Source organism: Opisthorchis viverrini, assembly GCF_000715545.1.
Source record: "Opisthorchis viverrini unplaced genomic scaffold opera_v5_84, whole genome shotgun sequence".
NCBI lineage: Eukaryota > Metazoa > Platyhelminthes > Trematoda > Opisthorchiida > Opisthorchiidae > Opisthorchis > Opisthorchis viverrini.
In genome coordinates this window covers 1,100,198-1,172,286 of record NW_008751741.1, presented here as the reverse complement: position 1 = coordinate 1,172,286, position 72,089 = coordinate 1,100,198, and the positions used below count along the sequence as shown (strand labels likewise).

At 43.1% G+C, this 72,089-nt stretch overlaps 2 protein-coding genes across 2 annotated transcripts; both read left to right on the top strand.

Annotated features, from left to right (window-relative positions):
• Positions 1-21,830: 21,830 nt before the first annotated feature.
• T265_04874 (hypothetical protein) lies at positions 21,831-32,821 on the top strand (the record flags this gene model as incomplete). The annotated part of the gene is made up of 4 exons (XM_009169728.1): positions 21,831-21,996; positions 25,742-25,909; positions 28,475-28,822; positions 32,361-32,821. The coding sequence occupies 4 exons, from the start codon at positions 21,831-21,833 to the stop codon at positions 32,819-32,821; spliced, it is 1,143 nt and encodes a 380-aa protein (XP_009167992.1).
• Positions 32,822-40,771: 7,950 nt separating this feature from the next.
• On the top strand, positions 40,772-64,658 carry T265_13622 (hypothetical protein; the record flags this gene model as incomplete). The annotated part of the gene is made up of 5 exons (XM_009169740.1): positions 40,772-40,838; positions 45,094-45,786; positions 48,448-48,747; positions 60,243-60,391; positions 64,440-64,658. Coding segments are annotated over 5 exons (1,428 nt in total), but the record flags the coding sequence as incomplete, so codon positions are not given.
• Between the last annotated feature and the right edge of the window lie 7,431 nt (positions 64,659-72,089).

Genomic DNA, 72,089 nt, shown 5'->3' with positions numbered 1-72,089 from the left:
CGAAAATCAACATGACTGTCATTTCACTAAAATACACATGCGGTAGGATCTCTGTTTGGCACTAGTTCCCTTGGCACAATGCATCCAATCTAAGCATACCATTATCAGGAAGGTCAGCTTCCTGAAAGCAACCAGTGAATGCCCGGAACCTACGGAGACCCTCAGCTCCGCTAAATGTTGACCAGACAGTCAACGCCCCCTCGATATGCAGCGCGTCACTGCCTTGCATCAAACGCAGACAGCGCGAGTCAGCGTTGATCAAGGTCAGACAACGCCTCCTCAATATGCAGCACGTCGCTGCCTCGTACCAAAGCCAGACTGCGTGCGTCAGCATTGGACCAAGTTCAGACAGTGTCCTTCCAATAAAAGCTCGAGGCCGTTGTACTTTTCGCACTCGCACGCACTCACGCTCTCGCACCCGCTTTGTTGGAATATAGCTATTGTGTTCCCTTCTGTGAGCCTTTTTCTCTCCGACGCTGGACACTGGAGCGGGTCAGCAGCAGATACCTCAATTGGCGAATCAACAGATATAGCAACCATAGCGTAACGAGGACAAACGAAAAGGTAGATTGCAACATGGGGATCCGGGAGAAGTAAAGAATTTAGAACGTGACTGTAACATAGCTCTGAATGCACTTGAGAAGAATGATCAGACTTATTTTACCGGTTCATTTGCTCTCCAGTCGGTCTTCAGGACATATATGGAGCGTTTATGTGCGGAAGCCTTAGGACTTAAGACGACAGCGACGTCCGCTAATCACATCGATGAGACCAGTCTTTCTTCCGGTCGGATTGGTATGACTATACAACCTCTTAGGTATGATAGCCGGACGCAGGGCCGGCATCTGAGCGAACACCCATACATAGCTTCAGAAGATAGTTTGACCCACGTATCCATACACTGATGTTGTCAAAAGCCATCAGCCACAAGAACTAACACAGAGATACACGAAAACACAACTGAGGAACTCACACAGTGTTGCTCACTTATGCCAAACAATTAGAACTAAGACCATGGTCAATCCGGTCAGCACGACTGGTTCTGCTGTTACATTTACGTGTATTCGCTTGGTCGCAAAACCCTTGGAAAAGGATAACCCAGGTAGCCGAAAAGTCGGGACTGTGAAGTCATACATTATAATGCTGTCTTTGGATTTATAAACCTTCTAGTTCCATACGTAATGCGGTTGCACACACAGCTGTATGCCATCATGACAAGTGGCATCGAACTAGTGCACCCTCTAAGGTGGCCTACTGTTAGAACGAGAGAGTAACGGAATTTCTTAAGATAAACTACTCACAAGATTGCTGAAGTCTTTTCAACAGCCTACGACCGGTTCCGCGCTTCTAGTGGCTCATCAGGCCGGCAGAGTTCCCGAGTTTCCGTCATCCCTGTGTACTTATTGAATCCTCATTCTACGACATTAGGAACTACACTTATTTACGCACCGGCTAGGATTCAACTGATTCTTTCAATAAGACCAAATGAACGTGCAAATAGTGAGGCTATTATTTGAGAGCTAATTTACGGGTTTATACATTGACGAGTTTCAAACAAAGATGTGGTTGTTTATCTCTGCATATCCACCGGCTAAAGGGAGAACTGAAGTGAAACAAATGAATTCTATGGCAGATCAGTTAGCAGAATTTAAGTGGATTGAAATCGATTTCCTTCGAACACTGATTCTTTTCTCATGGATCTACTGCTATAGTCAATTCCTAGCAAGAATCGAGCACTGAGTTCAACTTTACCCCTCATCGGAGCTTTTTAGCGGTGCACATTCTTCACTGTTCGGGGATTTGAACTCTGCAAGGTGAACTGGTCACCACTGTTTCATACTGGGCACAACCCAAATGCTCTGTCAGAAAAAGTCGGGTGTATTCAGCATTGAGCGCCGTCTGGTTAACTAGACGATCCCCACGATAATCCAGCAACTGTTTCAGTTGCACCGGCCGATGGTCTGTTTGTTAGGACTCACCGATCAGGTAGCGCGATTGTCGTTCAGGTAACACAATGGACCCCAAGTTACATCGTTTTCTAGTCTGTCATTATAAACGATCAGAGATGCTTACATCACAAAAACAATGTTTCAGATCTGTTTGTCTACAAACTGCGAGTTTGATGAGAATCGTGCAGCTTGAGTATTGTGCATTCCTCGCCATGCATTTTTCAATCGGACCGTGCGCAACTAAAACCAGTGTCTTGATTTTGTCACAACACAACCTTCAAAGAACGGACATGCATAGCTAACTGTCTGTTTTTAACACAAATCACTCAAACACTCCTTGGGATTCTGGATTCGCGTGATCTCAGTGTGCGTGCATGGTATTCCGGATGCGCGAAAAATGTCAGGTCAGTAAATTTCGGGTCATCTTGAGCGTGACACCAATTATCAGCTACTGGTAGGCTTTCTAGTTTTGTTGGAGGAGTATCTTAAACACAATGTTTGTAATCGGAAAGTGCACAAAGACACATATTGTTGCCTGACACCCTGCGTGCAACAAACTGTATTTCTCCAGGTATGCAAAATAGGAAGTCAACTCTGGTTGGTGACTCGAGATATTAAGGGCATGTCTTTTGCCGCGGAGCTGTCAAGCCCTGACGATTGTCCCTGCTGTTCATTTCAGTACAGGAATAATAGATTCAGAAAGTTTAAGCATCTCACATTCTAAGTTCTACACAATATTTGGAACCTCTAGTAAAGCTATAGGTAATGGCATGGTCGGACGTGCAGCTGCGTTCGAATCCACACAGCGTCGGGTTGGAGCGGATCCACTAATAACCTAATTCAAAACTGATTCTCAGATCGACCAAGGTACGTTGCCAAGTTGCCGAATGTCGAATGGTAGCCTAAATTGGATTTATTCGACTGGATTGTACAAATCTAAAGGTTTGGCGACGTTAGGTATTGCTCCACCCTCCAGTCTACTAGGCAGTTCCTTCAATCCCACTCGGGTTTTTTTGGTCAGTTGGTGACATCCATCCCTAATTTTGCGATCGGACGGAAGTATGAAGAGCAAAAATTATCCTGGAGAATTTTCGCTTGTTGATAACATCACTAATATGTTCACTTTTACGCTAATTTTGTTACTCTGACGGCGTATCAACTGTGGTTTTCCCCAATGTGACCGAACGCTGCTGAGATGGCAACATGTCTCTCCATCGTTCTGTATTTTGGTCAAAACGTGAGTATGGTCCCCGAAACGGAACGTAGACACTTTTGAGATGCGAACCAGCCTTTTACCGCACAAATTTGAATAGAGCGGCGCACTTTTGACGCGACATTATGGGTTTGTTTTACTGTATTTCATCTGACGAATGCGGCAGACTTTAATATAATTTGTATTGTTACCCAGTGAAGTGTGCAGTATGCAGTTGATGAGATACATCAGGATAAATCTGTAATGCCGTTCAGCACAGAGCTGTTTTTCTCCATTTTCAACTATTTTCCTACTTTAGTCATTGCGTTTCAGGACAGATAGGTTTCCTTTACAAAAAATGTGCTGTTGCAGAATTGGTCAAAGCTTTAGTTGTTTCGCATATTGTCGCACATTCGAACTTCAGAAAATGACTTTCTTTTTCAAAGACGTGCTTGTACTAGGCATCTGTAAAATGTGTAAACAATAGCATCAAATTTATTTGTTTCTGGTTGCGGACTGTACAGGACTCGTTTTCCCACCGCTCTTTTTTTGAGTAGTTCTCTTCCCAGTAGAGCTAACCAGCAATGCTTATTCTTGGCCTTGCAGGGAATTGGATCCCCACTAACCAATCAATTACTAAAACAAAATGGACGCGTGCGAATTATTGTATCTGTACAGGCAAACGTTCTCACGATTCAGCGACGCAACTGGTTTACTGAACACGTCCAGCGTATGCAGTTGAATCTGTGCTACTACGCTATCTTAGGCGTTTGGAATCCAGCTTGGTTAACAGTGCACGATACTGAGGTCCTCCTATAAAAGCAGAACTTGAGATTATTACCTCTCCACTTTGGTACAGTCTCGTCGGGATAAAAAGTGGACCTAAACGCAAACCACGATTATCACCACTAGCAAACAAGCCTCATTATGGACAAGAAACAAAATGGTTTCGTGTTGTGAAACGCTCAACTAAGCATTCCCATAGGCTTATTCAGACTGTGTCTGAACGCATAAATTATTCATCCGAGGAATCGCATTATAGGCCTATTCGTATCTTTGTCTCGCGGCAAAGTCACGACCCGAGGCGCCATTGTGAAAATACACGTAGATATTGCGAAGAGAGCACATAGGAGTTTCTCGAAAACACCTTCCGATCAATAACAAGTCTAAATTACATGCCGATACAACCTCAAACGGATTGATTAGCATGAAGCACCTGGGTACTCTTCAACAAATTCTCTTCAAATCTATCAATCTAGGTCGGAATGCTCTTCAAGGAAGCCACCAGTACTCATGTGATATACCATTTTGAGGATGTCAACCGTCTACAGAAACAAACACGAATATATTTGAGATTACCCGTCGTAAATGTTTTCGCTGGTGCAAAGAAAGTGCTCTTCATTTAAATCTTCTGTTGCGTGTGCTTTGATTTTTGAAATCTCGAATCGGTGGCATCTTAGTCATAAGGCGGTCATCGTAAATGACATTCGCATCTGCTAGGTGGAAAGCACTGGGCTAAACAAACGTTTAGATGACCTTTGAAGTTCCAGAAAGTTTTTCTAACAATTCCGGCTAATAGAATTAATCAGTAGAGACCAATTAGTTCTGACTTACTAAGGCTCCTAGGTAATCTTCAAAGTGGCTTTCATTCTACGTGCAAAGTAAACTTGTGCCCCTGTTGGTGGCGTGAAGAGGTTCGAGAATTTTCACTGAGGACTTCTTGTAACTGAAGCCAGTTTACAGTAAAAAGCCTAGAAGCAGTGCACAGCATTTTTATTCTCATTGGAAACCGTCAGTAGTGCACACCCGATGAAAATTCGGGAAATTTCGAACCCACAGCCTCCCGGTTGGTAGGTAGAACACAAGTGGCTGATCAGAAATGTGGTTAGCTCACTAACTCCTAAAAACTTATCGATCCAACTGAATAGCTGTCACATCCTTCTACGAAATAATCAACACGGCATATCTGACGAACCGCCCTGGGAAAATTCAAAGTAGAAAACTTCCGGCATAAGTTTGAACAATACAATAAGGCTAACCATCAGTACGAATGATTTGTCTTTTGATAGGGAAAGAATATGGGAAACGTAACTTGGTGAAAACACTTCTGAACTGCTCAAGAGGTGTTCATACACCCTTCAAACTTATCTTCTCAGAACCATCATCGCAGCAGAGCTACGAGTGGTCAATCGACAAAAGTAAGGACATCAGATTGAAATTGACAAACGACCCATGAGGTTTCTGAAACTCCGATAGCTCCGAACCAGTTTCGTGGTTCTTGGGGTTCATTAGGTGGGCACACTCCCCAACTTTCCGTTAACCCCATTTTCTACGTTAAAACAAATTGCACGCAACACACTTGGCATAATCTTTCGCGAAATAATTTTGTGGATTTTTCGAACTGAAACCTGAAGGAGCCATTAAGTATCACATTTGGTTGAGAAATAGTGTAACCAAGGGAATCAGCTGTGATTTGGTCTAGTTTCGTTCAGCACCAGCTTAATTTGAAAATGAGCCTATTCGATCAGGAGACTACTAACTTTGCCAATAGGCTGACATCCCCCTGATACTCATCTGATCTGACATCGGGCTCCACCGTTCGACAGAGTTGTCACCTCTCACATGTTCCGTAGCTGTTGTAGTCAACCAATCAACATTAGTGTCATGCATTCAAGAACACCCCCGTAAAGCTATAACTGCAATAGACCCTGTGCTGCTGGTCGCGTTGGTCCGAATGTTAGTACCTCCCTTCTTTCGTGACAATTTTACTAATTTCTAACTAGATACATACCGCACACATGTGTCTTCTTCGTTTAGTTCGGAAAAGCCAACAAAAGATACTCGAACTATCTAAATTCTTGCTTGGACTGTATAATTATGCGGGAGCCAAAAGACGTAAATGCTTCTCATCCATAATGTAAGATAGCTGATTACGAAGGTGGAACGCAATGCTCTATTCTGCATGTTTTTTTCATTAAATTTATTCGCCTTTTCAAGGCATCAGGACATCAATACGTTCAAAAATCCAGAAGTCGAGGAAACAACACAAACTGACCTATGTTTATCTCCTCCATACCTGTGTGCAACCGGTTCGGCCTACTTCTGATTGCCAGTACCTTGCTATTTTGTATACTCTTGGTTCCAACACATCAAATCGGCTACGCCGTCAGTCCATATGGGGAGCAGCATGGAGATGCTCCCAATTCCTCAGTATGCCGAGCTGCCCTGAAGAACGCCACAACAGTTTTGGAAAAATGTGAAGTTACACGCACCCTCCGTGGATGCCAGTTTGACAGCGGCTTCGTTCAATATCTGCAATTCGAATTCTGTGTTTTCGGTGAGCAGATTCTCCCAACAGTATTTTTGGTGAGTTTTACTCAGTGGAATAGGTGAAAAATAATTGATCGTATTAGGACAATTCTTGGTCGCAGTACGTTTTCTATCTTAACTCGGTTGCTTGAACAAGAAGGGATATTTGTGATGCCAGGTTACGAGACCAGTTTCTTGGCGACAAGACATAGTGGTGCAACAGTGTATTTGAAATACGGAGCGCTTGGAGTAAGCTGTCCTTGTTAGAAACCAGAATAGTTTCGAAAGAAAACTGCAGAACCTGTGGGTTGAAAATATCCCAGTAAAATTTAGGACCTGTTCCGTCTCTCCATCATAGAAAATGTGAGCAAGGAAAAACCCGAACGGACGGATCATTAAATGCCATTGCGCAGGGTGTGATTTTCCTTTTGCTTAACTCACCAAGACGACAAGGGAGAGCCACTATTCGCGGACATGCTTCAGAACTCATAAGGACTCACTTTTGTCACAATTTTCACAAAGATCAGGTCTTTTAAACACCAAGGGGTTGATACGGTGTAAGCCAAGGTCAAGGTCAAATAAGCTATGCATGTTTAAAATACATGCTTCTGTGGATAGATGCAGGCTGAGATAACAAAGCGAATTCCTTGTTTACGGTGAAAAGTATCAATAATTCCCACAAATGAGGTTAATAATTTGAGAGTGAACAATATTTGTCCTCTAACTTTACTGAGGAGGTCATAATGATACCCTACGAGCAAGAGGCCGTAGCTTGTGCGGGGAATTCACACGATGATAGTGTGGGATAGTGTTAGGATGATGATGATGACGATGATAGTGTTAGGATAGCATTGCAATTTGAACAGTTCTGGCATCAGCTTTGCCCACCAAGTGGCAGTTTGGGCTAATGCCGCGTCCAAAGTTTAGGACAATGGACCACATATATCCTTCCAGTGGTAGCTGAAAAAATGACCCATGTACACGTCAAGGAGTATTTATATAAAAGTCACCACTCATACAGAGAGGAAAATTATGAAAGCCTTTATAACTTCACATGTTTATTTCGAGAGTCACAACCTGAAAGTACCTATCAAAGGTGGTCTCAGCTAGTAATAATCTCTTGAATGGTAAAAAATCATATATTGGTCCAAAAATCGACTCAGAAAAGAAATTTCAAGGCGGATGTCCGAGGTTTATTCTCTTATGGTAGGAAGGGATTAAACCAACACGTCAAAATAAAAATTATACACAAAACTTGCCAATCTTTGTAGCCTTATTTCATGGCCGTGAGAAATGAGCTTGGTTGTCTGCAGTCTCCCTTGGGCTCAGATACCGAACTAAACTTATGGGCTTTTAATGTCCTTAATGTCTTTTTCTCCTAAGTGGTTAACCTCCGACTTGTCTTTGATGATCATCTGTTAGATTTTATCTGCGCAACCATCGCTCAGTCAAGCGTATTGAAATTTTCGAATGTATCCATGCATGTCAACGTATTTGCTTACCCTCTGGAAACGCCAACCAACTTGTTGTTCTCGAACTGTCCGAGCCACCTCACTTAGATCCGTAGATTGATAGAATCGGTCGACACTATGTTAGTGGGGTTAGTTGCGCAGTATGGTTAATCGGTGTAAATTTAGGTTCACTTATTGATTTCAGCGGCGAGCCAGTCATGAATTAAACAAACCGCAGCTCATTTTGTATAGCTACGCAGAGGAAAAAAGAATACGACGGAACTATGAGTAGATATTCTGCCTTTTGTTGCTTTGCTGTGGTATGACTACAAGTCATGAGAATAATCGGGAGGAAGTATTTGTTGAACTTGACTCCATGCACCATCACTATAAGAAGTACATGTTTTCCGGCGTGACAGTTTATCATTGTTTTTTTAGTGGACCAAGGTACACAACCAGATGTCCACTCACCAGCGTTCGGCTCACCTCTCTGGGCATACCGGTGGTTGGTGACCTATGTACATTTTTTGGCAAAAGCATATACGTATGATTTTTAGTAAACCGGTCCAATAATTTCATCAGCTGATGTCTGTTCTTGGTTGCACCACTCAGACCAAGACGATATGATCTATATTCACTGAATTGGACAACGTAGATACCAGAAGAGGCTGGAGACGATGTAAAACTGAGAGCCAGACCGATTGTCAGATTCTAGTTATCCGCATCCTACCTTGGTGTGCGAAATGTACTTCTGGACGATACTTAAAAAATTGAGCCAAAAGGTTGCAAGCTGAATGGAGTGAGCGGGCGATTTAGAAATTGAACATGTGCAAAGAAAAGAGGGGAATTCGATCGACTTGGTTCGGTAACCCGAACAATTAAAATCCGTGAAATTCACGCCTAGTCCCTAACACATGGGTTTCATGCCAACCAAAGCCTTGCTGATGCCACAATCTACAGGGAATTCTTTTAAATGGGGGAACATCCGTATTGGTTTAACAGGCTGTACAACAGAACAAAAAGATATGGGCTGGTGGATAACTGACTTTTCAGCTAATTCTGAACCGTAAGGAAGTAACTGGAGCTTGAGGAGCAGTAATTGATTTATTACAGGCATGTGTGGGTTTTAACTTATTACCAAAGCACAGAGCATCAGCGGACTACCAAAGAGTAAGCCGTGCTTTTGGAAACATCCACAGGGTAGAATGGTCAATTTATGCAGAGGTATAGCAACCCTTTCCAACCAAAGTAAGGGCTAGTTACTTCTGTGATGTGTGAAAATATAGACAATCAATAAAAAAACACAATCGTTCAGCTGTAGCACCCTTTCGGTGCCTAACTGCCATGCCACACGAAGGAGGCACGAGGGCTGGGGTACTGTCAGGTTGTCCAAGCCTAGACAGGGGAAGTTGAGAGGCAGAAGTCGGGTTCGAACCACAGACCTTCCGGCCAGTAAATTCGCGCTCTAACCACTTGGTCCATCTCGCCCCTGAAAATATAGAAATAGATAATGAAGCAGCACGAACGGCCTTTTCATACAATGTGTGCACCGCATTAATAGCAGACAACTGATCAGTTTTCGTTTGTTGCATTGCACTGACCTTGCTTTAGCGTGTTCTATTCCCCATTCTTCCAGATCCTATGGCTTATCATTCTTCTCGGGGCTTTCGCTACCATTGCAGATTCCTTGTGAGTTTACTTGTCCCACTTTGGGTATGCAACTTTTTCATCGTGAAGGGACAACACTGTTTTTGTATGTTGTCATATGACCACCGGTTCTAAAACTGCAACCTTCGTATTTTTGCTCTGCCATTTTAAAAGTGCAGTGTTAAGGCCTAAATGAAGTATTGTCTCCTGTTAAGTGTATCAGAAACAACCCCTTTCCATCTTTTTATGGAAAATACCTACTAGTTTCCACCGTTAAACATCTCTCTTCCTCCCTATAGGAGGGGCGTCACCTGAAACATAATGAGGGGTTTTGGCAGTTCGAATCCTTTTATAGCGTGAATGCTCCGTGCTAACTCTATTTGGGCAAGGAGGGTCTCGAGTGATTTGACGATCAACAGCCACCCCTATTGACAAGTAGTAGGCAAGAAACCAATCTCAAAGACAAAATATTAGTACAGATTGTAAAGCCATTTAGTCATGGACACGCTGATAGTGAGTTTATAGGCCTGCTGATAAACTTGTTGATCTAAAAACAGCCTCATTTGCACTAATGTAGCTCAGACGTGCCAGATGTTCAATCTCAGCGGCTTGTCCAACTGGCCGAAATTCGTTCAAGGTTATAGCGACTAATAGATACATCGAGATGTGTACTGAAGGTAAAACGTTTCGGACGCGTCGTTTCATGAGGCCTTCTAGCCCTGTTTGGAGTCCCTGGCATTGTCCATTGTGTAGAAATCGAAACAACAGGTTAGCATCCAGAAGGACATAGAATTCTTCGACAGCCCACGATCAGTTTCGCTCTTCTTGGGGCTCATCAGGTGGGCGCATTCCTAGAGTTTCCGTCAACCTCATGTTCTACTTAGAAGAAGATGGGTACAGTTATGAACCCCAGGCAACACTTGAACGAGTATCAGTAAACTTAACACTTCATACTAGGCATACGCAAAGTGCTTGTTTTCCTTGGTTTCAGCTCCTTTTGGTCACTATTCCTTGCAAAGTTTAGGCCATAGTTATCATGAGGTTAGGTTAACCGTTTTGTTTCAAGTCTCACACAAACAATGAGTAACAGAAAGACGACACGTAAGCTGTCCACAACATTCGGATGTTTTCTGGTCCCAAAGTTTCAGGAAGCCCTGCACATTTACAAGATAAGACTGAAGTGGGAGCAGGACGTGATCGACTCATGATCGGGACAAAATTACCTGCTCTCATACGCATGAAAATAGGGAAAATGGGCTATGTGAGTCAACGAGCCCTTGAGTTGAGTACAACCGATCATGTTACAGTCAGGCTAGATTGTATAACCGAACTAGATCGCAGGATAATATAAGTTAAATTGGTTGTGTGTGTGTCTATTTAGCACACAGAAGTCTGTTTTGTAGCCAGATTTCACTAACTTCTGCACTGGATGACACTGAATCGTGGCATCTATGACAGTTAAGTGGTAGCCGCTATTCCACCTGAAGGATGCGCACTGTTTCTGTCGAATGAGGGTTTGTTCTGATGCCCTTCGCTGACTGTGGTGCCCTCAAAGTAAAATCGAAACTCAACGGATGTTATGCATAGGAAACGGTAGGCTAATATAAATCTTCAGGAAAACAAACCGGTCAGGTGAAAGAGACGTAGTAAACCGCTGGGGCGATTTTGTCCTGTTTGAAGCGAACGTCACACCCGTGTTGATTACTGATGACTGAATGAACCAACTCAAGGCGTGTACCGTATGAATGGTGTTTACAACAAAACGCTGGAAGTAACAGGCTGGGGAAATAACTCAACCCACTGCGCGGTTCCACCCAACAGGGTGATGGTTCGAGGTGATACTGTTTCTCTAAAACTGAACTGTGCGCGTCTCTCTTGCCTGACAAGCCTCTTGCTGTGTGATATCAGCTGATGGTGAAAGGAAGAAGGCCTTCGCTGCGGGGTTATTTATTGGGAAACAAACTGAACAGCTACAGACTATTGGACAGGGAAGCGAAACTTTCAGATGCATTTTGTTTATTAAAACTGTGCATCCGTCTTCTTCTGGAACGCGTCTTCCTGAACTGTCCTGGATATTCATTGGCAACCACTCAAACGCAAACGAATGCTACAAAGCGATTCCACAAATTCCAGATTTACGAGAAAACCACATACTACTCGCATGCTTCATTAGTAGTATTCACAGCTACGACGGTAGATACTAACATTTTCCCTTTCCGATGGAAATCCAGGGCTCAGGCCCAGACTGTCAACTAGGTACATCGCATGAATATACATCTTTGACCTCTAAGTTGTAGGTTCGGGAGTAATTTTGCTACTGAATAGCATTTTGACATAGACACGACTTTTTTGGGCTCTCCGATTCACGGCCCGCGCAGTCCTGAGTATGAAGCGTTCTGTGTACGTGTTCCGAAGAAATATGCTACGAAAATTTTAGTTACTTCTGAAGACAATCGAGACAATGTACTTTCTCAGTTATGCGGCTTAGACTAACTGTGAAGAAGTCAGTTTGGCATGGTAACTTTTTGACGTAACCAGTTATGCACAGTGACGCATTGACCCATTGACGCATTGTTTAATCATTCATTCGCACCCAGTCATACACGTAGCTTCTAACTACAACGTTATAAATTCGTGATTTGTTGGTTAAAGCGCTTCTTTGCAGAAAACGGGCTTTGCTGGTTACTTGTGTTCTCATCATTACTCTCACGGTTAACATTAGTCTTTCGAAACAATCGTATGAGTGTTTGGCAGTTTCGGACTTATTGGTCTCAAATAATTCTTAATGGAACTAAATGCACGGAGTTCCGCTAAACTGGAGGCGATAAGTGAGCGTAAAAGTTTACGACTGAAATGACTTTATATAGTTTCATCAGCCCCACTGATTGGTGTCCGTCTTCATATGTGTGGGTAGAGCAGGAGGGATAAGTTGAAAGACTGTGGATTAATTTGGTGCTGGCGAGTGGCAAAAAAGACTTATTACGCAGAACAAAGTTATTAAAAACAACGTGGTACAACGCGGCACAATTCTCTGTGCAGCAAAATGCATCGTTACTCCACAAATAGTTTCTCCACTTTCCTCGGAAGAACATCTGGATGGTGGTGGAGTTCACTTCGTTAGAGGCGACAAAGACACGCATAGGTCACAGAGTGAAATTTTCTCGTATATACCCTGGTCGGTGATGCCACAACCGACAGTGCGTACCCATGCATCTAAGCGATAGAGTTCGCATGACCATATGAACAATAGTAAACAAAGCACAATTTTCCATCGCAACTCCTCTCCTAGTTGATGGACTTAAATGCAGGTAAGAGATTCTAACGAACGTCGCAACAGGAGCCTATCAGAGCCAGTTTTCATCAGCTGGCGTAAAGCACACCAAAACGTGAGCGACTGGCTTATAATACCATCAGATGGAAACTTCAACCACGTTTCCCAGTCGGCTTGTTCCAAAACCTCAACAAATTACTTCACTTTACTCTAGGTGAGTGATACTCTGATCGACAATTTGCATTCATGCTCCCGATTAGTTACTGATGCAGGGGTCATAGCCAATTTCACCTTCATACACTTGCTACAATAGTGCATTCCGCGGGCCCTAAATTGGGTAGAGATCCGAACTACTATCCAGCCATCTGATATCTTATTAAGATGGACAGAAGCGGGGATTGTTTTCGTGGCCTCTGACAGCGATCTTGTTATGTTCAACTAACTCTTCTTCGTGTCTAACCACAGGAAAAAGTGGATTAGTAAGCATTCCAGTATCTAGGTGTACTCATCAGAGTATTATCAACCGGCCATCACCATTTATCCATCCAGTTGCTAGTTCATTCTCTTCGAGCTCGAGGACATCGGCTTTGAGGAGGGATTAATCAGGCCACGAGACACTTTCAAGAAACACACAAAACAACCAACAAACAAACCAACCGCAACAAAAAATGGGATGTCGTTGGTTCGGCCTCCATTGGATTGAATTTTCTGCCACCTGAAGTTAACAGTACAGCCATATCACTACAGCGGCTGATCAGTCGCTCGTGACCGAACAGCTAAGTTCCCGTATAGAAACCGGGTAGTTGTGAGTTTAAATCCCTTTGGACACCCGCAATGGTGATAATTTCTGTCTTCCTGGACTTTTCGGCGTAGATTATTCTCACTTGCACGACGCCTTACTTAGCCGAGCGATTTGGGATCCAACTAGTTATTCACCACAAACGTCCTGTAACATTCTACGTCTATGAATTGATACTTATCAGGTTCTTTGCCTCGTCAATGAGAAAACGGCCATTTTGTTTACAGAAGTTACTCTAGTTCAGTGCAACACCAAGCAAATGCTTGGTGCACCGATCGCTGGTTAACGTTCCGATTCTGATACGAAAGCTTCTCCAGGATAAGTGAGTAGGTCATCAGGTTGGTACAGTTTTAGGGCAGATGGAGAATTCGTCATCAAGAAACTTTAAAGGTACCACCATCTCTGAGCAGCTCATCATGGGACGGTATACATAAGCACCGTTTCATCAAAGTATAACCAAGTAGTATCGGACGAGATCAGCTGATGAGATGACCAAAATCACACTTCAAGAAAATAGATATCCAGCGGGTTTGATTAAGTGGAGGCATTGGTCCCACTACTGGTACCTAATGAGGGCGGTCCTCTCTCTGAAAACACGGAAGCTGAATATAAGAAGTCGTCTATTGGTTCATGATTATGTGGGACAGAATTGTGCGAAAAAAAACTATGAACAGCTTAGACTTACCGGGACACATCACCCCCGTATATACGATCTCCTTAAAGTTACTCAAGTCAGAAAGTCTTTGCGTCCACATGTGAATACGTGCGGTCCATCATGGCACAAGGCTTCAAAAAGGCTGCATAAAATATCGGATTCAACTTTAGCCTTGGTTGATCAGAAGATATTCTGACTGGCAAAGCCGAATTCCTCAGTTTTATTTATGAGAGGCGGATGTCTGAATCGGTTTTTGAGATGAGGCAAATAAATCTGGTATATATATGTACAATATCAAATACCCATGCTCATATGCTTACCTTTCAATTCCAAAAGTTATCCACCCGGTTAAATTCTGCTTAGAAGACATAACGGTCGACAACAGTTAATGCGACCAGTTACCATTAATTTCAGCCTGGTTGAGATTTTGATCGAATTTATCTACTCCATATGTTTTTATTGTACTATGAGGTTTGGAAACTTCAGTCGAGCTTTCCTTCTAAGAGAAAGTTAGCCTTGGCTGTTGTTAGAAAGCACCACCAATGCGCATCTTTTTGGATATATATGGCGATTTGCACCCGCAAACCCTCTACTTACAGTTGAAGGCTTTGGGCTCCGAATCATTTGTTAGCTGTGGGATTAACTCACTCAGAGACAGGATATAGAGCTATCCAGCCTTCACCAACAGCCTTCATGTCATGTGGTAACGTATAGACCGACGACTCGAGCGTTGGCTTTTCGGAGAAGCGGCTCATTCTATTTGTGAGACTTTTTCCTTTCTCAGGAAATTGATTTCTGACCGTGAGAGTAGGTCTGAATTTTCAGCGGAGGTTCCATCATATGTATGGGCCAGTAAATGAACTATCAAAGGGCTAACATTAGTTTAGGTTGTGTGTGCAAGCAAACGGTAACCAAACCGCTGACAAAAGCAAGAGTTGTCGACTCAGCACCAAGTACAAAGGACAGAGAATGTTTTAAAAGAGATGAAAGTTTCCAGATGAGGATTAAGAATCACACCACACCGACTGATGGCCAAGGAGGTGAAAATCAGCTGATATTTCAGGCTAAACGAAATAGAAGCATGCATGTGATTTGGCCGACTTAGCGCAATTATCAGCAAGGCTGTCAGTGCAGAGGGGTAATCTGCACCATGGTTTGATTCCAAAGCACAAGACATAAACCAGACAAAATTTCATGCAAACCTGACCGCACATGATGAGAACAGTTACACATCCATAAAACCCGACGAAATTTGTGCGTGGAACTGATGATATCTGGGCGGAGAGAACAAGGCCCAAGATGTGTTGAAGAAAGGTGCACTCAGTACTCTATTATCATTTATTTGTCGCACTTGGAGGTGGAGAAGCTTTCTTGTGTTCAGTGTGATCACATAATCCCACGTAGCCGGGCTATCCAAAAGCAGATTTCGGGTTAGCGCGGTCGCTGTGACCAGTGGAGAATTTCCCCTTGGTTTCCGGGCTTATGGGCCTGATTACAACGCTTTCAAAATGGCTTGCAGCTGTACAGTACTTTATCACAATCTCAGCAGCATATTTTAAACTTGAAATTTACTTTGAAAAGCCTATGAAACCTAACGTTTGCAAAGCACAGATAACCGTGGTGTCCAGAGACGAAGTTTGTTACGCGCATTTCAAGAGAGAATAAACGCAGCACGACTGGGCTTTTCACTTGCTGGCGTCCACTAAACCTAGTGATTAGTACAAAATCACGCGTCATGTGTCCGTCTCTTTACCAGAACAGCTGATACAGCTCACCAAACATAACATTTCAAATAGTAGAAAGTATTGATCACGTAACACCCAGCCGGATAGCTCTTACTCGATCGCGTATCGTTTGGTTGCCACATGACGGCGAACGGTACTAATCGCAGTAGACCTGAGCGATTTCGCTTGTCCGCAGCATCGCCCAACTGCCTCAATGGTGAGCTGAATACTAGCAAATTTGCATTGTTTTCCCACTTTAAACAACTGCCTTCTGGCTTAGCCAACAGTCGGATGGACGCACAAAACACTCGCACCCATTTACTAATTGCCCACTGGTGTTGTTTCTGAAAGCTGGAAAAAGTCGGCAAAAATTCGAATAACCGTTCTGTTCAAAACGCGTTAATTTCTTCCGAACTGGCGAATATTTAGTGAAGAGTTCCCCGATAAGGCAGGTGTTGAAAAACTCATGATAGATTGAGTTCTAACGCGCGCCTTGAGAAATAGATGTTTTGGAAGCAATGTGACCAGCACTGCTGAAGTAAGGATAGATATTGTCAACAGTGTTTGCAGTTCTGCTGCAGTATCTGATGTTTGTCATTGGTGCGTTCGACAAAAAACTCAATTTGATAGGGTACTAGCCAACCCTTTACACAAGAGATGATCAAAGGTAGTTTACTGGAATGATTTACTTCCCCCCAGTCTATACTTGTTTCAGAAATATATTGATTTCCTTTAGAGTGGCGATCCCAAGGACCTGAACAAAAATGGCTTTTTCCGAATGTTGGCCCGTCCTTTGAAGAATGTGATTTTGGAGTAGATTTTAAGGAACCAACATGGAATTGGTCAATATACACATCGTTCAAATGTTATCTATGAAGAATAGAGCTCGTTACGGAATACAACGGAGTTTAAGCTACCTTGATCAGGCATAGGCTTGCGCAAAGCGTGTTTAATACACACTGATACGTCTAAGTAGTTATTTAACTTACAGTAAAGTGTAAACAAAAAATACTAAGAGAATCTGTTGTACCTCACTCTGTAATGCTTCTTTTCGAAGGCTATAAAAACGGACGGTCTTTGGTCACTCGGATGAGATTAACCCATCACTGTTGAATAAACGATTGACAGGCATATATTACTCCTTGAGCTGTTGAATTACTGATGAATTTTCTAATGAAAATTGAAAACCACAGGTCATTGTTTCTTTCCACAATTTATTTTACAGTTTCAGTCCCTCGCTTATCGCACTCGCAAGAACGATGCACATGGGTGAAAATCTTGCGGTATCCTTTTTCACGTTTTTATGTCTGTTGTTGTGGAAGTACTTTGTTATATCTGCTGATTCGCAAATCTGTGTTATCTGCTGCTGACCCGCGCCAGTGCCTAGTTGCCGGAAAAAAGACTCACAGAAGGGAACACAACAGCTATATTCCGAACAAGCGAGTGCAAGAGCAAGAGTTACAACGGTCCCACGCTATTTAAAGGGGACTTTCTGACATTGATCCAGGCTGTCTGATAGGCTTTATTGAACACTCGTCAACATCGATCGTGCCTCTATGGAATGCCTGAACGCTGATCACATTCGGTCATGCTTCTGTGGCGTGGCTTTTGATGAATCGATTGAATGATTGACCGGTCTGGATGCTTGCCGACTTCTTTGTTGAAATTTTGGTGGAGCAGTAGGTGTCGGGCGTTCTGAGGTTACATTCAGGAATCTGACCTTCCTGATATACTTCCACCGCACACCGGATGAAGTTATGCTGAGCATTCGACCAAAAATGGCCCATCATGAATAAGGACCCTCAAGAGAGAACATTTTTTGTGGTCCCCGAGCAAATCTTCACGAATCGGTGACATGGTTTTATACAAAGGTAGACACAAAGAAGAATAGAACACGACGTTTTGCCTCACTCTGGATTTGCAGCACCGATGTCACTTCGTCCAAACCTAACGAAAGTAAATTATCCAACGTTGGGAGTAGGTGTCAAGAGTGGTCGAGCCACCTCTGTTGAACGGATAACCTCCACTAGATGAGATAGTTGTGTATTTCATTCGCATCAGGGGAAACAGCACAGCCTAAATGCCCACATTGTTGACTCCACCTACCGGTCGTCTACCACGTTAGACAGTTGACTGAACAAGTTCGGATAATGCAATTCCAAGGCGTTCGTTTTAGCTGAAATGATGTGAAATGTTGGCTAAAATTGCGAGATTAACACTATTTGTTGAAAAAAATCACAGTTGCAATACTTATTGTAAGTATTAGGTTAGGGACAAGTATTAGGGCTAAAACTTAGGTTGAAACTACACACAGTATCACTATCGAGAGCGGTACACTAGTACTGTATACTGGTATAATACATACATATCTGTCAAGTTCATGGTTGTGTCTGAGCTGAGATACTGCCTCGGGGCCTAATTTAAGGTTATCAGTCAAAGCCTACACTACTCGAGTAGCTCAGATTTTTAAGAAACAGTTTGCCACCCAAAACCTGGAAGGTCAGGTGATTGTGTTCTTTAGCCCTCTAACTATTCACCATCCCGGTGGGAGAGGCTTCGCGGATTCCCCAACAGCATCCTCTAGTAAGGCTTACTGGATTGCTGAAGTAAGCAAGCATCACAATAAGGTCCATTGCCGTTGCGTCAGAAGGCTACAAACGTACTTTAACACAGCTAATTAGCATACGTTGTTTCATATTACCCAGGCTCTTTGTGGTATGAAAAAACATCTTAGCGACCACTTACCTAGTTTTGTGGTATAAGAGTCGAACAACTTGATACGAAAGTTATCTTTTTTGGCATTCAGCTAGATGGTGAGGAACATTTTTCTAAGACAAAGCAAAATATTTCACGCCATCTAAAAATACATCAAAAACGCGAAACGTAAGTAAATTTTTACCAATGAAAGACAGATAGTGTCTGTTATCAGTTATTGTATCGACAAAACCAAGCTGTGGTCCCCCAAACAACTAACCCCGTTATGTAGACATCTACCAGCGAACTGAGTTTTTAGATGTGCCCAGCCACTTTGAAGAGCTCATCTTTCAGAACAATTGACAAAGTTTCACTTTGTGAATGTCTTTTATGCTAGCTTTTTACCAATGACAACTATGAATTCAAGAATGCCGATAAGAATTATTTTCGTGTCTGACATGTTGCATTATTTCTACGTGGGTTTGTAAATTCCAAATGCGTGGTGCAGACGCAGCGTGATCATGGAAGTTTAAAGTAAACGGGTAAAAACAATATATATTCGTAGTTGCACTGTTTGCCTTTTGTTTTACCTTCTGTCGGTACTTGTCTAGTTGGATTGGTCAATGTCAGTGACGTTCTTGTTGACAATTTCGATTCGTACTGGATGAATATCTAGAGGTGTGAGCATTCGGAACGAATAGAAGTCCGTCTCTAAGAACCATCCACTCTTATTCTTTCCTTCACGATGAAGCTTCTAAATAAGATGTGGTTGTACGGCGGCAAAACACTAGTGTTAAACGCTGACCTTATCCCGTCGATGATGAGAGGAGTATATGCGATTGCTGGTGAACATCAAGTTGCCGAGAGACGCACTTTGAAATTAAGATGGTGTCAACCGCAAAATCGTCCCTGGCATTCTCCATCCAAAATGACACAGAGTTTACCTCATCTTCCCATCGGCACGATATTCCGGATATCGATACATGTTTTCGTGGCACCAAGCATCATTTTTGGGGTGGAAGTCGCTCTTTGACAGTCCATCAGGACAGTACGTACATTTGAATGACATGGTTACCGAGCCTTCCAGCTGTTATTCAACTGAGTCTCTTGTTGACACTAACCTGCACATGAGTTTTTTTGCACACGCTAGAATTTCTTTACCCAGATAAGTTTATAAGGCAGCCACTGCGATCTCCTAGGAATAGGATTCATATTTCAAGAAGGTTGAAGGAAATCTAAATTTCCTACATAATGCCATATAATACATAATAAAAAATCCTTCACATTTGTGTCGTAAATGCTCGTTATCAAGATTGCCTGGGTAATCATCGAGTGATTGAGGGTGTTCTTTGGTGCAAAATGAATAATACTTCAAGAAATGAGTGACAAGCATTTTTTCCGACCGAATAGTAACTGAAATTTACGAAAAGATTGGCCTGGTAACATTTTTCCAACGCCTCACCCAAAATGCAAAGCGTTCGGTTTGAGAAGTCTGCGTCTAATTTTATGGATAGACGGCGGGAAAAAACATTTTGTCAAGCATAGGAACTACGTTGAGGAGATCTTGATAACAGGTGCAGGTAGATTTTGTAGTTTATTGTAGCCCCTTGTTTCATTCTAGTCCCCTGTTTGCAAGTAAAGAATGGAAGAAGTCTAAATTCACACACGTCCACTACATGAATGCCCAAAGCTTTTATTGGTGTGGTTTTGTACACCAAAATACGACTGCGTGCGCTTCAGAACGATCCTGCGGAGGTTATACTTGTGGGGACGAACTACTCTCATCTTGTGAATAACATTGTTTTAATTCAAACCTGCGAAATAAAGTCATCTTGTGGAAGAAATCCGTGAAGTGTTTGCTGGAAATTTTTCGTAAGCATGATGGCAATAACCAGTCTCACTTACCTCATAGACGCTACAAGAAAACTTGTCGACCTCTACTGTTCTGAAAAAGGTTATCTTTAAAACATTTTATCCCCCTTAACTATTTGAATAACGCGGAAGGAAGAAAGATTGCTAGATGAAATTATTTCACACAGTCTCTTCCGTTGCAACAGATGTAACACAGTCCGAAAAAGGGATGGCTTAGAAGTCTTGCAAATTGTCAAGTGAAATGTACTTATTCGCGCAGACCAGGCTAGGCAAGCTCAAGGTCTCTAGCGAATAATCAATAAAGCCTCGGTCAAGTTAATTGTTAGCGATCGACTACATTGCAGTAGGACGGAAACCGTCAAGCAGATCTCAACAGAGTGGTCGGTTTCAATGGTATTTCGGTCCCGCTTGGGAGACACATTCTCGAGTTTGCAAGATACTTCCTATTGTTGTAAGTGCCACGTGCTTTCCAGATCGGGTCACTTGGATCTGAGTTTTCGTTAGGATAGAATGAAATCCACCTTTCAACTGAGATGAACATTTCGGTTATTTATTGCTCTTGTGTATCATTAATCGCCTCAGTCTGGTTCAACTCGATGAACCTATGGAATGTCCTCTAGCCGCCGTCTTTTTCATCTGGATAAGTTAAAACAAAAGGTTCACACAAAATGACATTTCTAAAAGCTTTACTTATAGTTGGTAAGGATGATGCTAACTGCTAGAAAACTCATAAGTATGGAGACATAAATCGTTTCATCCTGGCCTCCAACCTCGGGCACTCTTGCAACGGCAAGGTATTCCAAACAAGCAGCAGTGTTGTGTGCACACCCAGCTCAAGAATTATTTCATCTTTATAACGAGTAGATTTAACAGTTTTGTTTACGCATAATGGGCTTGAAGCTGAAAAAAGTCCGGGCCATTGGTGTAGACATTCTTTGCTTACGCGTTTCCTCTCGAGGAACAGATTAACTGGAGGATCAAATGGTGATTCGTGTTGGTTTCTGAAGGGCTTATTACCTCAAAAACGTGCGCATCTTCAAGGCCAATCTGTCGATAGAACTGATCACCCTTGTGGAATCCCGCGAACAGAGGAGTACTATGCTGACGTAACTCAAGCAACCTATTGCAGCACACTGTTGCTGTCTTGGAATCGTCCTTTCTCAGCCTGCTTCCACCGGTGCGGAATTTCAGAGGTCACTAGTTCTTTTGAATCTTCCTTGTTGTTTGTCTCACGACTGTGACTGTTAGTGATCTCTCTTGTATTTACATGCGTCCATGTGGCTTGCATCCTTATCTTATTGCGTTGTGCCATCAGGGTGTAACGTTACTTGCATTTGGTAATGGTGCTCCTGACGTCTTTAGCGCCGTGACAGCGATTACTACGGGAGATCCAGATGCTCCAGACGAAGGACTTGGCTTGGGATTCCTTCTAGGTGAGTGTGAGGATGTTGTCAGATCGCTACATTCTAACCTATTACAAATTCTTTCGAAGTCTACTGATGCGTGTACATCGAATGTGCTTGTCTTTGACAGTCTTGCAAAAATTTAAAGGTTGTGAAACTTCCTGTATGGAGTGAAATATGAGTCGGTTAATATTCTGATAAATGATTGCACATGCTTCATCGGATTATTCTGGCGTAAAATGCTTGCAAAGGAGGCTATATCACTGGGATGAAGGAGGTGAACAAGCCCTTTTCCACAGATTGGTCTACCTATTGAATAGTACCGTACTGAATACTTCATGTTACATCTGATGCACTCTAAATTGTATTGAAATCAGTGATCGTTCGATCAAATATCCTGTGTCAAGAATAACCACGGTCTGTGAATCTTTAGTTCGGAAGTGTAATCCAGCGAGAGTCCAAAAACTCTCGCTGTTATACTTAGTAAAATGAATGGTCTGTTGAGGATCAATAAATGCTCCTTGGACAACAAATGCCTAGTTTCAGTCGACTTTAAACACGCACATCTCGTTTTCATTATTTTATCTAGAGTTTCGAAAGGATTTTTCTCTGTGGTTCACGGTGATTTGTGGAGAGGTGATACCCACCTGAAGAAACTGATGAGATGAGCAGAATAGAACAATTTTATGTTACAGAAACACCAATCCAAACCATATGGAAGAAGTCGAAAAAAGTACAACTAAATTCATTTTCACCTGTCAGTCCTATGTTTTTCCCATTTTCTGTTGCCAGAAATAGGAGGAACAAAATTCAAATTCACGCACCTTGTAGCCGACTACTCACTCACAGCTTACTGCAGGCTCATCCAGTATTTCACCTTCGTATGTGCTAAAAATGTGGCAGACTACAACAATTTGAAATGAAAACCGAAAATTACTACACATTTTCTAAGGTTAAAAGTAAAGTTCACTTTTTGAAGTTTGTTGGTTACATGGGTTGAACGGGGTTTCTTAAAGCTCATAAATACGCGGAAGAGAAATTAGCCAACATAACAGGAACCTACTCACAGGGTTGCTGGAAACGCTTCGACAGCTCACGACCGGTTTCGCCCTTCTTGAGGCTCAATTGAGTCTCCCGTGAAATCCAAATTGATTTCCAAACGAGTGTATTTCTCGAAAACAGTTTAATTTGGGTTCAAGTAGAACATAAGGTAGATGGAAACTAAGGGACCGCGCCTACCTGATCGGCTCCAATAGGGACGAAACCGGTCGTGGGCTGTCGAAGAGTTCTCAGTAACCTTGTGAGTAGTTTCCTTCATGAAAATATACTGCAATATCTCGAATATCGTGCCAACTGAAACCTGAGGCGGCCTTTGTGCGGCACATTTATTTGAAAAAAGTCATGGACGAGAGATCTGATTGAGTTTCTCGTGAAAACCAAATTGAGTTGCGAATGAGTGGATTCGTCGAAATCAGTCCAATTTGGGTTCAGGTAGAACATAACAGGAATCACTTTGCTAAGCTCGGTGGTTTTAAACCTTCGGTAAAAAAATCGCCTTATTTCTTGCATCTGTACATTAGAGTACGAAGAAAAGCATAAAGAGTACCGGGCAAGTTGTGTTAGCGGGCTATCATCACTGAGCTATCTGAAAACGTCCAGTTCTTCCCTCGCCTAGTTCACTTTATTTCTCGGGACAGTCTGTTAGACAGAAGTTGCTGGTGGTTTTTCTTCTGTCTTCAAACAACTGCTTCAAAGGTCATTTGCTTACTGGTAAACGTGTGATAAGAGGTGCAGGTGGAAACGCTGCTTAGGGTAATAATCGAGACTTAGTTAGTTCGTTTCCACGCGGAAGTGACCAACAAACAGGCCAGATTCAGGTGGAATTGTTTCTGAGGCCAATGTTGAGTTCCGACTTGATTATTCTATTATTGGTTTCAAGTTCGAATCTTGCACATTCGTTGGAGTCCGGAATTCAACCAATCATGCATCCACAAGCGATGTGCTAAGAGCCTTCTCTTCGTTTAACACATTCATATAAGCAAACCATACTTTCAGGAAAGCTGTATAGTCCACTCGGGGCACGAAAAACGCAGCAGTTAAACAACTGAGGGGTACTAGCATGAACGCTGTGCGACACGACTGCCATTGCTCTACAGATGTGCATGAATGCATTTGATTGATTTTTTGCTAAATGTCTGCTTGATCAAAACCACAAAAATAAAAAAAATCATCTCTCAACAGTTAGTCCAGGATGTGAATGCGCTGATCCCTCGAAGTTCATCCTTTATTCACATGTTGAGAGGCGTTTAACGACAGTGGGCGATCTGAAATAAAACGTGTTTTATAAAACTCGTTAAATGTTTTGAGAATTTTCAGAAATCACCAAATTTTAGAAAGAAAAATTGCGGAATTCCCAATAAGAAAACTTTAATTTTTTTACAGGTGTTCCATTCTTCAAGTGTGTTGGATGGGTTGCCTTTAGTGTTCTGCAATACGCGTGCCCAGTTAGACCGAATTCAGAGTTCAATGTTGTTAAAAGATGACTCAATATTCATGAAGTTTGGCTGATCTTGGTTGATCTTGTGAGGATATTGAAATCTTGGAGAAGCCAGTTGGTAACTCGAACCATGGGCGTATTTGGTGTAAAATCTTCCTCAGATTACATCCAAGGAATCATTCAGTTTGACGTGCATCAAAGTCTCGGTATTTCCTGTAATGAGTTATTACTACAAGTTTAGTAGACGTTTCTTAAGGCACACGCAACAAAAGGTTTTTTTGCTTGATTCTGTTGGTTGGCTTCTTCGTGTGAACATAACGTGAAGTCTAAAGGTGGAATAGCAACGGGCCCAGCCACTGGTCGTTACCGACATCTTTCTTATTTTATCCGGATTTGGTTGGCGTTTTGTGGTTTCAGAAGTCGAAAGTACTGGAAATTTTGCACGCTATTAGGTACATACAGTCCTAGTGTAAAATCCACCCTGTAAGTTGAAGCCCAGCTATGTCGAAGGGTCGAAGAGCACTGTACAGCTGTTTCACCCTTTTTGGGAATCATCAGCAGTGCGCATCTCATAGAGCTCTAGAGAGTCCCGAACCCACAACCTCCAGGTTAGTAGTTTGAACACTGAACTGTTCGACCACTAGCGGTGCAGCACATAAGTCATGAACGAGGAATTCAGCTGGGTTCCAAATGAGTCTCCTGCATTACCAAATTTGTTTGCTAATGAGTGTGTTTCGCTAATATCACCTGTTAACTTTGTAAGTCAAAATGTGCTAGCTCGAGGATGATAGGGTGGAAATGATACGAGAATAGTGATATTTTCCATCTCAAGTTGAACTACACGAAACGGGGCTAGTTTTTAAAGTTTAAAGTCAACTTGAAGTGAGTATTACCATTTTGACAACTCTTTTCTCCAAATTGATCATTTATGCTCATTTCTTTCTAATAAGTGAGTGTTGATCCTGCAAACTAGTGACTGAATTTTCACCTAATAAGTTCGAATTACCAAGTTTTTGCTCCTTGCTGTTACTGAGGAAGGGTTAGGGTTTTGCACAAAAATTGTTTATCTCCTTGACACCTTCCCCGTGAACAGTTAGCTCAGGATACTTCGGGTCAAAAGTTAATGTTGTTCCATTTCTATAGAGTGTTTATCTCATATGCCTAAAGGGGAACCGCTAAACACATCGTTTATGGTGAAATTGTTTACTTGTCCTTGCTTTACTCGATTGTGTTGTTGGGATAGCTTTTCCTGAACCTGCATTTCATTTTATCCCACAGGCTCTGGTCTACTGGTCAATACAGTTACAGCTGGACTCGTCATAGCCAGTACGCCATTCAAGATGAGCCGCCGACCCTTTCTGAAAGATATCTTCTTCTACTTGTCAGCAGTCAGCTGGAGCGCTCTGATACTTATTCGACGCCGACTTTACTACGCGGATGCAATCGGTTAGATTTGACTTAGAACTGTCCTTTTTGAATAAAAACACCAAGGAAATTTCATAGTGTTTAGCGCTAATTTCGGCACATAATGTCAAATTACTCATGGAAAGCATGTGGGTTAGTATACGAATGTAATGTTGAGGTCTTGACAAGATCTCATACGAAGGCTTCATTCCTCAAGTAAACTAATACTGAGATTTCGAACTGGGCTGCGCTGCTACTTTATTCTTCTTGGGGCTCATCGCGATTAGCTACATGGGTTTGAAATCAAACTTCTGATCAGGAGTCTGGACACTACCTCTTTACTTTGCGCTAAGGCAAAAAATGGGCCCAGCCTTTACTTACGCGCGACCTTTCACTGATTGCCAGTGCATCGTTTCAGAGTAAAACCAAGCCATAAGCATTAGGATGAAAAAAGCTGGTTGATATTTTCTGATGGCAAGTCTGACTCAGCTAGCGTAAAAATTTGTTTCAATCACAAGTCCGACTTTAGAATCGACTCACAAAGTGACTTGAATGAACCAATTGTGCCAGGTAGCCGGCTGGGTCGGTTAAGGGCGAAGAAACTCAGTTAGCTGACAGGCAGTCATGTGGCTTTTAGTTGTACATTATTCAGTTTACGAAGAACTCATAAAGGTGAAAAAATACTTCTATCCGAGGGAAGATTTTAGCGGTTTGGAAGTTTTTCCGTTGAAATGCTCCACCAAAAACCGACTTCCCAAAAACCGGAGGAGATAAAAATGAGAATTATCTCCCTCCAAACGGCGCGCTACTCCAGGAATGTCTGGCATCTTTGAGGGATTTAGCAGTTGAATATCACGTCAACCAGCTGACTTCAGGAACTCCGCTGATTTGATTTCCTGCCATATTTGTTGAGCTTTTTGATCCCACCAAAAACGACCACCAAGCGGGCTGGGGGTGGTCTTGCAGCACCACGGTTGCAGAGAGAATGAAGCAACTAACAGTAATTTTACACTAACCGATTTCTACGCCGTTATTAATGTTCTTGGCTGGTTTTCGTGATAGAGTATCATGCTTTGTGGTTCTTATCCGAGCGTATTTTGACGGCACATAATACACTTATTTTTACGAGGGTAGATGACAGGAGGCTGACGACCATCAAGTAAGTTGAGTAGGTTGCGTTTAGTATGTGGCAGTAACAGCGGTGTGAAAACGATGTAATTTTTGGGGATTTACTGTAGGCAGGGTGGAAAATCTGAGTGCACAGACTGTGCCTATTAGGAGAGCCAGCTCCGAACGTAACGGGACTACATAACAGCCAATGGAATAAACGTTTTCGTTGAGACCGATTTCATTGGTTGTTCTTCACTCGCCCTTGCCAGATGAGTTGTAGTCTTAGTATCACTTTTCGACCCGCGACAGTGATCAATAGATCAGCCGGTTCGCACAGGCATTGACTTTTTCTGGTTTGGCCAACCGCACCAGGCGATCAGGCGGCTATTCAGACCGGGGGTCACGGTAATAAGAAAGCATTAAGTGACTGTAGTCCACAACAGTACCAAACACCTCGAAGATGTAACAGATGATCCACCTCTCCCCTGGTTTAGAAGCATGTGATACAGTTCTCGTCAGCCAGCTATTTCGAGAAAATATCCAAGTTAGCACCACTAAAGTCTCTGCTCAAGGATAAAATAACGAAATAGACAATAGAGGCCTTGCTTAAATAAGCATATATTCCTCTTGAAGGGATTGTTCAGTGTTTTGATTGGTCGTTCATAAGTTTTTTCAAAATAATCTATTTTGTCATCCAGGTTTACCACCTTACTGAGGTGACATCATCTATTTATAGTGGGTGTTAAGCTCAGCTCACAATCTGTCTGCAAACTGTCACAAACTTTTACTTACTCTAATCTACTCACCTCTAAATAGCATTTTTATAGTTCTCATGCGGGGACCCGTGTTCATGAGGCACATCTGTATGACAGCCGTTCACAGGCATTTTGACCAAGCGGAACATTTGGCCGAACCGATCAATTATCAAATTATGGTGCCTAAGTTTTAACACTCTCAAGATAAATAAGTACTAGTCGGCCACTCTAGTCAAGACTATTAACTTTCAGAACTACTTAGGTCGAGATTCGGGTTTGGTTTTTGGATGATGAAATATAAGTGACTTGATGTTTACGGTATTACCCGTTCGAGGAAATTTACCTTACATATTGCAACAAACTGAGGCTAACAGTCTTTCCATCAACTTGGGCGATATTTTTCAAACAAGACGCTGGATCTAGGTAAATTTGTGCACACTACCAGTTTTTGTGTTATAAAGCAATCGTCTGAGAGAATCAGCATTCAGGTCTAAATGATCCACTTAGGTGTGCTGACTAGATAGAAGGGTACACGAGGATTTCACAACAGCTGATAATATTCAATCCAAACAACATCGATGTTTTTAAATAACTTCTCCTATCACTATTCCAGTTTTTAGGTACGTAATTTTCCGCCATTAAAAGTTTCTTTTGTGTGTTTGTGCACGCCAGTGGTTTCCAGCAACAAAAGCCTCATGATCTATGTGAAACACTCTGAATCCTCAATTTGATCCTTTCTCAGGCTTTTTGGTATTCTATTGTTGTTACGTGCTGGTCACGTGGGCTGGTGGCACCATTCACCGTCGCCAAAAAGAAGCGGAAAAACGCTACGGTTCCGGTACGTTCTGGCCAACACCTATTCAACGGCTACTAGACGGGGTGAACAGAACGTGGGTGAAGATTAAACAACCTCTTGCAGTTTGTTTCAACCGCGCCTGTCCAATGTACACACGATTTCGGAAGGAGCTGTGTAAGCTGAAAAGAAAACCAGAGAAAGGAGAAACGCCAGGCACACAAAGTGACGTTGGGTCACAGGCAGTGGAAAAATCTGCAGCAGCAGGACAGCCGTTCGTGATGAACGGCTCTTTGGGTATGAATACACACGCTAACCCTTGTGAAATACTGTTCAGTAGTATTAGAAAGATTCTTCAATTCAGGAGTAATGTTTTTTCGGGGAGTTTCAGGTCAAGTAGAAGCTCAAGCCAATAATTATAAATCTTGCCAGCATTTTCGTGCGTAAAGCTATGTGGAGTTGGTACAGTTACCCACCCCCGAAAAAAGTTGTCCATCTGGATAGACATTATTAACGCAAGGATGTTACGACCCATTCCTTGTTAGCCACACATGTTATAAAAGCTCCTGAATAGAAACTAGGCCAGTAAGAAACAAAATACTCTGGTCAGTAAAACACACCCATTGCATACCTATCTGGTTCTGACAGAAAAGTCATCTGGAAACCAGCTGTATCGCTCGTTTTCAGCAACATTGTGAGTAGTGTATTACGTCGAGAATCCTCTATATTTACGCTGTCTTCACCGGGTTAGCTGTGTTTCACGAAAAGTGGTGAATCGTGCACAAATGCCTGTATGCTTTGCGTTTTCAGAAAAAGAAGATTTCAGAAACGAAGAATTGATCGGGCGGCGTAACAATAGTGAACCAACACAACATTACTAGCACACTGAGTACAAAATTATGACGACTCCGATTAGCTGTTGACTACGACGGAGCGTGATGGGCTGTGAGAAAAACGGAAAAGCGATTAGATACCAACTCGGTTGTGCACAATCTTTATTATTTGGACTATCTCTTGTAACTTATCCGCGGTGTGCCCTTACAGAAAGGCTGTGCATCTTGAAAAGTATCAAAGGCTCACAATTTTCTAAAGAATGCCCATTTTTCCACCCTCTGTCTCCCGCTTTTGGCTATCCAAATAGAATAATCTAACGACTTCCGGAGTGAAAGAAACACGCAGCTCATCAGTTATCAAACTATTCTGCTTCTAAACTAGGATCCTGGTGGAAATTACCCCATCCTATTTCCATAGGGTTCATTGGAGGGAAATTATTATCTCTGCAAATGTTAACTTGTCCACCATCTGCGATTTTTCAGTATCCAGAATATATTCAGTAATAGTCATCGGATTTGTATAACGGTTACTTAAGGACCATACCCTCCACTTTATCAGACACCAAAAGTATCCCATAAGTTAACTTTAAAGACAGTTTCGACTATCCTGCGTGATATATGCGCTCTCCCATCTTGTGAGTGACACCTTTGAAAGCACTACTTCAAGATGTTTTGATGACGTCGTAGGCAATTCTACAAGCTCTCTTCAGCCACCCTCGGATAAAAGATGGTTTAGAATGGTTTGATATCTATTTTTGATTTCCCTTACTATCCTGGTCACCCAAGAAAGCGAGTAAATATATTAGAAGAATTTCTTAAAAGCCCTCATTGAGGCTCAAATTATATAAGCGTCTGAAGGCTTCAGCTTATACTTTTGTGCTTGAGATCATCATCATCATCATTGTCAGCCGTAATAACCGCGTACTTGTCGTACAGTGGTTGTAGCTGCCACAGTTTCGTTCACCAATGATTTGGGGAGGGGGGTAGGTAGCAGCGCATTGCAGGCGGGAGCAGATAAGTTAGCGATTAAATACAGCACTCTAGGTGGACTGTTAAGTGGGTGAACTTGTAAGGGAGATATGCATTGAAGGTAATAGCTTGGATGCATGAGCGCCATTGAGGGCGTGACTGGGCCATGTCTGACAATGTCCCTAACCATTAATGTGGCCCGTCTCGGGGTCCCCATCCAGAAAGACGGCAGTGACCAGAGCAGCTGAGTTTGCCGGAAATGGCTTTTATACTTTGCTGCCAAGTCATTGTTTGGCCGCATCTGGCTCCCTTCTACTATTCACGTGGTTGTGCTTGAGAAGAGGATGTCAGCGGCTTAAATGGCATTTTGAAGGTCACTGAAGTCGTAAGGTCAAATCCAGTTTGATATTTTTAGCCCTCTCCTGCGAACTGGAATTTTATGATTCTCTGGAACTCGTTTCGCTAAACATTTGGACCCACCTCCATCCGCCAGCCTATTTGAGGACTAAGTTTTCCCATCAATAAGGATCTGCGCTTTGAAGGATTTCGACAAACCTCTGTTTGATCACAAAAAAATAGAAGGACTGTTGAAAATGTGGTCCCGACGATCGGTCACTGACGTTATTCTACGGTTATATGGCCGCGTTTCACCAGACAGTTATGTATCTCGTTGAATGGCTAACCCTTACAATTGTATGATTTGCGGAGATGTGGAAATCCTGACACCTCCTTTGTATGGTACTCTAACCTAGTACTTGGCAGATTCGAAGGCCATCCAGGTAAAATGGACTTGCATTCACCATTTACCTGTTATTTTGCATACTGTGAGTCGTACTTTCAAGTGTGGCGTACGCTTGAGGTGTTGAAAGCTTCCGCTTTTTTTTGTTTTATTCATATGAATATAGGAGCTACTACCCCCCTCGTATGAAGCCAGTAAATGAACCAACCTACTCTTGCGGCGTAGGTGTACACCTGATGTGAGCTCTGTTTACAACCGGAACTGAAATTTGCCTGTCGAGTGTTAGTTTGCCTCAAGAGGATAGAACGCAGCATACTTCACTTTGTCCAACTGGCACACACTAAATATTAACTATTAAGACGGTGGCCATTTCGTTTCCGTCTAACAGAAATGAGAATATAGAAGTAGGGTATCTCCTGTTCGTCAACCGGAAGATTTCTCTCCCGCAACGCATTCAGCTTGTCAGTCGTTTGTGACTGTTAAACAGTTCTGTGCTATGAATTCCCTAGATAGAGACAGCCTAAATAGAAGGACTGCGTTCCGTTAGCAGATCAACAGATTGTATCCAAAAATGCGTTCGTTTTTGACTTCACACCCGAAGTTTATTTTACACAACTTGAAGTACAGAGACGCAAGTAAGGTTTCTGTCTCACAAATTTGTAAAAACGCCGCGATTGACTAAATGAAGAGGTAGCTAGGATAAAGTACTATTCGGAACATGAGGGATGTTGGTACTGCAAAACCATTTATGTACGGTTTTTGCTCATAAATTGACAGAGGAGTGCATGTAGGGGGTGTTAAGGGATAGGTCGAGTTTGTCGTTAGTCAACGCAAAGTTGTCTGTCGGGCGACCTTGAGAATTGTGTTCTCTATGGACGAACTTAGAGACCAACGACTGGAAGACGACTGGAAGACGATAAAAAGTACTGGTAATCGGTTAGGCGCAAAATACATCATGAACAAATTCGGAATGTGTCAGTACCATGGAAAATGTCCGCCGTACTTCTCGTGTTCCTTCACTTCAACCAAAAGAACGACGCAGTGCATTGGTCCTGGGCGGGTATTAATAACATAATTTGTTGATCAATTACTTGCCATATAGTCCAATTTCGTCAAATTACAACATGCAAAGAAATTGGGATCTATATTTATACGGTTTCAAAGAGGAAGCAAGGCATGCCACTGGCATGATGCATGAAAGCAACGTAGCTACGGTTTCAATCCATTGTACAATACTCTACACTATCAGACGCGTTTTAGAAGCCATTGCTAATGATCTGATGTTTATTTTCAGCTAACGGAGGGGTTGGAGAACAGGGCAAGAATACGATTTCACAACGCACCTATCCAACACTTAAAAAACCTACAATTGAGGTGACTTCACATGAAGATCCCGATTATCAACTCGACGCTCCTGGTTCCCCTTATACACCTTCGGCAGATATCACCGCGGACCAGAGTAGAGCTTCTCCAATGCAGCCCGCGGAGAACATGATTCCAATGAATTTAATTCAACCTGGAGAACACCATAGGAAACGTGCCTCCTCGGTCGGTACATCTAACGAGAACTGCAATCCACGCCGTCTATCTACCAGCACACCAGGACCTGGCGTTCTGACTCGAGATCGATGCGGACGGTCTTATTCGGTAAATAGAAGACGTGCAAGCGCTCGAATGAGTACAGTCGGTTACGAACTTCCCTATCTAGTGCGATGGATTATTGGTAAATATTGCTCACTGCTGAAGCCGTTTTGACCAACTACTCTCTAGCACAATTCGACGGTAATGATTACAACATTACAGGCCACTATACATATGCAAAATATAAACAGGGCTATGGTATGCGCAGAGCCAGAAAATCTGCCTAGTGTTCCTCGAACCTCTCAGTTATCACTCGCACTAAGGTAATTGAATTCGATATATAGCCGGTGAGAAGTTAACATTTTGTTTACTTTTGTCAGCAGCCACGAATCATAGAGTTGAATAGTCACCATGTAAGTAAAGAAGTAAAGAAGTACGGACGGATGTTAGAGAAAAGTCAAGTCTAAGTTGGACACCCATTTGGCACATAAATTTTGCTGAATAAACTGGACTACGAGAGTTCCGCTAATAGCTAGCTGCATGGGGTTTGGATTGCTTAGGATTACTTTGAACGCTTGGCTGAGATCTACTGAGTAATCTGTGCTCACCATGGGCTTGGTTCCGTTTTTTTCGTAGTCGCATGGCTTAGATTTGTGTCAGGGCTCTACTCAGATGATTCAGTAATTCGGCAGTTATTTGAGGGGGGGGGTAAACTCTGGTTTTCTCTGTCTATGTAGGTGTCAGTGCACTCACTTGAAGTGAGTGGGCATATGACAGGAGAAATAGCGCAATCAAGTAAGCATAACTTATGAGATAGAATAGGACGAAATTAGTGGGTATGGGTGGGAGTTTTTAATAGAGCTTCTGTCCAGTAGATGGAGCCTATCTATGGTGAAAAGCCGAGAAGCATTGGGAATCATCAGCAGTGCACATCTCACGAAATATTGAACCTAAGCGAGATTCACATCAGCACTCAACCGACCCTATCCAGCTAATCAGTAAAAATGACTGCGCCAATGACTGTAGCCAATATCAGATGGCTTTTAGGACGGATTTGCTTCCAAACACGCAGTTGAATGAAGCATTCACGTAAACTTCGAGGTGACGAAAGTCTAATTACATACTGTGTGTGAAAAAGGATGTGTACCAAACACGCGGTGATTGGGTTAAGTGAAGCCCCAAGAAAGGCGAAACCGGTCGTGGGCTGTCGGAGAGTTTTCAGCAACCTTGTGAGTACTTTCTTTTATAAGTGGAGACTTCTTCATAGATGTTTGGAATTGTGGTGATGACCAAGGATCCAAACATGTAGATAGGCGTATTCTCCAAGCCTTGGCACAAGTTCTCAGGTTTGTTTAGCGGTCACTTCATGGCAACGGGTGTATAATGTTCAGGGGTTAGGCGAACACTTTCAGATAAAACGTTAAGCCGAATCACAAACACATGCAAGATAAAGTTTCTGAGCCAAAAATTCTGCAAAAGAAGTATTTGACAGCCACAATGCTCTTCACCACACTTGGAAGTTAGAAAGATGGGTTATTACCTTGAATTTCAAATACTGGCAGTCAAAATTGGGTGAGTTGCACCTAACAGCATATGATCTGGTGCCGCGAACTGATAACTTGGTGGCGAGAAGGTAATTTTGAGTATTCTAAATTGAATAATGCGCAACTAGGGGGGTTGATCAGAAATGTCATGGCGACTCCTTAGTGGTTTGAACAGCAATTTTTACTGGTGGAAGAATCAGACACTGAAATGTCATGATGAACATACGACGGAGATGTGCGACAACACTCTCAGCAGCATACCGCTACTCCACGTATCAAATAAGGTAACTGTATAAATGTTGCTTTTAACACGATGAAGCATCGACGCATTTGGTCCCCTTCATAGATCCGAGGATACGGTTGTACGGCAGTGGAGCGCCAGTGTTCCCTTCTGGTATCAGTACCGCTGCTGCTGCTGACTGGGACGCTTTCGGCACGAAAGTTTCTTTTGAATAACGAGTGTTTCGTGCTGTCGATCAGCTGACTAATCTAGTAAACATTAAGTTTATATTGTTCGCACATGTGTTGTAAGTTTTCACCAATACACTTTGTACTTTACAACATCACCAACACAGGCAACACATCTATTTGTCGGCCCAAGCCAACCCCCTGTGTTTAAAATTTCATGCTTTGGATTTCAAGCGTCTGGGTTTGAAGACAGTACACCTTCTGGGTTACTCAGCATTCTTGGCCTAAAAAAGGATGAATAAGCTAAAAATTGCCAGAAGTTGCGAATATCTGGTCGAACTGAGATTGGATTCTGTCCGGATGGGTATCAAGTTGGAAAACAAATATGGATGAACCTATCACAATGTTCCGCTCATTTTGATTTCACATGACTGATTTCACCACACCAGGAAGCTCGGTAACTTACGAGTTGAAGTATGTAGTTACTACCTAGTTATTCAAGTGGCGAGAAATTCTCATTCCTAAGGAAGGCTTTGATCCACGAGAAAAGAATACCTCACTAGAAATCACGAGTAGAATCACGCAACTTGCTTCTCTCTGTTCAGCAGTAATTCGGACAGTCCAATTAGCATTTTCCTCATGTACAAACAGCTACCGTGAACTTTTTCACTGAGTAGGAACATGATGTATGCAGATAGTTTGCATGCAGTTTCGGGGAGCAGAATGTGTGTGTCAACCGTGTCCATAGTGGTCGTAGTAAATGGCATGCTAAGAAATGCAAACTCCAACACTACTTTTTCGCAAACCTTTGGTTTCAGGTTGTCAGGTTTGCCTTGATCAGTCTTGCCAAGTGAAGAAAGCGACGGACATGCAGTGGTGATCTTGTGTTTGAGACGCCTGTAAATGACTTCTTCTTTCTGTTCAAACTTTTACAAGATTTCGCAGGCACAGCAGTTTGCCTTCCCAAGTTTCTTATCCCTGTTCAACTCCTTTGCAATCTCCTGTCCAAACTTGGTGCCAATTTTTCTGATTGATTGTTCTGAATTTTTTATGAAACAGAATGTACTAAGAAAATTTATCAGGACTACCAGCCAAGTCTGTGTGCGACTTCTGGTTTGTGTCTTCTTTCGCACTGCTGGAGGACTCGTTCTGAAGACTGTGCTTTTGACTGCAGTCTGCCTGGAGGAACTGGCGCACCCTCTCTATCCAAAATTGGTATGAATGGGGAACTCCGTCCAAACTGAAGGCGCTGTTCTCTTGCCCACTTATATCCGAGAAACGCAGAGATTTCCTACTTTATGTTGGGAGGAGTCTAGGATACAGACGAGGGCCATAGTTGTACTGTAAGGTCTCCTGCGCAGTGGCATTGACTCGACGGTTACTCCTGTGATGTTAGGTACTGACATTACGTGACTGGGAAGTTAAAGTTCGATAGTTTATGTCACGTGAAGCCAGGGTATTGATCTACACAATCAGCGAGAAGAGGTGACGCGGGATCAAAAACACAGGATATGGTCAAATCGGTTGACTAATAGTAATGAACGGAGACATTAAAATTAAAATACTATGCACGACTAATATACGCAGGATCCTACGACGTGTTCAGTGTTCAACGGATTCGGAGACATAAGTCAAGTGACTAGGTCTTTTGGAGTACGAAGTGCCAAGCCTATCCAAAAATGGCTACAGCGGTTTCATTCTCGCTGCCCAAGAAGTGTAGTGTCTAACCCCTTGCTAATCATCTGTCACTTCGTATATCCCTCCTTGTTTTTTATTACTGTTTTTATTCCTAAATATGAGCACACGTCTCCGACCGCGAAAGCTGTTGAAATCAACCGACTTACCTTTTTTTGTCTACACAGAACCATTTAGCACCTAATCCTGCATTAATCTCGTGACACCTTGACCTGCTCTTCGTTTGTATCGGGTTCGAGTAGGTTGACGTTCTTAATTTACACAGGCCTTATCTTATACCACGTACAACACTGATATCGCACTTCTGCTGGTTTGCTTTAATAGTGAATGACGATTTAATTTTCACTCCTCTGGGTGCTTTTTAATCGTCAACCGTCTTCTTCTACCTCAAGTGAGATATTTTCACTAACTAATTAGTTCCCCTGTGTGATATAAACTAATAAGTCTTTACTACCCAGTTTTTTCTATATAATGTCAGTGTCTAACATCTCTTGAATAATCGCTGAGCTGTAAACGAGGTATCACTGCAAAAGATATATCGTATCACATTTTTCCGGACTGACCTTCGAAAATGGGCCTCTACAAGCGTTTAGTGTTCTTCGGTTGGTCGTGTCAGGAGGCAAACGGAACGCAAACAGTTCATGCACGCAAGATACAAAGGTATATGATACTGAAGAGTTTAGATCAGTGGCAGTCGAGCAAACCTAATATTTGGATGCTATTTTGAATAGAACTTAAAATATGTGAATTCCCATGTCATTAACTTAGTGCTTCAGGTTTCACTGTCGGAACTCTCTGTGATACACACTAGCACGAATTTTGAAACACCGAAGAATACATGACACGGTTGCTTGGTCACTGCAACGCAGGCCAGTATGCCGAACGGCCATGTGATAACGGGAGAGATCTACAAATCATTGTGTTATTTTTCCCGCCCCCAAAGTTGCGGTATTTTGATTCTCTCAATCGGTGAGCCTACGTAACTAGACTACTGATTCTTTGAGAGTAGTCCAATCCTAAAACGATTAAAACAGTGAATCCATCAGGCTGTGCAGTGGGTTTCTTTACGTCAGCTGCAATCAGTGGGGAATAGACAGGAATATTCTCGCTGGAATGGAATATTCGCGAGCGTATTTTTAACTGGTCTATGATGACGAATAGCGTCGGGCAATCTTTTTGGTTATTATACCGGTCCCATCGTTTTAGCTAGCTAGATTTTAATCCAGAATCTGACGTTCATCCTTCAAGGTGAGTTCAACGTGTACCAGAAGTTTAAAAGATACTATGTAGCGATTCCAGGTCCATAGAAAACAGTCGACGTACGTACCTTCCGAAGGTAATGGGACATTCACAATGTTCAACTTTCCGGACAAAGTTCTACTAAGATATGGGAGGATTCCGCAAACCAAATTATTTTTTCCTTCTTCCAAATTGGAGCTTAAACACTTAAGTACACCTATAAGTGACAGGTTGGCACTGTGCTCCAGTACAGGGTCACTAACATTTTGGTCGCACAGTTCATGTCACATGAAAGGCTCTGGACAACTTAGTTGAGTCAAAATCCCCTGGAATAAGGCTACTGCGATGCGTGAAATGTTGTGGAGCTTGTGTTTCTATAAATGCTGCTTATGTGATTTCACTCCTACTTTCAGCTAACCGAGAATTGGAAGAAAAGGATTTAGGAACAAGTAAGTAGAACTGTTTTAAGAAAATTTTAGCATGTGGTAATCCAGCTTTGGGTTGTTTAATCCATGCGTGCTCCCCCCTGAGCCAGATAAATATGATCATTACAACGTCCTACTTCTCATGAGCCGTCAGAGGATACTTTGTTTATTCTGGAAATCACCTGTTTGCTAACGAGAAAGAACGATTTCAGGGGGAACCAATGTGTCTCCTAAACAGAGAGAAGTTTCTCTTGGAAGGGCTTAGTGACGGGAAATTTCACCCACCCCCTCCAAAAATACTCACTCAACTTTGAGTGTTGCCATAAGTTATCAGGTAAGATGAAGGCATACGTTCAACTTCAATGAATATTTGAATGCCTGAACTGGGACCTTGTTGAATCTGTGTTGATTCATTTTGTTTTCCGAGCTCATTTCTTTCGATTTGTATTGGAACCGCGAATACTGACAAGTCCACCGTGTAAACCAGGTCAAGTGTCATCAGAAAGTGAAACGGTGGCTGTGTACGTAACCACACTTTACTCTGACATTCGGCCCATAAACTGGGGCTGTTCATGGGCGATGTCTCTATGTACTTCCTGTTTATAGGTTTACTGTTGTACTAGTACTGACCGCCCCGTGTGTGGGTTGGATTTGAACAAGCGTTTACCACGTTTCAGAAAGGCCTTAAAATGTGATTTTCCTGGGAATTTTTATCCAACCATAACCGAAAGAGCAGTAAACAGCTTGTTTGACCCTAATGAGCCCCATTGGCATTGGGACCCATCAAAGCCACAGATAGGTGGTTGACTGATTACTAATGGGAACACTCAATAGATAAGGTGACTTGACAGTATTTTGAAAGTGTTTCATCACCCCTCGAGGTGATATCAGTGTATGGAGATGCCATCTTGCTTTGTGATTCAGCGACTCGTTAGCTTGGACTCTGAGCCGAGTTGCGCTTGTGTATGCGTTCTGCTAGCCGGGGAAGGGTCAGTTCCATTGGTTGGTTGTTTGGCTTGTTTCCTGGTTGGTCGGTGTCCAGATGACCACTGAAGCTGATCTCTTTGACTTATGCCGGAAACCTGTGATCCATTGGCTCCACAGATTGTCTAGCCATCTGATCTGTCCGTCTGGTGATCGGTTCTTTTTGAATTCTTTGAACTTCATAACCTAAACTGTCAACACTATACCCTTTAGCAACTTAAACCACTAACTTATTATATGCAAGAACCCCATGTGTGTGAACCCAACGCTAACTTTTTTGTTACATCAATGATGACTGGTCAGCTTGGGATTGGTGTGATTGTGACCAGGCACCTACCATGGCCCATACAGAGGTTGGAAGATAGGCCTCTGATGAATCCTTATTATGGTAACTAGAGGAAGTCATGAATAATTCATTGTTTTGTGGTCTGAACTCAAGCATATGCTGTTTAATGCCTCTCCGCTTACCGATTGATAAGACACCATAGAAAAGAGATAATCAGAATGACGTTTCATCTTATGAGGTTGGGCGGTCATCTAGGAGCCAAGAAAATTCCCCCGTATTATTCGAGAAGAAAACAATGCCAAGAAGCTGATGAAGTGGAATATTTTACATTAAGGATTGTTTTCTCTCGGGTCATTCCTCAAAATAATTAAATTTGTTCCAGAAAAGTGTTTGTGGCTAAAACTGAAAAAAAGAAACCCGGTGATCTTAGTATGTTTAAAGTAGATAAAGTTATTATAATGAGCTAAGGGATCCCAGAACTTTGGCGAAGAAGGGGTTCTCAGGTTGATTCCTCGGAGCTGGTTGTTGGAGGTAGGAGATACTAATCAGGCTCTTGGAAACATGGTCAGATATACTGCCATGAGTAGTGTGATTATTTGTTGTAGGAATGTAAGGAAACAGTACTTTCTGATGTTTGTTGGAGAACGTGCGTCTAGGGGATAGGTAGGGTGGTCTCTGTTGAAAGGTGGGCCTTGTTATGTGAAAATTCATCCGTTTTCGGCCTATTTTGACAAGATCGCAGAGAACTGGCCTTAGTAGCCGAAAGAGAAAGTCTACCAAAATGAAATTAGCTTCAGCCAAGAAGTGGCAACATATGTCCGTTAAAGTTAGTGACATCATGTGAAAATAAGGGGTAAATATCTGACCACATGAGCGATGGTGAGATATCACGTGAGTTTAACTTAAATGCAGTTCACAGTTTGGAGTAGGAAGTCTGTAGGCGAAAGGTTCGCCAAAGATACTTCTTGAAAAATAATTTACTGTCATTCAGAAGTTTTGATTTCGCTGCGTACATGTTTGGATTTAACTTGCTTTTCAAAGTTAAGTAATTTCCGGATCTTCTTCGAGTTTCTATAATGAGTTTGTGGTGTGAATGTGGAAGAGGCTTATTCAGAGGATCGTCACCTCTCCTTATCAAGGGCAATATCAGTATCTCAGGTTATACGGATGGCTGTTGCTTTGTTCACTGAGCTGCGCAAGTTGGTTGGAAACTTTTCGCCACTAACTTGGGCAACATCAACAGTGTGTGGGAAGCAGTGACGAGTCCAGTGTTTCGGGCTGTTGGCAGGGAGCAGGTGGCTCTCATCCTCACAGCATACACGCCGATACGCTACAATGCACCGTTACCTTACGATAGCTTGGTAACGAGACGTTTACAATAAAAGTATCAAGCTCTGCGAACACAACAGCCAAAGCTCCCTTCACTATTTGTCACTCCAGGATCACAGAAAATCCTCTTGTCCCACCAAACACTGTCATATGCATTGTTTCCCTATCTCCCCTGACCCTGAAAGGTGAACTGAGACCGCCGAGAGGATACCAGTCGGAGGCAGAGGGAGGACTGAGCTCAGGCTACGCCGGATCCGCATTAGATGTACCATCTAGTCAAGGTAAGCGAAGAGTCAATTGCAAGTAACTTCTATTTTTTACACATATTCTTTAGAAATTGCCCTCAGTTGGAACTGCTTATTTGATGAATCATTTGGACCGTGAATGCTGTTGACTTCAGCCATAATCAGTGTGGTTGGTTCATTTAAATGCTAACAATGAACTCTTCTTTATGTGTACTTTCATTTGAATATTAGTTTCTAGACCTGGTGTTTGTTCGAGCGTTGTTGAGAACTTTATAAGAAGTCCACCATCATTCAGGTCGTTGCAGTTTGAGAAACAAGAACATTTACCTAAATCAAACAGAACTAATGAATGAATGGTAAAGTACCACTGTGTTTTGTAGCCCATGCTTCAGTGACTTGTGTTCATCGGTTGTGTTAGATACGTCGAAAATAACTATAGCTGCGATTGGGCTTGAAGACTAGTCCAGCTACATCGATTACAGAATATCAGGAGTTCTATTTGGGGTCGTCGTATACAAGAAGAGGTTAATTCATATGGCTTGTATAATAAGCTGGTTCTGTAAACTTTGATGTCAAGCAAACTCACTCAAACCACCAAAAAAGGTAAGGCTTGTAGTTCAGAGAACGAGAATTGACCTTTGGCTTAGAGGAAGTCGTCCGTTCGGGGACCACATCCACATGCTGAACATAGATGATGAGGTTTTTTTAGCTTAACAATGATGTTCCCTAAAAACAGGGTTCAAGCGATACGACAGGGCGGCGACCTAACCTTAGTCACGTGGCATCTATTGGCTCAGTCTAGTTGTGTTATTTTTAGGCTAATGATTACGTAAAATGGTGACCAAAGTGGAGCTGATTTTAATAAAAGTAAACGAGCGTTGTACAGGCGCGAGCGCTCATGTGACCAAGTAGTCAAGTGATACGATCATGTGACTTATATTCCGTATTAGTTTTTAACCAACGACGAGCTGAATCTCTGACCACTGAATTTTATCTCCAGTGAGGCTACGTTGCATCCGAACAGCTTTATTAGGGATGGAGAGCACAGTGCTTCTCGGCTTTTCACCATAGATTGGCTTCACTTACTGGACGAAATCTCCACAAAAAACCTAAATCTCCTCACACTACCCACAATGTATCACCAGCACAGTGTCGGCTTTTCACCATAGATTGGCTTCACTTACAGGACGAAATCTCCACAAAAATCCTAAATCTCCTCACACTACCAACAATGTATAAGCAGCTCAGTGGAAGAATGAAATTCACCCCTCTGAGTGAAACTTGCATCTGAGAAGTCGTTGCTCGAGGAGCCAGTCAACACGTGTGACCACGTGATGTGGATCCCGTGAGTGAAGGATGAGCGGCGCTATATCCTGTCTAAGTGCGAGTTAATCACACTGCTGATCAGCCGCCGTGGCCAAACGGTTAAGTGTTCAAACTATAAGCTAGGAGGTCTCGGGTTTAAGACTCTGCGGAGTTTCGTGAGATGCGCACTGGTGATGATTTCCAATGAGGGTGAAACAGCTGTACAGTGCTTCTCGGCTTTTGAGCATGGATTGCTTCACTTACAAGACGAAATATCCACAAAAAGAGATGGAAAAGCCTAGTTTGGCATAATCGATTCTGGGTTGACTGGAAGTCTGATCTCGACCCGTGTTGAGACAGCCTGACATTTCAGACCTCTCTCAGACGCGATGCTTTACATCAACCGATAGAATTGTGTTGCAAACACAACCACTACGATTAGGATTCATGGACGTCGAAGCCTTATAGATTCAAGCTAGAAAAAGAGGAACCCCAAATGAAAAGCTCAGATAATCATTTTGATGAAAGATATTTTGACGTGCTGCATTGTTGAGACAGAATTCTTACAGCGGTAACGTCGTGCTTTGCGATACGGGCACGCTTTAGGGTAGACAAGCAAAACACAAATCGACGGAAAGGTCAGCCGGCCTTGTGGTGAAGACACAAAATCTGCTTCAACGTAATTGTCGAATCATGAAGAAATACCATACAGATATTGGCTGACTGGTGAATCAACTCAAGGAATGCGCGATGCAAACTGTGTTTGGGATAACAGACCGGATTAACGGGCACAATTTTTAAGATAAATGACAGCAATTAAATCTTCAGGATGATGGCCTTTGTGCTCCCAGATGTGAGGGAATATGGCTGTCGTAACCATTCGCATGCTCTACATACATGCTAAAATCCGTTCTACAACACGGTCAAGGATCCAACTCTACCTTCCACCATGGAAATCCTTTACCCAGTGAAGCTGCAGCAGAAACTGTTCTCATCTTATGTGGTCATCAACCTGTGTGACGGAGGGCATTTTTGTTGATCTACATTCTTCTGTTGCCTAAAAAGCATCACCTAAGTAACACATAGTAGTGTAACTTTGTTACTAGGTTGAATTCTCTTTGTTCTACGGAACACTCACAAATAAAGTCTATCAAATAAACCGGTTTAGTGCCAGGCCTAGTGCTTGGAAACATCAAAACTGAGAGATTCAGCTGGGTTCCAGGTGAGTCTCTCGCAAAACCAAATTAGTTTGCAAACGAGTGTACTCAACTGGCTTAGTGTCAGTTTCTTAGGGATGCTAAAGTTACAGAAGTTACACCAAGTGGATGAGTGTCATAACCTCACTCTTTAGTTGTTCACTGTGTAACTCCGTCGTACGGTGTCTTTCCTGATGCATCCAATAGGAAAGCTTTACTAGTGGGAAAAGTGTTGCGCCTGCGTGGAAGAAGGGACCGCAACAGCAGCGAGCAGAATATCTACGTATGTATAAGTCGATGCTAAATACTGTAACTCTCACAAGACAAAATGCTGATTTCACAACGGTAGATTGAGATTCCAATCGTCTAAAGTGAAACGGTTGTCTCAAGAAAATGTGTGCGTCCTCTTCTTGAAGAAAAGATCTGTTATCGGTTTACTGATGCCCGCAGAGCGATTTTTCGTGTGATGGGCGAACTGTTTTAAGAACAAGCTGGTGAACTGGCTTTGAACCTAGGGAGCAATTTACATTCTACAGCTAGTAAAAATGTATAGTTTTCAGCAAAGGCGCATGCAAGAAGTTAAACGGAACTGCAGGCGGTGTAACCGGAGGAAGGTTGCTGACTCAGAGAACTGTGTGGGAGACCTGTTTCGGATACCGGATTGGACGGCCTCTTTTTTCCCTGTTTTTCCACAAACAGGTCCTTTGTCCTCCAATGTCAGGTATGTAGGAGGACAGAGGTTACGAGAAGGGAGGGTTTTGCGGTGGCACTGTCGGGGGAATTTCTAGATGTGATCTGAGGCTAACAAGTGGCTCGAATAGCCAGACAGTCTGTTGGAAATTGGTCTCAACGATGAGACAAAGGTGATAAAAATACAATCGCAGTACCTATTCCAATCTCCATTTGACTCATGTAAAGGTCCCGTTTTTCCCAACTAGCATCATTTCTTACAGCCACCAACTTCACTTCGCTACCATCCGCACTACTTAATTGGAATGCAGGAGGAATTTACTGTGCCCATGAACACAACATCTTACATCTGACGGTCAAAAAGACACGCTATTTCATGACCCGGTTATTCGTTGTTTATTTCGATACTTTAGAATCCACCATCATTTTTGAGCTTTCAGAAAATTCCCGTATTTTTGGCATCCCAAAAGGAACTTCATCTTCCTAAATCCAGAAGGCTCTTCTTTTTTGTCAGGATGTGCACTCTACTTAAGATAGAGACTGCTTCATTTTTGTAAAGAATAAGGAGAGTTGTAAGTTTTTCATCTTCTCATAAGCTGATTTATTCTATTGAGGGTAAAATGCGATCTCAAAGTAAACTTACAGTATTTCGAAGTTTATGAATACAATATCACAAAGGAAATTAATTTAGAAGCAAACTTACCTCAAAAGGCGTTTGCCATTGCACGGATCTAATACAAACGATTTTGATGGACTACTGAACAATGTCTCCTTTTAGTACTAAATACTGAAACGATTGCCATGGCAATCACCAGTTTTTGCTTTTGTTTACCTAAATCTTTGTCGATTGGTGTGACTTGCTTAGCCTTCCAAGCCTCACCCTAGCTTTCGGTCGTTTTCGAATAAGTAATCACAGAGGGGATGAATTCATTCATTAAAAGCCACGGGAGTCTCCAGCCGAGTGTTTTGATAAGGATGTCCCAAAAGTATCATCCAGCATTGTTCCTACATTTTCTTCTCCGGTAGATTTCGTATCCGATAGTTTGCATTAACGACCGAAGGTTATGCGTTTCATGGGTAATTTTGCTACTTTTTTCCAGGCTCAAAAAGGGTGTCTAGGAGGACGTCTATAGTAACTTCCCCCATTCGATGTCCATCACCATCTCCGTCTGACTTCTCTTTGGATGAAGGGAAGTTTGAAAAAAACGCAGTCTCAGCAAAGAAAATCACACTTGATCTTGTTCCAAAGGAAACACTGTCCATGACGACACCGGAACAAGTGGATGGTGGTCAGGACGATACTGCGGAGGCTAGCCAAACAGAAGAAGTCCTGAGTTCCGAAGCCAGCTGGCTTATTCAGTGGGCATCAAAGGGTGTATGGCATCACTTTGCCTACTACATGATCCCGATTGATGTTGACTCATGGCCCAATCTATCAATAATCAGTAAAATATCCCAAGTACTCAAAGTTCCCATCTTTGTCATATTTCGACTCACTATTCCGACCGTGTTCGAGGAACTCACCGACGAAGCTGAGATCCTGGTAGACAGAGGTGAGCTAGTGGAAGTTACCCGGTCTATGGATGCAGTAGTAGAGGAATCGGAGTCTGGAACGAACACATCGCTGCCACGTTGTTCATCTGAATCACTTAACAGCGATCCGGAAAAAGGAGGTGATTCTGTGGAAGATGTACCGTTTGAATTGGACTTGGAGGCGATGCATGGATGGTGCAAACCATTGAACGTTGCCCAGTGTATTATCGTTCCTACTTTATGGCCATTGTTGCTCACAAGTAAGTGTGGTTTCAAGTTTACCGATGGAATTCATGTTATGAAATCTATGTGTTATGTAATTTTCTACGTTAGATCAGTCACATCAACAGATTGGGAAACGTTGTTGATAAATACGGATCAATCTCGCAGTTCTCCCCCCTTGATCAGGTCCTCAGAGAACAAGTATACAAAAACAGCCCAAAGACACGACCAGATTAGTAAGCTTGGTTGCCATTCTAACCCATCTGTCTACTAGATTTCAGCTTTCTAACTAGAGAGGGTTAAAGTTATTCATACTCTTTAGAAGATATCGAAATTACCGAGTAAAAATATATAGCTGATGCCTGGAGGGTTCTTCAGCGCCCTGTATCTCAGTAATTTTGTAGTTTTGAGCTTCCATGAATTATAGTTCCGATAGAAAAACGACAAGAACAAGTTTTCCGGATGAAGAATTGTTTTGTTGACTGCAATTTAGAGTGAATGACTTTTGTCATTTCGCGATAAACATCCATTAGATTTTACCAGATTCTTCAACTATTTGAGCGTGTTCAACCTCAACTACAGCGTTGCACATCTCTTGATTCCATGAACAAATGAAAATCAGTTTCTCAGATGCCTGAGCATTGCATTACTGTTAGATCTGATGATTCGCCAATCTGTGGCATCTGCTGCCGACCTGCTCCAGTGCCCAGTGCCTGAAAAAAGATTCACGGAAGGGAACACAACAGCTATATTCCGAACGAGTGAGTGCGACAGCGTGAGTGCATGCGAGTGCGAGAGCAAAAGTTACAACGGCTCCACACGATTGAGAGGGGACTTTCTGACATTGATCCAGGCTGTCTGATAGGCTTTATTGAACACTCGTCAACATCGATCGTGCCTCTATGAAATGCCTGAACGCTGATCACATTCGGTCATGCTTCTTTGGCGTGCATGAGGACTCATTGGCTTTTGCTGAATCGATTGAGTGATTGACCAGCCTGGATGCTTGCCGACTTTCCTGTTGAGATTTTGGTGGAGCAGTAGGTTCCGGGCGTTCTGAGGTTACATTCAGGAATCTTACCTTCCTGATAATTTCTCCAGGGTACATTGCCTTGATGTGGTGCATGACAAATTTATCCAAACGATAGTGGGACTTCGCTGACTGTGGTTACCTCATCCAAAGCACAAGTCATATACGTGTTCAAGCAGTTGGTATCAGCGTAAAAAGAAGTGGGAATGAGTGCTGCATCACTGGTAAACCTCAAGCAAACTAGGACGTTCAGAATGGATCCACCCGCTTATTTTAGTCGACAAAAGTGTTCAGTGAGCCAGGGCTTAACTTGGGCGTCGGTTGGTGCACTGTGAGTATCACCGGTATGACAGCAACCTTGTGCCGCGTTTGTCGCCAGGTAGTCAAACTCAAGAAGGTAGGTATTCAGAGGGTGTGTGTTCAGCCACACGCTTTTGTGCACGAAGAGTAATATATAGTATCATTTTCTAGTTATGCGCATATGATTAAAAATTTTCGGGCCCACTAGTTGCCAAAATCTAATGCCAAAAGTCTGGATCACAGACCTTTTTCAGATTTATTCCGTTGTGCTGCAGCTTAGGGGTTTAGAAGTTAGCATTTTGTGGATAGAGGCATTTGGTTGCCCATAATCAAAGTCACGGAACTCATATTTGCAAAAGAAATGGGTCACAATGTTTTTATGTCACGTAGATAAAAATTGCCGTGCTGGCGCGAACCCCTAGTTCTTGTGAGAACGAAGATTAACACCTTGTGAACATTTCTAGCCTTGTTTGTTAGAGTGGCTCCTACAAGAAGCGTTAGTTCTGGGGTGGACCTTCCGGAAGTGGTTTTATTTGGGCGCTAATCCTTTTGGGGGGAGGTTGATGTGGGAAAATACTATCTACTGAAAAGTAGGGTAGGACTAGGAATTCATTGAATAATCGGCGGGTCATCAGCCAATCGTTGACGTTCTATGCCTTAAATAGGGTGTCGCACGTGACAGTTGCATAGTTGGAGCGCTAGAATCCAATATAGCGAGTGATGTGATCGAGTGCATCATTTTCAAAGTTTGTAGTGCCAAAGTTGTAGTTTCTATTTTTAAGCTGATGACATTCATGGGAGCGTAAAGCTTTAGGTTTCTGTAGTAGTTTGTCGCTTGCTAGCTGCCGAGCAATCACTTGTCGAGTATCTTTTACTACTCATGAGTAGCATGAAAAAGTTCTAAGTTTAGCCGTATGCTGTTCACTTACCCGATGCGGGAACTTCAAGGCTTGCATGACGCAGGAAACGCAGGTGTACATATGAATCGCACTCACTGCGGAAAAGCTTGGGGTCGTACAGTGATTTGTGGGATAGAACTACAGTATTCTTCAGCTGAATGTGAGGAATCTTCATAAAATTGGATCTTATCGAGGCAACTGAAGGCAATGGGATAAGGTGATCAGTTTAACTACTGATTTAAGCCTGACAGAATTCGCCATCCAATATGAATACTGGTTGCTGGTGTACGTGAAAAACCTGAAAAGTCGAAAACTTGATTGTGCCCAACCCAGGATTAGACGTGGTTCCATTCTAGTGCTACATTTATAGGTGCCAATGAGCGCTACTCTACGAACAACTCAGCAGCCACTTTTCACATTCCGTAGTACAGTATTCCATAACCACATCGACACATTCTGTTTGTTTTTAGCAAACGGAAAATCGTTCGGAATCTCCCCAATTGCGGGTAGTCAGGTGCCCGTATTTGTACCCTTCACACTGGGTGGTGTAGCAATCGCCGTCGCTGTTTACTTCACATCCACGTGGAATCAACCCCCTCGATTCTATCATCGACCATTCTTTGCAACACTGGGATTCGCTACCTCAATTATTTGGATCTACACTTTGGCTCACGAATTGGTGAATCTGTTGGAAGCGCTTGGAATCGTTTGGGAAATAAGTGAAGCTATACTAGGAGTGAGTGTGATGGCACTGGCTAGCTCAATTGGAGGTGAGTTTTGCGTTTTGTCTTTACTAATCCCGAATAAGCAGCGGGAACTCACACATCGCATACGTCAGGCGAGTTGGACGCTGAGCTGCGGCGATCAAGAAAGACAAATAGTTAGAAAGAAGGAGGTGTAAGGTTGCGTAGATCTCACAACTGTCCGACATGAATGATGTCGAACGGCAGTGATGGGATGCATTATGGACTCGCCGATCTATGCTTGGCTTGTTATCATTTCGAAAAAAATGGCTGTGAAATTCTTTGCTCAGATAACATGTGAAAGCAGTTTATGAGGCATAGATGTAGTGCATGTGGTTAAAATTTTGAGCCAAAAATTTCAATCATTTCCTACTTGGACCGCATGAAACTGGAGCAATCAGACGTGCGCACACGAAAACCTAAATCAGTAGTACTAGGTGACTAGTTCTTATATATCTCAGACAAAATGGTTGTAATGATGTGCCAGCATCGGGCCAAAACATTAGCATGAGCTAACCAAAGCTGGACTATTCTGGGCGCGATGTTTGATACCACGTATTGCGCATGAACTTGTACGAATATTTCTGTATGATTGTTCCCAGTATATCTCCACTCCCCGATATCTATACATACATCGAGTTAAGTCTATCGCGCACAGCACAAGACGAAGTGTAAGCTGTAGGCCGATGTGTTCATCGTTGCGATTGTATGTCTCACTGATCCAGCTTTTATCTGCCACGACCACATCATCCCCATGGTTGCTGAAGCTGGGCGCTGACAAACTATGGGTGCACTGATTTTCCCATTTTATCTACTCTTCCGATGAGCCGATTCATGGACAATCGTTCGATGGTGCTCATCTAGACGTGTGGCTTTATTACGTCTAATCTAATGGTGATGGTAAGGTGGACGTGGAAGCGAGCCACATCCAATCCAATTTCATTAGCCAAGTCCACAGCACAGATTCGTACCAGATGTTTTCACATACCAGTGAGAATCAGTAAAGGAAATCCGTAAAAAATTAACCTCGCTGCATCTCCGCTAGACAATGGATTCTATCTGAAACAGCAACTGGCGCAGTCTGGATGGTCGTGGGAATGCTCCTCAAATTAACCATTCCCCGTAACTACCCTGTCTTTTTGCCAACTACTCCCATTGACATATTGATTTAATTTAAACGGAAGGTTCAATTGAATTCAGCTGAAACTCTCGCCCATGGCGGGCATTTTTATTTGAATGTGTTGCACAAGTCCACCTCACGTTTCAGTTGGTACCATGTCTGAGATATCGCAAGACAGCGCAAGATATTGCCTAGACGCGTAAGACACTCCTCATAAGGTTGTGTTGTCGAAGATCTTTCACCAACCGTATGAGTAGTGTGTTACGTTTGCCTCCTCTTTTCGTTACAAGCCACATGAAAGTGCGATGCAGCCGTAATTCTTTAATGTGAACATATCGGTGTGAGGTGACCACAGTCTTTCGGGTAAATGCATCAAAAAGCGGGGTTAACTTTGAGCCAATCATGTCTACTGCCCACGGAATAAGTGGCGGAAATAATATACCCAGGTATTGAGGTAGTTTCAAATTCGAAACAGAGATCTTATCGCACGAGTGGATCCAGCCAGTGCTGAAAGGCAGTGAAGATAGCAATGTCATCCTTCCTTGGAATGCATCAAAAAGTGGGGTTAACTTTGCGCCAATCATGTCTACTGCCCACGGGATAAGTGGCGGAAATAATATACCCAGGTACTGAGGTAGTTTCAATTTCGAAACGGAGATCTTATCGCGCAAGTGGATCCAGCCAGTGCTGAAAGGCAGTGAAGATAGCAATGCCATCCTTGTAAAGACCAGTCACCAGTACATATCTCACAAATATCCAGGGAGATTCAAACACGCGATTTCCTTCCTGGTAGCTTGGCCACCCAGCATCCGGTGACCAGTGTCTGCTTAGAAGTAGAGTCAGACAGGATACAGCGCCATCGTTCTCTAATCACCCAGATGATTACAAGTTCAGCTCGAACTTCCTCTACTGTTACGGATACAAACTCTCTCTTCTGGTGACACACGGCACTTTGAAGCGAATTTATCAATGCATGGTATGTCTAATGGAATGTGACTGTAAGAGTCGCTTACAATCAGTTTCGCAGATGATCTCTCAAAACGTTTGCTTGAAGCACACACTATATGTGGGTGAATTTTACTGCTCTATTTTTGTGAAGTGCAACGTGAAGCGAAACTACAATCAACAACCAGATAAAAAAGCACACAGGGAGATGGAGTATACAAAGCATTTGAGGCATATGCTTACGGCGTGGTGAACAAAGGCAGTATACTTAAATTACCAACCACACTGTCAGGCATCATCATTTTGCAGCAGACACATGGTGAAGAGATAGACTTCTGGTCGTTTGACGGAGCCTCCACAAGAGCCTATAACTAACTACTCATGAGCGGTAGATGTTGGTACACGGTGTGGCAAGATCTTCAAAAAGCTGTCAGAGTAAGGACTACAGCCCATTTTCGGCAACTGGTTCAAGACCGAAAATATGCAATTTACAATTAATCTAGTGGTGGCTGATTAGATTGCGATCGATTTGTTCATCGAGCTTGGCAATCAGCTAATCGACATTTTGTCCCCAGTTAATGAGACATCAACAATGTGCAGTTCAGCGAGTGTTTCCTCCTTACCTGCCTGAGTTTAATTTCGAAGTTCGGTGACTGACCATGTGGCTGACCGATCGCTTTTTGTAACCTTTTTGACCCGTTCGCGATTTGTACTGTCTTGTGACGTGTGTATCTCATACTCCGTTGATTTGTTGGATAGCGCTTTTGGGAGTACAGGTCCGCCCTCCGATTTGTCCGTTCACGGTTTGCGTTACGTTGTTGTCCTTCTTCCCTAACTTTGCATGTTCGGTACGGCAATTTCTACTTTTGGTAGTTTTTCCTTCGGTTTGTCCGTTCTTGGTTTGTATCGCGATCACATCTTGAGTCTGATTGGCTGGTTGTACTTCCTCGTTTGGTGTAGTTTTTCCGGTGTTGTACAATTTGTTTGCGCTTGAATGGTCAGTATTTTGCCTCACTTTGTTGAGGCCACGACACCAAATTGCTACATAACTTTCGCGCTAGGCTGCAACCATGGCAGTCTCGGCAGAAGCCGATTGAATTTCAAAAACTGATAGGACAAAAAGGGTTCCCGTCGGGCGGTCACTTCAAACTCCAACAAACCTGTCTGATGGGACGGGCGCTCGGTATTCATACAATGGGAGTGAATTTTCGAAAGCTACTACGTGTACCTCATGGAATAAAAACAGACAGGCAGTTGAGTTCAGAATACCCGTACAAACGTTAGTCGTATCTGGGCGTCTCGGGGTACCGGTACTCCACCAGAGGTATGATTGCTTCAGTGGACAATGCAATTCGGTGAGCTGCAAAAATACGGTTGTAGATTAGGATGAGTTTTGGTTTGAGCACATACGCAACAAAATGGAACATTATGGCGTAAAAAGTTTCATTCCACTTGCAAGGGTCTTGCAGCCAAGAGCACTGTGCGGCCAAGGAGACCCGATGGGACGTCGAGATAGGGATGCTTATCACGCTGAAGGATCTAGTGTACGACGAAGTGAGTTCTTACAAACCATTTCCTAATGCCGCTGCGTTGTAGCCAGGCCAAATTATTAACGCTATGCTATTTCGGCGTTTGTAATAGGGACTAGAGGTGGAGCGATCAACCTTTGTTCAGGAAGGTTTAACTCACCACGTAACACTGCAACAGTAATTGTGTTTTGCTTTTTCCCGAAGACGTCAGACAAGAGCGCTAAACTGGCAGCCGACTCATTTACACCGCCAAAGTGTGGGAACGGCCACAGACGAGCAGCGCGTTTCACCAGCCAGTCACAAATGAATCTTTTTGTCAGCTGAAATATTCGCTCATGTTCCCTCAGGCTTGTTCTTGCTAACGGATAGATCTTCACACTTTTACCAATAACATCTCGACAGCCTGGCTGGCTGATAAGTGACAGTAATTACACTGTTTTCCCTTGGGGAGAAAAGCATATATTTAGAGAACTTGGTGGTATTTTCCCTTTGGTTTTGGACATCTTTGGGCAACAGGAATACTCTCCTCGAAAGGATATTTTCTAAGAGGAGGCTTACTGTTCGGTGATGGGCGGAAACTGGATGACCACGCAGGTCTCACTATGAATGAATGCTTATACAACACGGTCTGAGAGCAGGAATCGGATATTTTATGCAGTTTTATTTACTGAGAATTGCATCTGGTTGAAATCGTCGAGTTAAGCATGTGTAATAACCACCTGTTCATACCGCACTTATGGTAGTTCCAACGCACCTGTTATCTGACCTAACAAAGTTGTGACGGACCTCCTCTTAAGAGGTCGGGCGACTTATAGGACCAGTTATCCTTTAAAATCCTGGAGGCAACATTCAATCTGTCGCCATATGCTTTGTAACGTTGGCAGTATATTTGTGCTGTGTTTGGCTAATGGATACAGATCATGCTCGGGTTTCAAATCCTTGAAAAACAAACAAATCTTTGGAATAAAATTATGGGAACATTTGGATCTTTCACCTTACGTTAGCCCAACCTAAAGCTGTAACCTTGTCGTGGTTGTTGGGCATTAGTGCTGTAATGATTCCACGGGCTACGCTGCCTGGAACTTCATCCTACAAGAAGGCCAAAGGGGAGCAGTCAGACCAAGAGCAGCGAGACCCCGTACTACGAATAATCCTGTTACGGGGCGGTCTGAGGGCAAATTCGTACTGTCATCTGCGATAGGAGTCTGAAGGCAGTAAGATGTTTCCTCCAGGCGGCTTACAGCGATGCTGCCCTGGGGAAAGACGGGTTAGGGAAGGTCGCCTCTAAGAGCTGCGCACTCCGATCGCAAAGCGGTTGATCGTAACCGCCGGCGCATTATTCATTATGGCCGAATTACTTTTAAAACCAAAGGGCGCCTGCTGAGCGCCGCCGCATCAGGAGTGAGACAGTGATGCCTTAATCCCTGCGCCCTCTGGTTAGGCCAACCCGCTACGGCCAACCAGGTCAGGCTACTGAGTCATCAGATCTGGGAGTGGTCCCCTAAGAAAACCCTACTGCTCGCTGCGGGTCAGATATTTGAGTTAGAGTGTACAGAGTGGGTCACTGAACAAGACTCTACATCCTCTCACTTTCTTGTGGGTCAAACTTTTGAATCAAAGGCACAACTAAATCATATTCGATGTATACTGTGTACGTGTTTGTATGCTGTGTTGTGGTGTTCATTGCTGTCTGCCCGACTTGCTGAAACAATGACCACAATAACCAACACCACAAATGACCACTGGACATCGTCAAGATCGCTAGTCCTGACTGATGCCAGGTAATCCATGCCAACATGCAAACGAGGACGATGGAGCATACAAAGCCAAATAGTGGAGAGCCTGAGGAAAGGCTGAGAGCTCCAGTGGACATCGAAAGCTAGGGAAGTGAAAAAAGCATCTGATAACAGAAACAACCGTGATACGATCGGCTGGCCCTAGGAAGGCAACAGTCAGCGAAGTGACAATTGAAAAAGGTGGCTCACTAGTTCACTCACAAAAGCACCAACTGGAGAGATTGGCCGAACACTTCTTTGAACACCTTAATCGGCCTCCTGAAACGCAGTCTGTGAAGACAGTACATACAGGTTAATGGAATGTAAATCATTACTTGCCTGTCGGAAAAAGAAACAAAGTGCGAAATATCCGTACTGAAACGTGAGAAGCCACCAGGATTGGATGATCTGTATCCTGCCGCGTTCAATGAAGTCGGAGAATCCGCCGTCATCCATCTAACAAAGCGATATGGATTGAAGAGAACGTTCCTGCAAAATGAGACACATCGACAGTCCATCTTTAAAACGGGTACGCTGTGTGAAAACCACCGTGACATTAGCCCGGAAACGGTGGCATCGAAGGTGCTCTCTAGTCTTACCCTTCGAAGTTTGACTGAAGAAAGCGAGAGAAAGCTCCGCGGGAACCAAGCTGGAGTCGGACCTGTAAGAGGATGCGTTGATCATATTTCCCTGGACAGCTGTATCAGTTCCGGTGGCCTCGCGAAAGATGATATTTTCATCCGTGTTGGGAAGGCCAGAACAGTTTCCGTGAATTTACATGACTTGTGGCGTAGGCGTGACATCAGCTTCTCTGTCAAGGGTCGAGTTTACAATACTGCGATGCGCTCCATATTACTATATGGATCAGAAACCTGGCCGCTGCGCGCTGAGGACGTCAAAAGACTTTCAGTGTTTGACCACCTATGCCTTCGGAGCATTGCCAGATTTTCTGGGAACACCTAACCAGCAATACTGAAGTACGTCGAACGGTTTTAGGGGGATATAACTCACTGACCACACTGCATAGGTCGCGATGGCTCGGTCACGTGTTCCGTATGCCAGCTGACCGGCTTCTTCGAAGGGCTCGTTTTGAACAATCACGTGGAGAGTGTAAGCGAGTCAGGGAAGGCCAAGCAATGACTTGGCAGAGAATTGTGAAATCCACAACCAAGAAACCCAGCTGCGCTGGTCGTTGTCGCCTCCCTGGATGGGGAGCCCGAGACGGGACACATCGATGGTTAGAGACATTGTTAGACAGCCCAGTCGCTCAATGATTGGTGCTCCCGCATCCAATCTACCGCCTTTAATGTATTGCTCCCATCCCAATCTCTCCGATTAAAAGTCCCCTGACAACACTGTACTTACGCATCAATTACATCAGCACCCAATTCCAATGTGCAGCCACGTACCCCGTTCCTCAAAATATCGGTTAGCAAAAGTATGACAGCTGGAACTACTGCAAGCCACGCACGAGCTTCTTACAAATGATGATGGTGATGAGTACACGTTGGTTACTGGCTGTTCACGTATAGTTTTGAACTAGGACTGGACAAAAGTTGAAGATTCCTGCCAAAAGCATGCTTGAATTCCACTACCTTCTCTAGGTATGTCAGCTGATTTGAATCTTTGGACCTTGGCACTAGTCTGACAGCTCGTAATGGTTTTAGTATACCGGACAATGCGGAAAAACCGTACAGAAACTAAGCCGACAACCTTGAGTGTGACTCATCGCTGTCGCTGTGGCTGTGCTGTACGTGTACATAGTATTTTGGTAAAATAGTGATGTAAGGAACTCTCTTCAGATACAACGCACAGCATTTTGCTGTTTTTATCAGAATTCAGTTTGTCCGTCGATGCCTTTTTCAGGACGGCTGATTTTTCGGCTGTGTGGACTTTGTACGCTACACTTCATTTCTTGATAAATTGGGATTTTCGTTTCTTCCTGTCTGGTGGAAAATTCCCATGTTCATGTTATGCGAGCGAATCTGAACTGGCATTGGTGTGAACTTTTGATCAAGGTCAACTTTCACCTTTCTTGAGTAAGATTTCATTGGTCAGAGACTTGCTTTCGCTTTTCTCAAAGATTTAGAATGGTCAGAATTACAGCAGCCTGATCAATCGATGCGGCTATTGGCAGAAAAATAAGAGTCTCCACAGTAATAGAGTTGCAGTGGCTCAGAGAGACGCTATTCTTTGAATTGGACCAGGATGATGTTCCATTCAGATTTAGAAATGCATATGTGATTAGGTCAGTAAAAAGCGTTTCAGCTTGGTGTGATTTGATGTGCTCTGACTTGTACGAAAGGTTTGTTTGTGCTGAAATTTGTGTTGCTACAATTCGTCATGTTACCCGCAGACGGAGAACATGTTAGCCATTCAAGGTTAGGTCAGTTTGTACGATATGGGCCCTGTGCCTATACAAGGTTGGGCATATCTGATGCTAGCTAATAGATTAGGGTTGATGGGCGGGAAAAACGAATAAAAAACAGAACAAAACAAAAGAATAGACAGTTAATGACTGAGAATAGCAGAACAGATACAACACTACCACAGGCGATCACTTCTGATCACTGATGTAGTGAACTCTGTATATTCCACCCCGACAGTGGGAATGCGCTAGTTCGTCTAGGACTCCTTGTCGTGTTTTTCATGTTCCGTCCCAGGACAGGCATTGCCCACCTTATGATATGTTGCACTCAGAACCCGTTTTTGCTGTCAGGTAGAATTAACCAATCACCTGACATACATCACAAGGCTTAGCCAACGTAGCTGGTCAGCCTAATCGACACATCAGTTTGGCAAACAGCTGATGTGTCGCTCAAAGCTATTCTTTGTGCTTAAGCATTGTTGATTCGATGTTCCCATGCAATGCACCAGCTGCAACAATGATCGTAGAAAAGAGACCTTCCCTACTCGTCCGAGCAAAGTGAACGGGGTTTTACAAGCGTGAAACCCTGAACAGAGGTTAATATCACTTCGAATTCAGAGGTGTCTAAGTTGAAAGCGAGTGAGGCTTTCTCTCTGTCAGCGATGCCACCTCCCAATATTAAGATGAGTTAATCTATCCATTATCTCTAGTGGTTCTCATGTCACGATAAACTCTGGTGCTGTAATCACCAAATATGGCTATGTAAATTTATAGTTTGAAAGCAAGAAGTGCATACACAATCACATGAAAACAGTAATCAGATTATTGAATTTAGGTCGCGTGCTGATGGAATCTGAGTACACTGAAGCGATAGCATTCGTATACTGCAGGCTTCCATCGTGAAGAAGTTCCACGCTGGGACTTAATTATTAACTAGTAATTCCTTCACAAATTTACAGAGAAAATGTGATGAGAGACAACCACGGCGAATGTCAGCTTTGGTAGTGAGCTCAGGAGAAGCTCCTAGTAGGTCCTCAAGCATCTACGGGTGTGGAAGTATACGGATTAGAGGAGTGTGGTGAAAAAGAACCAGACACATTTAAAAGAGACGCTGTCACAAAGCCCCGGCCAGGAAACTGAGTCAAACGCTGATTTTGGTTCTAACAGAACCAGAGTCAAACGTCTGTATGTGTGGGACCGTTAGAGAATTTGTCGCAAAGTAAAAATGAATCCAAAGTTCTGACGCAGCTTCTCTCAGATGCTGGCAAGTCTGCATGGGATAATACTTTTGAAGAAATCAGAGAAAATGGTTACCAGGCCGACATCCGGACGTTGATCATATTAGGATCTAGCAACTTTTTAAGGACAGGAATCTACCACCCTTACACTTTACTTGAATCCAAACTACCCTGCCAACTGTTTTTTTGAGGCTCTGTGCCACGAGGAAAGGTGGTGAAAATAAAAATGCATCCATAATGACTTCATCGACCGGCGTTTCCCTCGATCCGCGTTACACACAAGTTGAAGATCGGTGCGACTGTGTCTAATCTCTCTTGAATCTACGGGACAAGCATCAATTCAGGAATCCTTTCACTGAGTGGTATTGTCAACTCGATGGAAGCACTCCTTGTCTCTCCCGGGTCTAGAAGCACTGTGGAATCCAAAGTGAATTGCTTTCAAAGACGCATACAGTTGGACGTTTCAGATTTCGAAGCAGTCTTCATTCGGCTTGCCTGCTTGGTTCCAGTTCTTTAGTCGCTAAACGATTGCCGCCGATAAACTTACTTGACAACTGCACTCCGCAGGCTGTGAATAGCAGAGCGCTGAATGTTTTTCACTTCGGATTCAGGGGATTAGGCTGTCGGTTGCGAGCCGGGGGGTTATCTGACCCAGTACACTGGACTCACGAGCCTTAAACACAAGGCATTCAACTCAACAACTAGATCAGCGATATTCGTGTACTCTGTCATCTGCGGAACCCTCAAAATTTTCTCGTCAAAGTCGTCTTTACATTTTCACTTCTGCGGTAGGGTAGGTTTTATGATGCAATAACAAAAAGACTTTGGATTTGGGATCGTCAGCTGTGGAATCTGACAGGCTCAGCCTGTCTGACTGCACATAATCGGCCATTCAGAGGATATTAGATTGAAACCTGATAACGCTGAATGGAATATCCTTCATTCCTATGTTTCTTGAACAGATGGTACTTTAAGTTGGTCAGACAGAAGAAGGAACTCTTGTTAGGGATCTCGAATCTCTATTTCAAAAAGGTCTTACCCACAAGTCAATTGGAGAAAGCAGGATTTTGTCCCGGCGCCCTGTTGATAACCTATTACTTAACAATCTGACTCAGTTGACCTGTTAAGACCAAGGCCTCAGGAAAAATGCATAGTTCGGACCAGCGGTCACGAATAACCTCAGGGAGATGGAAGCGTTCAGTAATTAAGCCGGTCACTTATAACCCGCCTCTCCTTGAAGAAAGAGAGTATCGTTTTCATATAAGTGAATATACTGGTTGTCGCAGGAAACATCTTATTGCCCCCACACTCCTATCACAGAGGAGTGCGCGAGCTCAATATCAGACAGTTTCGCACAATGAGTACTCGTGGCTAGTGGATTAATTGTACTTCGTCTCATTGCTCTCCTCTTACTTTACTGGTACCTCGAGGAACGAGGACCCAGACAGTGTAGACCGCGAATCACCACAACACCGAAAAGTAAACCATAACATCAAGGTAACAGAATTGTACTTTGTCTCATTGCTCTCCTCTTACTTTACGGGTACCTCGAGGAACAAGGACCCAGACAGTTTGGACCGCGAATCACCACAACACTGAAAAGTAAACCATAACATCAAGGTAACAGCTGTTGGTTGGGAGCAAATTTTGATCGGATCCCGCTCGAATTAATGCCTAGAAGAGGCGGCCGGTAAAAGGCCAATCCAAAATGGTGTTTGCAGTTAATGGTAGTCACAGAATTTTTCTCCTAATAAGCAAACTTTACTCTGGTCACCGGTAATTCTGACTTACATCAGATCATTTAAACAACTCAAAGGGATTCAGACTATGCCATTCTGTGGATGTTAATAAAGATAATGCTTTCGTAGGGATTTTCCGTACGTGACCGTCATCTGTTGCTGTCGAGTAACTAAAAGCCCCATTCTCCCCCTGGAAACTCATAGCAACTTAAGCCAACCTTCGACAATTGTGGCTCCCGTCTCTACAACATACCTGTCCACTGCAGAATCTCCAGCACTTAACTCTCGATGACCTCGAAGTATCGTCTCGGTTTGATCAGAACAGCTACCCAAAATTACTGAGGTTAGGGATAGCTGGCAATGGACAGAAGACCTAGTCCAATGTTATAGGGAGTTGTGGTTACCTCACGCGCTTTGTATTCTAACAAAAAATCTAGTCTTCGGCCGGCAAACCCAGTTTTGATCGTAAAACACTGAAAGATATGACCTAGTCAGGCAGTTAGCAGTGTCTTTGAATCAGTGGTACTCTTCCCCCAGTATGTAGCTGTTTGCAAGATTTTCTAACATATGATTTCAAACCCCACCTATTGGTTTTGGAGACTGGTGTTTTCAACAAAATGGTACAAGCTACCGCGTCTAATCAGCAAATAAGAGAACTTCTAGAACCTCATGCCGCCATACCCGGATACACCCACCATTCGTAGTTGAGGCGTTGCCCTAGTTGATAGTGTTATCACGCTTGCCTTCTGTTTCGTCATGATGTATTGGTTCATACCACCTCCAATAAAATTTGCTCATTCTGTTTCAGATATAATGTCCAATTGCCTTCTGGCACGCAACGGGTATCCACGAATTGCATATGCGGCCTGTATTGGCTCACCACTGTTCAACCTATTGTTGGGTGCAGGACTGTCATACACGATCAAAATCAGTCGGAACAATGATAGCTTCGCAATTGTAAGTAAATTTTACGACGCGTTTGCACCGTCCCGTAAACCTTGCAAGCAATTACCAATACAGTTAAAGTATACCGTTACACTCGAGGGGTGGATTTTCAGAGGAGTGGTTCCGACTGATTGGCTTATCCAGCCGGAATTTCCATTCATACCCATTTGTTTGAATAGTTGGATAGTGATGGTGCTATGCTTAAAGAACGAGGTATGGGAACAACGTGAAATTCACAATGTCAGGTTTCGGTATGGGATAGGGGTGGAAATAAATCCGTTCTATCTCTTTATGATTCGCGTCACCTTAGAACACAAACGTCCTGAGGATGAAATCATTTGTCAGAAATCACTCGGGTGTTATGTGTTTCGAAAGGAGTTACAAGTGTTTGTAATAGGTTTATTCAAAGGAATAGTTTTTCTTCTTTTGAATGAAGTTAGTCTATGAAAATAAACTCCTTCGTTCCGGTTGAGGACAATAGCGGCAGCCAATATTAGAGGAGATTCGAATCTGTGCGCTCCTCAGCGCTGGTTGAGTTTTCGACCGCAAGTGGTTAGGTAGCACGGTGAACAACTCTGATGTAGACAGGATATCGCCCCGCTCACACCACTCATGTCACTTGACACGGTTTTAACTAGCTCCTCGACCGACAACACAGAATGAAAGCTTGTATGATTCATTGAGCTTTTTCTGAGCAAATGATTCGTAATTTGTGAGTAGCGAGGGGATGTCAATTGGGCCTGCATCCCACACATGGAGCTGACTTGTGCTGTAAGAAGTTACTATGCAGCCATTTTATCCTTGTTGGGAACCATCAGTATTGTGTGAGGTAGAGTGTCCATTGGAAATTCAGAACAGGAAGTGTGTTGACTCACAAGCGGTTTCACGTCAAGCGTTCTTGTGACCACCAATATCCTTTCATGTGTCCCACTACCTAAGAGATTTTCAGTTACACTTTCAAATGGATGACATTCCTGCACTTATAAATACGTCACGTGATAGGCTGGAAGGTTACCGCATACGAAAAAACCGATTGAAGTGCCGAACGGAATCGGATCACGTGGTTGCTGAATACTATTTGTTAGCAATACCGTCGGTGATAAACTGACACTGCTCCATCGACTGTTGAAATTGATTGATCCAGCCTGCATAGATTATTCGCCTTTTTCAGTGTAATTGGCCCCGGTTTGTTGGGGACCGTGTATTGTAACAACGGGCACCTGCTAAACTCGGTTACCAAAACTGATTTGAGTGCGGAGCTACAGGCACTCTGTTTATCTCATAGTATTCTGTTTCATAAATCACCAGTCAGTTTGTGGCACAATGTCTTCGAATGCATGAGGGTTTGCAGGGGTGTGGGAATGACAATGGAAGGTTATATATATATATATATATATATATATGTATAGAAGGGAGGTGCATGAGTATGTAGTTAACTGTTCTAAAAGATAAAGCCACATCAGATCAATTTAACAACGAAGCCATCTAAGGTTTCTAGAAGGCCCCAAATAAAGGAAGAAGGCCTTCGCTGCGGAGTTATTTATTAGAAAATGCCAACTGACCAGTTACAGACTATTAGACAGGGAAGCAAAACTCTCATTTGCATCTTATTTACAAAAACTGAACATCCATCTTCTCATGAAAGAGTCTTATTGAACTTTTCTGGATATTCATTGACTCCAATCACTCATGGCTCAAATCCAAGCGAATGCTACTTTGTATCTGTCATTAGGACCTTTACAATTCATCCTTAGGTTCCAGTATTGAGTCAGTCTGTTTCAAAAATTCCGAGTTGAACATGAAGGACAGCCAGAGGAGAGGAGAAACTGAAGTCACTGACTTTGAAAACTTAAAAACCTGATGCTTGAATCACCATCGTGTGAGTATGTGGGGGTTGGGGTGCCTCCTGACCTTATGAATGAATTTCTCACCCTAAAACTCAGTCAGTATTGCGTAGCGACCAGCCATCTGGATAGCTTTGGCCCACGGACCTAAACCAGATGAAATTCTCAACATTTATTTGAGAACTCGATTCTTTCTATTTTGATCCTTTCTTGAGATGGGTCGCCGTATAGGTAAACAAGCATCACGCAATCCGCCTATAGCATAGCATCCGACAATGATACACTAGGTGACGAATTGTCGAGTTACATCAGTCTATACAGCGGTAATCAAAGGCGAACTAGGGCGATAGATCCTTCGGTTTAGTATTCCTAACCTAATCGGTTTGGTATCTCTCGCAGACCTATTCGATCATGTCGCCCTGTTAGGAAGGAATTAAAGGAGAACACTGCTCTTACTTGTACAAAGCTTGTACACCCTGATTATGATTGCAGGGACTAGTCACGCTCAAAGACCTGCAAAGTTTAAATTAAGTAACTTTTTCGTGTCGGTAAGCCTGACCAGCTGCAAGTAACTGTAGCACCACTTAAGTCCAGTGTATGTTCAGAGCAGTTCAGTGGTTCATAAAACTTATGCAGCACACATGACCAATGTTTCTTGTATAGCGGTAGTCATTAAAATATGTTTCACTTACAGAATGATGCACAGAGCAATTGGAATATGACTATAGAATCTTTATGGGTACAATACTTTTGCATCAGATGGACAAACCACTAAGCCACGACAAAGACCTGGATTAGTAAACCACATACGGTCTCATCAAGTTTGGGTGTTTGTACGCTCCCGGATAATCGAACAGAAACTCTGCATATATGAACATAGTGGCCAAAAATAAAGTCACTTCAAGTTTAATATCCGCACGAACAAGGTCAAGTTTTCGGAAAAGTTTGCTAACAATCGGTAGATTTCTTCATCCCGGACTGACACTAGGTGAGCAACAGCAAGCAAATGAGTTTATGTATACCTCGACAGTTCAGCCGAAACTTAATGCACCTCCTAGAAACCTTCAGTGGGAGTTGTGTGGTGATCAGAATCTGTTGAAAGCATGATAAATGAACTGAAACCGGTCTTATCAGTTTTACGGTCTATCCAGACTAAGTGGTTTTTCGCGGTATTTATCAGACAACTGCTTCGTTGTATGACCAATCGGTGACGTTCTGCATGGACATTCGAATGAGCACACCGACGAATTGTTTGGAGATCGCGGCAGAAAATGAATAGGTCGTAAACCTGGAGTAGACCCTTATAACAGTCTGTGGAGTGAATTTTCAGGCCGCGAGGATGCAAGTAGCCAGCGAAGAAACAGATAGTCTATGCACATGGTCGTCCATGGTGTGGGAATTTCGGAGCACATAGATAACAATCGGCAGTTTTTTACTGGGTAACGTTCCGCTTTTGACATAAAAGCTTCATCACAACATAGATATCAATTGTTTGCTCCCCTGGCTTCACAGACCGACGTTTTGTGCCCATGTTCCCGTATGTCATTATTTCGCACTGCATTGTCTCCCAGCCGCTCCGCTTATCGTATAGCCAATCAACACTTCCACCTCTCACGCCGTCGATATCCACGTGACCAAGCACATGTGAAACTGACGTGCAAGGCTTTAAGGCCACCGGGCTGTGATTGGTGATGGTGGTTTATCCCCATCTTCGTCTGTGTCGTGATTCCGCCTAGGCCCGAGACATGTTTGCGTACGGACGCTCTCCTCTTATGGTCGTATGTTACAGCACATCCCTCCGATGCTACAGCAAGAACAATCTCCCGGTGTTTGGTTGCGGTAGCTTTGACAAGCCTACCAGAAGGCAAACCGGATGGAGGTTCAACCATCCTCACGAATTACAAGCACCGTATGGAACCCGGTTGTTTAAACAATACCGCGAGAGGTTTTGATTTTTAGCTATTCCTTTCAGGGAAACTACCATGAATCAAGTTGATTTTACTTTACTGCAAAGTTAGACTTAATTCGTGGTGTTGGAGTTAGTGAGGGGGTAAACATAGCTGCCGGAGAATGTCACTGTTGTCTCTTCAGAGAAGTCATCGCTTTTTAGGAGATAGTTTTTGAAAAAAATTATGTGGTGGGATTAGTAATGGCCGGTTATGGGGCACCTTAACCATAGATTCCATCACACCTGCGCTCGTTCTTGTCTTTTTCAGCTTTCTTTCACCCTCACACAAGCGGTCTTATTCTCCAGCCTTGTCGCTGTACTCATATGCAATGTGATTGTTGCACTCATTTTCAACTTCAAATTCCATCGCGCCTACGGAATCATTCTGATTTTCTTCTACGCAATTTTTTTCACAATTGCCATCCTCATCGAAGCGGATGTTATAGTATCACCAAAGAACTGGGGTCTTCTCACTGGAACGGAGTAGCATTATTCTGTTTTTGTCCGCACGACCTCCGAGTGTCCCCCGGACCACATCCCGTCGCGACTTTGGGACCTCATTTTATTCCTAATCAGACGACACGTTTTCAGATCCATTCTTATATCTATTTCAGTCAAACAAACAGCCCAACTTTTCTGTATCTTTAGATTTGTCCAGCTGTTTGTTCATTTTTTTAAATATATTCATGTGTTTATTCCTAGTTTGCGTCATGTTCTTACTGATGTCCCAGCAGCTGGTCAGGGAATAAAGGTGACAGCGTTTTTTGGGCAAGAACCGTTACACGCGAACTTTGGATTCCCTAACGAACAACTCCGTTTGTATCCAACAATGTAATCAACATTAAGGCGGCGAGCTGGCATCTGGACGAGTGGAACTGATGGGCGCACCATCTTGTCTTCAATTACAGCTTGAGGCACTGGAGATGAAACAGTCGATCATAGCCTTAGCCATTTTTTCCTGAACTAGATACATATTGTGAGGAATTTACTACGAGGCCAACACTGCACTCGATTTGTTTGTCACTATTACGCTCAGATAGTGAACGCTACGCAGCAGTGTGTGGAGTGATGGTACGAAGCTTTATAAAACTGAATCATGAGGCGGCCTGTTTGCAGCACTTTCAGTTGTAGAATACGATAAATGAGAGATTCAGTTGAGTCTCTCATGATTTTCAGATGAGTGTATGTCTCGAAAACAGTGCAGTTTGGGTTCAAGTAGATCATAAGGGACTGCGCCTACCTGATGAGCCCCAAGAAGGGCGAAACCGATCGTGGGCTGTCGAAGAGTTTTCAGCAACCTTGTGAGTAGTTTCCTTTATGAAAAAAATTTATAAAACATCGTTTTTTTACTTCAGAACAAAGAACTTATGCGAGAGAACGTTTTTCTTTTTGGTCCGGAGTTCCACTCGAAAAGAATACACCACACAAGAGGACGCGTGATAAAAATGAACTCGTGCTAGTGGCACATACCTTGCTTATTTTTATCGTTCATAGTCTGCCGACACGTCCATTGTGCTATGAATACAGCATGATAACTCTGTTGTTCTGGTGGTCAGATAAACCAGACAGCAACTTCTGAGCTTGCGACAGGTTCAAATCAGCAACACCAAAGCTGTCATTTCGGTAATGTGAGAACTGAACCGGTTCAGTCGGGTGCCAGTACTTACTAAAAAAGCGTAGTATAAAACTTCTTCCCCTGAGATGGGCTGAGCTCAATCACATACTCTGCTTCAGAGTACTTACCTTGAGACACACAATGAAAGAGCAAACTGCGGTATCGGTCTCATTTCATCCGCATATTGAGGTGAAGAGGGAGTTTGTTAGGTGTCACGTGTTGACCGTTCGTACAGCTTTCCCTTGTGAACTATCAGTACCAATTCAACACTATCGATGAAGCGTACATAACCCATCATTTTTTAACCTCAGTAGCTGTCGAAGTTAATCGGTACGTGTAAAAAGTCACAATTGATTCGCTTTGGCGGGTCAAGTCTGTAAAACATTCAAATTAATGTCGATAATCTACTGAACCCATTTATTTTACACCAACTTGGTTTTAGTGGGAGAAGCACGTGATACCGAGATGAATCTCTCGCCTGTGATGTTCTTCAGCTAAATGCATTACACAATGGCTGCTTTAAGTCTTAGCTGATGCTGTAATCAATATATCGCCATACATTTTCATTGAGGAAACTACTCATGAGGTTTATCTTTGTAATGCACTACTCATAAGGTTGCTGAAAATCCGTCGATAGCCCACGACCCGTTTCGCGCTTTTTGGGGCTCATCGGGTAGGCGCAGTCCCCGGGTTTCCGTCAACCTTATGTTCTACTTGAAACCAAATTGCACGAAATCAGCGAATATACACTCATTTGCAAACTAAAAAAAACAGATTAGTTCTTCGTAGGACTCATTAGTTAGGTGTAGACCAGAGTTTCCGTCAACCTTTTGGTCCACTAAAACACCAAATTATACTAAGTTGGTGGATTACGCTCATTTGCAAATAAGTTGGCGAAACCGGTTTTGTGTTGACGAATAGTTCACTGCAATACGGGAAGTGACGTGCTCTATCGGGAAAATATACCGCAGTATCTCGAATACTGTACCAAATAAAACATGAGGCATCCTTGTGTAGTGTATCCAGTTGAAGAATATCACAGACGGTAAATTCAGCTGCGATTCAATTGAACCACTCGTTAAAACGAGTGGCAAAGGCCGTACAAATCAAGTTCAGGTAGGACATTAACAGAAGCTCCGTGCCTGCGCGTACCGAAAGATCCCGGAGAAGTGCGAAACCGGCCGTGGGATGTTGAAGAGTTTTGAAGCTTCCAATGAGTAATTTCCCGCGAGATTATATTGTTGCTCTTCTTATACGATCTAATGGGGTCAATAGATAGATACCTAGAGTAGCTAGCCTGCTAGATGACATCCACTTATTCAAGGTTATGAAGGCTGACTTCCTCAAATGAGGGAGAGACGTAGATAGAAAATTCAGGTGTTTTTTGTTATTGGATTAAATAGTAGCAGAACTATGGAAAAAGGAAGGGCAAAATGATCATAGGTAAATAAAGCGTTTCTCACGCAAATTACTATGGTAGCCGAGTGTAGAATATTTCATGTTACGATTGCTGGGAAATTTTGTCTGTTTGTTGTTACTGCTTAACAGACTAGTTTTAGTGGATGGATGACTTGTAAGGTCATTTGACGCCCTCATTAGACAGGCTGGATTGAATTTCGACGGTGAAATTTGAAAGGGTGACTGGGTATTTGCTTATTCCATCAGGAAACAGATCCTGCGTGTTGCAGGATGGAATAACTGTAGTTATACAAACGAAACTAAAAGGGCGGAAGTGGCCTGGTTATAGTAGTTGCTCTTGAACAGCTGAATATTGCGGCGAAAGTTTTATATGAGGATCGTAGGTTTGGGGCCGTAAATGTGGTTCTTTTAGACGGATGAATGTTTCAGAAAGCACACTGACCCAATATTTGTTCGCGAAAAAGCGTTATCCCTAAATCACGCTTACCTTGCCCTACTACTTACTTACTACTTGCCACTACTCTACTACTCGTCTATTGTCCGGGGCTTTACCGAAAATTCGACGAAATCAGATGTAGGCAATCACACCAGAGGGCTGAATGCCTAAGGATGACAAACTAAAGAAGGTTTTACGGTATTTCCTTGTTAGTTATATGCCATGCGTACTGAAAAGCCGAGTTAATAAAAGAAAGTTCTTAGAGAAAACATGAGACCCCAAAAACCCTGCAATTCAAGCCGAAGGAAACCACTGATGTTTACTGACTGGTATCACCCGTATGTATGAGAGATGTACTGCCATATTCAATCGTAGCAGTTAGGTCGAAAAAATGTTCATGATAAAAGGCAGAGATTGCCGGTAGAGCAAACTGCATCTCGGTCAGATACTACGACGAATCACCATTGCGTACAATGGACAATGGAGGGACGGTTCGTCCCAAATAGAAAATTTTAATCTGGGTTCAGTTAAGCTTAGCGGCAGACTGTTTTGAAATTGTGAACCTCGAATCGTATTTCAGTACCGCATATGTTTCTCTAATTGAAACAGTGGTCCCAAATTTCAATCCACTTCATATTAGTTTTACTCACTTTTTACGGAATGTAGTTCGAATTGTAACAGAGCGTACAAGTGAAAAATTGAGAAACACGGAGTAGTTTTCTGGAACAGGTCAGTTAATAAATAGCCAAGTCACATTAAAACAGTAGAAAATGAGCGTTAAATATACACCTTTCTTTTATCAGGACATTTGTTTTAGAAGTTCTAGATCAAATTCGGCTATGATAGTGTTGAAAAGATTGAGCATCACGAGGTGTATAATATGTAAAATTTTGAAGTTAAAACAGGGCGCAGTGGGATAGAATGTTTTAATCCGACGTTTCCGTTACCGTGGCCAACCATTTTTTTTAAAGATTTCTGCAATTAATTGTATAGGAATCAAGTGCAGCGTCTTCTGGATTCGTTATCTGACCGATATGTCCCTGAGATCAGTCGGCAGTTCGATGCGGCCACCGTATCTGGATATGTATTGGCTGTGTGTGTACCTGTGACCTTATGTATACCTCGATTGGGAAGTAACTCCAGCTGTTGTTGTGCTGGCTGTGGTGCATTATCGTCAAGGTCCCTGCTTGATATCTGTCTGAGCTGCTTGGACGAACAATCTAGTAGCATAAAATTCATAGTGGAAACTGACAACGAGCAGAGGACTACGAGTTCCCTTGACTGCAAGCTCTGTTAACACTCGCCATGGATTCTCAGTGGGAATTCACAGAAAACCCACGCATTCAGGCAGGTATTTGAACTGTGAGTCTTCGCATCCACACTACTTCGGACCGCTGGTGAATCGTGTCAAGAAACTATGCTCGGATGAGTCCATACAAGTGGACGAACTGAAGTGATTTAGTGGGGTATTACAGCAAATCGAATACCTAAGCTCATTGCTCAACAATTGGGGAGGAGGCTTCCCGGAACGGTGGGGCAGGAAGACGAAAACTCGATGGTCACCGGGAGAACGCCCTATAGAAATGGCACTTCAGGCGCCATTTGAGAAAATGCTTTCGGATTATGATATTAAAACATTCTTCCGAACTGATAACACCTCACAACGATACCTCGTTAGGGCCAAAGACCCTGTCGAACCGAAGCGTCACACAAACTGCGTCTACCAAATTCCCTGTGCAGAATGTCCGGCCGAATAAATGGGCCAGGGAGCCTGCCAACTCCATGTGCGCAGGACGGAGCACAAACGACATGCGCGCTTCCTCCAAGAAACGCTATCGAGTTCAAAAATTTGAACGCCATTCAGCCATTGCACTCCACGCACTCGAGTCAAGCGATCAAATGAACTTCAATGATCACGTACACTGCTATCAGGATTCAAGTCACACATGAAAAGGGCATGCGCTGAAGCCCTAGAGATCAACATACAACCAAACTTCATGAACCTTAGTGGTGCCGCCAGCACTCCGTCTAGCTGCTTGGAACTAAAGTACATCTTGGCAGAGTAGCCCGATGTCAAGCTAGGACTTCGACGATGATGCGTCACAGCCAGCATAACAACAGATGGAGGCGCATCCGATCACAGCTATACGCACTCAGAGCTAACACATACGGTGATCGCATCGGACTGCCAACTGAACACACCAATAAGAAGGTTTGGTAGCGGAGCCAAATGACGCTGCAATTGATTCGAATTCGATTGATTACAGAAATCTTTAAAAAAGGTTGCTCACGGTAACCAGAACGTCGGATTATAGCATATTATTCCACTAGGCTGTGTTTCGCATTTAAAGTTGACTCGACAGATTTTCCTGACATATTTGCCACTTAAAAGACTGGCGAAGTAACATCCCTTTGCCTATCTCCCAATTTATGGAGTTCATCAGAAAGGCGTAGCTCCCGGATTCCAATTAGTCTTATTTGTTTGTTAGAGGCAAAATTAGACATTTGTGGAACTACACACCCATTGATCGTGTCTCTTAATCTCAGGGAAAGTTAGCAGTACTGTGAATGCTGGCCCGACTGAACCTTGAAGCAGTTTGTTTTACCCATTCGATCAAAGATCTATTTCTAGTCAGCCACTGACGTCACACACCCACAACAGTTTGAAAACCAGACAGGAAGACTATTGCATTGTTACATCCGCTCAGTATAGCTTTTTCTCTTCCGTCATTGGAGAACACACTTTCGAAACAGAAATTCGCGGTAAACACCAACTCTCTACTCTATCCAAACCCCCTAACTTTACTCTCCCCAGCATTTCACACAATCCAGCATTATGGAAATTGGCTAGGCCAAATTTTTCCTCACATCTAAGTCTCATGCGGTTCCTAATCTTACACTTATCAGTAATGCAGTGGTTCTTTCCACTAAGAATCACAGCGTTGGCACTCCCTATTATAATTTTCCTATCAGGGTTAAAACACTAAAAGAAAGATAGTCTCATCCCGCTGGCATCCCTTATGCTACTTATATGCAAAATAGACCAAAGGCACAAGCCAGCATTACTTCAAAATACTCTCAGAAGGCGAAAACCGCGTCTGGTAATAAACCAGAGAGAGATTATCGTGTCCATCTAACTGTCGGAGCTCCAGGCCGTCACTCCCAACCAACTTGAACTAGTGGGTCAGAAAGCTGTTGACACCGCTGTAGTTAATGAAACCTTCGACTTTCACTGCTCTAACCCACTCACTTTTGCCTCTTGAAATTCCTCCACTTCTTCCAACTCACTAAAAAGTTACCCTTTCGAGACAATGTGCCAACGCTGTCCCATGGGCTACCACAAAGTGTCATTTGCTCTCGACCCTGATGGTGTTATCTTCCCCAGTCATCTTCCATCTTGGTGGTGATAATACCCTGCCCAATACTTGATTTGTTCATGGATTCTTTGAATAGCCAGTCAACCATACATCACACTGGGACGAATAATCAACGAAGTGCTCATCTCACAGATACTACCTAACCATCAGTTGAACCTCTTGTAGTCAGAATTTTTACGGTTCTTTGTATCATGCCAAATCAATTTCCTTAGGCGCTAGAATCCTGCTTACGACCACAAAACCAAGCCATATTCATCATACAACTAAACATGTGGCAAATCTCCGGTAGGGTACTGTATACTTATACTTATACGTATGCTATATACTTACCTGTGCCCAAATAATGTCCATACTTGGTTACTTCGGTTAGATGCCTCCGACCATATCTGTGTAGCTGCACTCAGATAGTGGGATTAAAGGGAACAACATCAAACTCAGCCTTGTGGGTGGTGGTGTTATATAAGATAATGTTTCTAGCCTGACCCTAGTTCCCATACACCCATCGGTGTCAGGGTTACTGCAATCGCTACTGTTACAGCTCCTGACTCATAGGCTGTTAGCTGTAATTTACCTAACAACAAAGAGGATAAAATAGTTACCATAACCTCTAGATAATTGGACATTCAGCCAAGTTCTTAGATTTTCCACCAACGAATTTTGTTCCCTTCCATTCTGCTGCATCCTCAGTCCAGGGTCCTTCAAACTGGAAGACAACCCAGTCCACATTTTGAACGACATCCGAGATCTAAATGCATGCCATTTTCTGAAACTCCAACTTCTGTGGGAAAATATCATGTCAAGTTTCCTGGGTTTGTACCTTCTTATTTCACACATACCAACACTTTTGAATCTCAGGACAGATGGTAATTGTGTGAACTTTTCGTCCGTCCGTTCCCAGAATACTCCTCAAGTACCTATTCCGGTGTACTTAAACGTGATCGAATGACTCGTGGAGAGTTTGCAAAAAGCGCGCATCAAAACCCTACCCAGCAGACCATACCGTCTATGGTATCTCACACCCAGACTTGTCCTAATTCGGTTACGTCGAATGAGACTCGGTTTCATGTCACT